The sequence below is a fragment of the Dendrobates tinctorius genome, unplaced genomic scaffold, assembly GCF_039654945.1.
Source record: "Dendrobates tinctorius isolate UK_male_01 unplaced genomic scaffold, ASM3965494v1 ptg000128l, whole genome shotgun sequence".
NCBI lineage: Eukaryota > Metazoa > Chordata > Amphibia > Anura > Dendrobatidae > Dendrobates > Dendrobates tinctorius.
Window position 1 is genome coordinate 16,414,082 of NW_027361796.1, and position 72,089 is coordinate 16,486,170.

The following is a 72,089-nucleotide window of genomic DNA, read 5'->3' on the forward strand; positions in this document are numbered from 1 at the left end:
GGGTGCGTGCTTGGAGACACGCCAAAGCACAGGGTAAGACAGAGTGCATGTGTAGAGACACGCCAAGGCACAAGATACTAGACAGAGTCCTGCACGTGCAAAGGGGCACGCCAGGATCAGGCGAGGCAGAGTCCTGCGCGTGCAGAGAGGCACGTCAGGGTCAGGGTTCCAGGACAGGGTTAGGGCCTGTGCGTGCAAGAGGGCACGACAGGGGACATGGCAAAGCCTGCGTGTACTTTTACAGAAGCACGGGGTATGCCATGGGCAGGCGAGCTCAGTGCGGAAACAGCGTGAAGTGCAAGGGAGCACAGAGGGCACGGCTGGGGCACTGGCTAGCTGATCAGGCTGCGGCACTGACAGATGGGCAAGACACCAGCAAACCCGACTGAGGCATGGCAGGCGACACAGCTGTCACTGACCGACGAGCACGGCTGAGGCACAAGCAGGCAGGCACGGCTAGGGCGGGCACGGCTGAGGCACAAACAGGAGGCTAGGAAGGCCAGGCGCATGCAAAGAGCATACGAAGAAACAGAGCAAGGGAAGACAAGACGAGAAACAAGGCAGGGCTTAAGCAGAGTACAGAACCAGGAACGGAAGCATAGGCAGAAACACGTAACAAGAATAGAGCAAGAACAGAGCTAGCAGCGGAGCGTAGGCTGAAGCCCAGAGCCGGGCCAAGGGAGAACCTTGGGACTAGCCTAGAAACGTGCAAGAGAGCATAATAGGAAAGAGTCTAGCAGCGGAGCGTAGGCCGAAGCCCAGAGCCGGGCCAAGGCAGAGCCTTGGGACTAGACATGGAAAAGAGCATAAAAGGAAAGAAAGGAGGGATGGTGCATGTGCCAGGGAGCACTACAGAGCACCATAGGAGAGAGCGAGGCAGAGCAAGCAAAGACTGAGACCATAGGGAGGAACAAGGCAGAGCAAGGCAAGGTACGAAACAAGGCATAGCAAAAACAGTCAAGGCAGAGAATAACAGAAGGACTACAAGTCCAAGCAGGACAAGGACGAACATGGCACAACGGACAAAGGACACGGGGATAGAGTCCCTCTAGGCCCACTGAGTGTGGTGTCGCTGCCGCGAGCACCGCTATAGACACTGGCTATGAGGTGTGGAGCACGTGCACTGAGGCGTGCCGAGTCACTGGTGAGGACTGATGCCTGACTCAACCTCTGACCTACATATGCCTAAGCCTGGGTGCTAGCAGGCTAGGCTGCACAACACATGCGTACCAAGGGAGGGGTTTCTTAATGAGTCATTCACCAGAGACATTCATACGTGCATACATCACTCACTCCACAAAGTCTGTAAATACAATCTATCCTAGCGCATGGCCAAGCAGCCATGCAAACCTTTTATAGCCGCGAGCGTCCGGGACCTTCCTGGCTTCTCGGATGGGCAATCCGAACACGAGCAGGACCTGAGCACGTGACCTTCGATCTCCAATGGGAGATCACTCCACGGGCATGCTCAGTGAACCCGACATGGGGACGTAGTCCCTGGAGAATCTCGCTGCTGAGCAGCATGTATTGCCATAGCTGTGCCAGAGGTGTCAGCAGCAAGCAAACCCATGGAGCTGGTCTGGGCAGAGCGCCTGGAACGATGAGTTTGCTGAGCAAACTCCTCTGCGGCTGCAGAGGAATGGGAGATCTCTGGAAGCAAGGCTCGGGATTCTCGCTGTGCAGCAACAGAAATCCGACGCCTAACACGGGATCCAAAGATGTGAAGGCTGATGCCTTATCTTGCAGCCTGGATCCTATATCACCTTCTGAACTTCCTTCCTCCATTCTTTAGCGCGGAGTGGTGGCAGCCACGATTTCTTCGGCATTGGAGCAGGAGATTTGTGAGGCCCAATCTCTTGCTCCACCATCCATACCTAGTAATAAGTTCTTTGTGCCTGTCCAGTATCACTTAAGGGTGATTCAGTAGTTCCATGACTCGGCTCTGAGTGGGCATCCTGGAATCTCGGCCACGCATAAAGCCATCACTAGGCTGTTTGTTTGGCTTCTGACATCACTGGGTTTGTGTCCTCCTGTGAAACTTCTGCTCACACAAAATCCTCCCATAACCAGCTAACCAAGGAATTGGTGCCACTGCCAATTCCAGATAGACAGTGGACTCATCTGTTCATGGATTTTATCACCAATCTTCCCCCTCTAATGACAAAACCATGATCTGGGTAGTTGGTGATAGGTTCAGTAAGCAGCCGCATTTTGTACCATTGGTGGGTCTTCCCAATGCTGAGACTCTATCAAAACTATTCATTGAGCATGTGGTCCGATTGCATGGTGTGCCTGTTACTGTGTCTTATAGAGGGGTGCAATTTGTGTCGAAATTCTCGAGGGCTTTTTGTAAAAGGATGGGTATCAGCCTGACCTTTTCATCAGCCTATCATCACGAGACCAAAGGTCAGATTGAAATGACCAATTAGTCTTTGGAGCAGATATTGTGGGGTCTTGCCACGTCTAGACAGGATGATTGGTGCTTTTCGGTACCATGGCAGAATTCACCTTCAATAATCATGTCAATCAATCCACTGGTACTTCCCCGTTCTTTTGCAACTATGGTGAGTTTTCCCGGCTGGATTCGGGGTGTTCAGGGGTTGATTAGGCCTTTCAGCGGTTGGGGGAGGTCTGGAGAGAGGTTCAGAGAATCATTGGGGAGACTCAGGGCAAGTTTAAATTTTTTGCGGCTAAACAACATTTGGTTTTGCTGGCTTTCCAGGTGGGGGATAAGGTATGGTTATCCACCAAGAATATAAGGTTGAGGATGCCTTCTTCTAAGTTGGGTCCCAAGTTTATTGGTCCTTATGAAATTTTAGAGGTGGTTAATCCTGTGGCCTTTCGCCTGCGCCTGCCTTCATTGTTGCGGATCCCCAATGTGTTCCATAAGGCGCTTCTGAAGTCATCGGTATCTTTCTCAGGTGGGTCTCCCTCGCACCCACCACCTGTTCTGCTGGGTGGCCAGACCGAGTATGAAGTGGAATGGGTTGTGAATTCTTATATGTTCCGCCGTTCTCTTCAGTATTTGGTCCATTGGAAGGGTTACGGTTCTGAGGACCGGTCATGGGTGCATGCGCATTCAGTCCATGTGGATTGGTTGGTCCAGGCCTTTCACGCTCATTATCCAGGAAAACCTGGGAGTCCGGTGGCCCCCCATTGAGAGGGGTACTGTCATAATCCAGGCTGGGGTTTTGCTTCTTGTTAGACTCTTCCCGGTATGGTCATGCGGAGTTAACCTCTGCCTCATTTTGGGTTCAGTGTGGCTATTTCAGTCTGCTGTGGCCTGCAGACAAATGTCAGTGATAGTTCATGCTTCCAGGCTAGAGCAGCTAACCCCTTGATACCTTGTAATGTCCTCTGTCTGTTTACTCTGTTCCCGTGACTTCCCTTTCCTGCCTCCCCGCTTGTCTTAGTTTTCGCTCCCAGTGCTTGGACCTCTTGGTATGAGACCCGGCTTGTCTTCTGACCTGTTTTACTGTCTCACATCTCTTTTATATCTGCTCCTGTCTGTCTCTGACTTTTGGCTTGTAATTGACTACGTGTATTGCTTTTCTCTTTGGTCCCGTGTTTCCTGACTGTTTCTGACTCGGCTCGTCTGACCACTCTTTCGCCAACCGGGTGGTGCCAGTGCTGCTATGCTGCGTGTGCAACCTTTCTTCCCTCACCAGCATCCCCTGGTGGAGGTTGCGCTATACTGCACTGCAGCACCATTACACATGGGAATTATAGTATTGGCCTGCCTCTGCTGTTTCACATTATCTTATTAATGTGATTAGAATTTATTTGGAGTTTGTGGGTCGACATAATTCAGCATTATAGGGATGCTACTTCATTCTCTTTGTCATGTGTTAACTAGAGATGAACGAATATTTCAATATTCTGTTTGGCTCATGATCACCAAATTTTCAATATTCACCAATTTAATTGGCAAATATAGCAAAACATTTCACACGCTGTATGACAGTGTGGGAAACACCGGTGTAGCGCTTCTGATCGGCGGTAATGTTAACACCAGTAGATTGTTACCGCTGTCAGAACCATGCGAGTTTACATTGTCAGATGTCGGTGAGACCCCACAGAGATGCAGTGACCCGTGGTAAAAAGTTTACCACAGGTCAGCAGGCACCAGCTGTTGAGATACTACTTCTCCCATCAGCCTGCGTCTGCTGTCACTGATAACAGTGATGGCAGGAGCTGCTGATGAGAGACATAGTATCTCATCAGCAGGCTCCTGTGCACAAACTTAAAAATAAAAAACTGTTGTGAATTCTCTCTCTGGCTTCCTACTGGTGATTACTGAAGATAGTGGAGCTGGTCAGATTGAGAGTTCTCTTTCTGGGCTCCCTCTGGTGGTTACTGGAGGTAGTGGAGCTGATCTGATTGACAGAGGCTTGCCACCTGATAATGAGCAAGACGATTGGAGATCTGGGGTTTCTGATTGGGATTTAAGACAGCTGACTCCCTCTATCCCTGCTGGTGATTTTCTTTCTGTGCCTCCTGAGGTCTGATGTCTCCTGCTCTTTCCCTGCATGTTCAGCTAAGTGGTTTATTTGCTATTCTGTTTGCATTTGATCTAGTTTTGCTTATCTCTGCTTTGTGCGGGTCAGCTAGCTCCGGCTGGGGCTGTGCTGAATCACCGCCCATATGTTACTGCACGTGCCAGTTTGTTTTGTCCCCTTTTATATTTGTCTCTTTTTGCTTTGCTTTCAGAATATACCAGAGTGCTGATATAGTGGGAGCGAAGTCATGCGACTTCATTGTTTTTGTGCATCCGACGTGTTGGACTTTTTGCAGGGTTTTTTGCGTGATTGCAGACAGTGTCTTTACTTTCCTGTCCTGTCTAGTCAGTGTGGGCCCCATCGTTTGCTCAGTCTATTTTTCTGCCTGCGTTTGTGTTTTCATCTTGACTCACCAACAATATATGTTGGGGGGCTATCTATTCCTTTGGGGTTTGCTCCGGGGCAGTTTAGATTTCCCCTTTCTTGCTTTAGGCTGTTAGCTCTCCGGCTGTGCCAAGGCATCTAGGATCATCGTAGGTACGCTCCACGGCTACTGCTAGTTGTGTGGACAGGATCAGGGGTCTGCATCCGCTTAGTTACCAACCTCTCTGGTTTTCTGTGGCTTAGCCTAGGCCTTCTATCCTCCTCAGTGACCCATTCATAACAAAAAACCTTACCACCGTCAGATCGCTGCGGGATCATGCTGTCAGATGTCAACATGACCCCGCAGAGATACTGTGACCCACAGTGGTGAAAAAAAGCTTACCGCAGGTCAGCAGGCATCAGCTGATGAGAGACTACTCCTCACATCAGGCTATGTCTGCTGTCACTGGAAACAGTGATAGCAAGAGCTGCTGATGGGAGAAGTAGACTTTCATCAGCCAGCACCTGTGCTCAAAGTAAAAAAAAAAAACACATTATACTCACCTAATGCCAAATCCTCGATGCCCTTCTATAAAAAATGTAAAATAAAAAAACAACATATACTCACGTTATTGCCAAATACCTGATGCCCATGTCTCCTTGAAAAAATAAAAAATAATAAACCACCATATACTCACCTGTCTGCTGTAGATCACTTAATCCCGAGTGTCCCCCAGTGATCTCACTTGTAGAACAGTCACATCAGGAGATGTAACTGCTCTACCCAGCTGCCGGCGATACATTGACAGGAGGTACTTGCTGTCGCAGTGTATCACTGAGCTGCCAGGAGAGAGGTCACACGAGTTCATGATGAACTCCAGTGAACTTTCTCACGCACTGGAGCTGATCAGCTGATGAACTCGTGTGACCTCTCTCATGGCAGCTGGTGCTATACACTGCGGGAGTGATTACCAATCAGTGACTGCTCTCAAAGTCATCAAGATCATCGTGGGACATTATAGATTATCTTCTGCGGACAGGTGGGGAATATTGGGGTTTATTATTTTATTTTTGTTGCGGAAGACGTTGGCGTCAGTGGATTAGGCGTTCGGTGAGTAGGGTTTAATTTAGATTCAATAAAGGAATCAGTGTCATTATTTCAAAAATGTTTTTTCTATAATATCACTATGGTGTTAGTAATAGGGGTGTCTTATAGATGCCTCTCTATTACTAACTTGTGGGCTTGATGTCACCTGATAATACAAAGGTGACATCAACCATCCCAGTCATTACCCCACTTGTCACCACCACATGGCAAGTGGGAATGCGAGGCTAAGCGCCAGATTTGGCACATCTTACAGATGCACCTTTTCTGGGGCAGCTGAGAGCTAATGTTTGATGTTTTTCAAAAAAATTAAAAAATCAGTGTGGGGTCCCACTATTTTTGATAATCAGCCTTGCTAAAGCTGATAGCTGGTGGCTGGTATTTTCAGGCAGGTAAGGGATCATTGATATAGCCCCCCAGCCTAAAAATAGCATCTTGCAGCTGCCCAGAAAAGGCACATCTATTAGATGTCACCTGACAATACAAAGGTGACATTAACCCTACAAATATGAACATCACATTTATAGTCACCTAACGCCTAATACCACTGAATCCCTCGTCTCCTGTAATAAATCAAAAATAAAAAACAACCTTATCCCTTACCTATCCATCGCTCTGTCCCACTCCATAATCCATGTCTGGAGGATTAATAGTTTTCAATTTGGATGGTGCCAAGATGCGAACGTCCAGGCTGAGAACCACTGGTGAATGAGCTGCTGTGACCGCTAATTTAATGACTAACCGTGATGTCATCAAGATTACTGCCAGTCACTGAGACTGTGTTCCTAGCCTGGCTGAACTACGGTGACCTCAGCACCGTGGGTAAAAGTCACTGAGTTTACTGTCATTCAAGCTCAGTGACTTCATAGCAGATCACTGTGAGAATTTCATTTTTTCAGCTCAACATTATAAAATTCTGTAATGCAACTGTTGGTTCAAGATGCTCAGCACACCTCTAAATAAATTTCTTGAGTAGTGTTGAGTGATACCGTCCGATACTTAAAAGTATCGGATCGGATGGTATCGGGCGATCTAAAAAAAATATCGGGTATCGCCGATTCCGATACCGGAAGTCCCATTCAAGTCTATGGGACTTCCGGTATCAGAATAAGAAAAACCCTATTTTTGCCTTGTACAGCCTCTCTGGGGTCTGTACGGGCCTTTCGGGGGGCTGTGCCGGCCTGCCGGGGGGTCTGTGCAGGCCTGCCGGGGGGCTGTGCCGGCCTGCCGGTGGTCTGTGCAGGCATCGGGGGGCTGTGCCGGCCTGCCGGGGGGTCTGTGCCGGCCTGCCAGGGGGTCTGTGCAGGCTCCGGTAGTCTGTGCAGGCATCGTCCGATGGGACTACAAGTCCCATCGGGCGATGCCTGCTACCATGACAGTGATTGACACATTAGCCAATAATGGGACAGTAGTAGTCCCATCATCCGGCTAATGTGTTGAATGTAAAAAAAAAAAAAATTTACATACCACATACATACCACATACATACCACATACATACCACATACATATATACTACATACAATACATACATATAGACATACAGTACATATAACAGAGTAAATACTCAACGTCACTTGTCACTTTGATCCCCGAAGCCATTGTCGCCTGAGGAATAAATATCAAAATAAAAAAACACCAATATACTTACCCCGATCCGCAGAAGTCCACGAGGGTCCCACGTCCATCTTGCGTGGAGAACAGCAGCATCAGCTGATGCTACCGTTCTCTACCAGCTCCAGGAATACAATGACGGAAGGTAGGTATCCTTCCGCACTGTATTCCTCCACCACTTTAAAAAAAAAAAAGTTTTTTTTAAAGTGGTGGAGGAATACAGTGCGGAAGGATACCTACCTTCCGTCATTGTATTCCTGGAGCTGGTAGAGAACGGTAGCATCAGCTGATGCTGCTGTTCTCCACGCAAGATGGACGTGGGACCCTCGTGGACTTCTGCGGATCGGGGTAAGTATATTGGTGTTTTTTTATTTTGATATTTATTCCTCAGGCGACAATGGCTTCGGGGATCAAAGTGACAAGTGACGGTGAGTATGTACTCTATGTTATATGTACTGTATGTCTATATGTATGTATTGTATGTAGTATATATGTATGTTGCATGCATGTAGTATATATGCAGTATATATGTAGTATGCATGTTGCATGCATGTGGTATATATGTAGTATGTATGTTGCATGCATGTAGTGTATGTATGTAGTATGTATGTAGCATGTATGTAGCATGTATGTAGCATGTATGTAGCATGTATGTAGTATGCATGTAGTATGCATGTAGTATGCATGTAGTATGTTGCATGTATGTAGCATGTAGTGTGTATGTTGCATGTATGTAGCATGTAGTATATATGTAGTATGTATGTTACATGTAGTATATATAGTATATATGTAGTATGCATGTTGCATGCATGTAGTATATATGTTGTATGTTGCATGCATGTAGTATATATGTATTATGTATGTAGTATGTATGTAGCATGTATGTAGTATGTATGTTACATTTAGTATATATGTAGTATGCATGTTGTATGTATGTAGCATGTATGTAGCATGTATGTAGTATGTATGTAGCATGTATGTAGTATGCATGTAGTATGTTGCATGTATGTAGCATGTAGTATATATGTAGTATGTATGTTACATGTAGTATATATAGTATATATGTAGTATGCATGTTGCATGCATGTAGTATATATGTTGTATGTATGTTGCATGCATGTAGTATATATGTATTATGTATGTAGTATGTATGTAGCATGTATGTAGTATGTATGTTACATGTAGTATATATGTAGTATGCATGTTGTATGTATGTAGCATGTATGTAGCATGTAAATTTTTTTTTTTTTTACATTCAACACATTAGCTGGATGATGGGACTACTACTGTCCCATCATTGGCTAATGTGTCAATCACTGTCATGGTAGCAGGCATCGCCCGATGGGACATGTAGTCCCATCGGACGATGCCTGCACAGACCCCCGGAGCCTGCACAGACCACCGGCAGGCCGGCACAGCCCCCCGGCAGACCGGCACAGACCACCGGAGCCTGCACAGACCACCTGCAGGCCGGCACAGCCCCCCGGCAGGCCGGCACAGACCACCGGAGCCTGCACAGACCACCGGCAGGCCGGCACAGATCCCCGGCAGGCCGGCACAGACCACCGGAGCCTGCACAGACCACCGGCAGGCCGGCACAGACCCCCGGAGCCTGCACAGACCACCGGCAGGCCGGCACAGCCCCCCGGCAGGCCGGCACAGACCACCGGAGCCTGCACAGACCACCGGCAGGCCGGCACAGCCCCCCGGCAGGCCGGCACAGACCACCAGAGCCTGCACAGACCACCGGCAGGCCGGTACAGACCCCCGGACAGTCGGCACAGCCCCCTCGAAGGCCCGAACTGACGGCGCATCATAATGCGCACAGACAGCGCATCATGATGACGTCATTTCGACAGCCAATCAGAGCCACAAAAGTGGCTCATTGCATTTTGGACTTCCGATTCCGGTATCCGATACGAAAAAAGTATCGGTACTCGGTATCGGAATTCCGATACGGCAAATATCGGCCGATACCCGATACTTGCGGTATCGGAAAGCTCAACACTATTCTTGAGGGGTTTAGTGTCTAAAATGGGATCCCTTGTGGGTGAATTCCACTGATTAGGCACATTAGGGGCGCTGGAATGCAACATGGCGTCCACTATCTATTCCAGCCAATTTTGCAAGCCAAAAGTCAAAATGGAGCACCTTCCCTTTCAAGCCCTGTTGTGAGCCCAAACAGTAGTTTTCCTCTACTTATAGGATATCGGTGAATTCAGGAGAAATTGCATAACAAATTGTACAGTCCATTTTCTCCTGATATCTTTGTGAAAATGAAAAATTTGGAGCAAAAGCAACATTTTTTGTGGAAAAATTAAAATGTTAATTTATTCCTTCCAGATTGCTTTAATTAACTTCTTGAATGAGGTTTTAAGAACTTTGAGGGGTGCAGTTTTTAAAACAGAGTGACTTTTGAGTATTTTCTGTCACATAGGCACTTCAAAGTCATTTCAAATGTGATGTGGTCCTTAAAAAAATTGGTTTTGTAAATTTTAACTGTTCAACCCTTCTAACTTCCTAATAAAATAAATATGTTCAAAAATGATGTTGATGTAAAGTACACATGTGGCAAATGTTATATATTATCTATTTTGTGTGGTGTAACTATCTGATTTTAGGGCATACAAATTCAAAGTTTGCAAATTGTGAAATGTTGTAATTTTTTTTCCAGATTTTTGATATTTTCATGAATACTTATCATCCAAAATTTACCACTAACAAAGTACAAAGTGTCATGAAAGAACACTAAGAGTCACTGGGATATGTTAAGGTTTCTCCTTGTGGAGAGTGACATACCTGCTCTGGCTTGTCAAGGTAAGAGGCTTATTCGCCGTGCAATGCTCCTCTGAGAAATTTAATATGCAAATTGCCTCTTCAGAGGCTCTCACCTAGCCAAATCAGTTCTCATACTTTGCCCTGACAAGGGCCAATATCCCGAAACACCGTGTCTGCAAATTGAGATTCTGATTTGGCTTTTAGCCTAGTTATATTGCAATACTCGTTAAAAGGTTGATTGTGACTTGTGGGATCGCTGCTTCCAACAGGTGGCGCTATAGAGTTCAAGTCATCTATCTCTCTGAAGAGGCAATTTGCATATGGGATATGTGAAAGCATTTCAGAGGCATTACCTCATAAAGTGACACTGCTCAGAATTGTTAAATTTGGTCTGGTCAGGAAGATAAAAACAGGCCTGTGGGTAAAGAGGTGAAAAAAATAAACCATTGCCACAGAACTTTGGGGATACCACGGTTGGAAGATTTTCCTAGGGATGTGGTGCTGAATTTGATCCTATCAGCAGCCCGTGACTTGCACGACTACCAGGTATGCCGAACAAAGTTTCTCTATTTGCTGACATCTCACCAACTATCCTCTTCAGAAGATTGATGTGTACATTCACCATTGCCCTGCAAGGTGCGGATATCAAATACAGATGGGGCTTCCCTTTTTTAGATGAAGGAAAAGAGTCAGTACAAAAGGCCGGAATCCCACTGTCTGATACTCCCCCACTACACCCCCCTCTGCGCTCAACACCCAGCAAGGGAGTGGATGGTGTCAGGCAGATCAAGGATCCGGCCTATATTTTTACCTGATATGAAGGAACAATGACCTCTGCTTTGTCACAATTAGGATCATAGTTTGACTTTCTACATCATGTTTGATGTGATGACACCCCAATCTTAATCCTTTACAGCTGGGATCTGTTCAGATGTTAGAAGCTACCCTTTCAAGGTTTTACCAGTATATAGTTCATACAAAAAGCTGCATCCTCGCTGCTACTAAAGGTTGATTTAGAGGATGTTTTATAACTATATCCCTTTCAAATATCTTATAAACTCTCTGTTTTTTCTGTGAGATAACTTGTGAGGAATATTAGCTCTCACAATATATGTTCTTGCAAATTGAGTAATACTCTTACCTGCCATGATAAGTTAAGCCTACATATCATTTAATAATACTAGGACTAGAATTGTTATGACCTTTGACCTGTGAGGCTCAAGACAGGGCATTAACATGTTGCCTGTACTTGGTGATTGTTTGGGATCCCCCTGTTAATATGGGAACCCATATCACCAACCAAGTTGGTTGCTTCATCCATTTTATTCGGTATTATCTGTGGACTTTCTTTGTTCTATTTTTTTTTACCTTTACCCTTCCTTTTTCACCTTAACCACACCTCTATTTCCAAGATTGGGAATCATTACACTGAACACTATGAATGTTTTTTTTGGTGTAAAGGTGTGTTCATATGGGACAGGTGATAAAAGAGACCTCAAAAATAGAAGAGGTTACTATAGTATGCGGAATCTTTATCATTATGTGTAGGGTCTTGTCCCATAATATTCATGAGTTTAACTCACCCACGAAACATAAAAAAGCTTTCTTGGATTGCTCTAAACATAACCCTGACATTCTATGTCTATAAGAGACACATTTTTCTTCCTCTTCTTGCCCTAAATATTTTAACTCACAATATTCCAGATTTTTCATCTCCTCTCATGAAAAAAAAAACAAGAGGAGTAGCCGTTTTTCTCTGAAATAATTTCCCATTACAAATCACAACTTCTTATTCTGACCCAGAAAGGTGCTTTATTATTTTACTCAGCTCACATCAAGGATAAGAAATCTGCATAATCAATAGCTATTTACCTATTTTAGCACAGCTACCGTATTTTTCGGACTATAAGACGCACCGGGCTATAAGACGCATCCAAGGTTTTAGAGATGGAAAATAGGGAAAAAAATATTTGAAGCAAAAAATGTGATAAAATATTTAATAACATAAATAACATACTATTATATGTGGTGTTATTATATATAATTAATAGTGTGTTATTATGTTGGAAGCTGCGGGTAGCAGATGGTGCTGCGGGACCAGTGTGGTGTCTGTAAAGTACTATATGAAGATGCAGGAGGGTGAGTATAAGAATGGGGGCACAGGGCTTATATTTAAAGCACCACTCTCCAGCACTGAAAAATAACTCTAGATTATTTAAGATCCCATGGGAGAACTATAACTCACAACATGTCCTGCAGATCGTATCACATGCTGGGAGTTATAGTTCACCACAGGAGTGGCAGAGTGCTTTTTTATGCATTGTAATTACTATACTTTTAATTAATTCTTACTTGTACAGGCTGTGCTCACATCAACGATATGACCCGTCAGGATCGCTGGTGCATCACTAAATGGTCGCTAGTGAGCTGCCAAACAGGCAGATCTCAGCAGCGACGCAGCAGCGGTCGTTACTTACCTGTCACGCAGCGATGATGACGTCCTCCGCCCGAGTCCACGCGATCAGCGATAGCCAGCGGGGGAGCCGGTCAGAGGTAAGTGTCAAATGTAGCGATATCGCTAGTGATATCGCTGCTGCGTCACAAAATCGGTGACGCTTTAGCGATATTGCTAGTGATATCGCTATGTGTAAAGCCCCCTTTACACAGTAGCAAATATGCACTTACAGAGGTTCTCTGGCGAAAAGAAGTAATCACCTATCCAAAAGACACATTCAGTATTTGGTCAGGATTTTACCGCAGTATTTGTAAGCCAAAACCAGGAGTGGTGATAAATACAGAAGTGGTGACGTATTTCTATAATACCTCTCCTCTGATTTTTCCGCTCCTGATTTTGGCTTACAAATAAATTATGTAAAATACTGAACGTGTGAACGTGGCCTGATGGTAAATAATAACGTATTGATTGGTGAAAGTCTGACATCTGGGACCCACACTGATTGGCCGAATGTGGAACTTTTATCCCCATTAGAACGGAGCTCATATGCGACGCAACCACTGATCCATTCATTCCCTAAGTGGGTGCACTTGGCTTTTTCTGGAAGCCCCAAAGAGCAAGAATGCAGCTGCAGACAAATATCCCACCTGTTTGCTACATTTTAAAATGGGGATAAAAGTTCCCCAGTCTTCAGATCATTGCGGTATCCAATGGTTGGATTTTTCCAAGAGTGGATGGTGGGTCTGTGGAAGGTTCGAGGGGTGGAGGCGGAGCTGAGCTGGAGCCTGGGCGGAATGTCAAGGGGGCCTTGAAAATTTTGCCAGTATGGGGCTCCGAAATTCCTGGTGGCAGCTCTGGTCTCCATCTTTATCAAGGGGGGATTGCTGCATCTTGTTAGTGCTAGAGTTGTGATTTGGGCAGGTAAATACTGCTTTCTTTTTTTGCTGTTTTTTTAAATTTTTTGGAAATGTTATAGTCTTTGTGGCTTTGCTTTTAATTCTGACATGAAAGAACCTGTCCTTGTTTTATGCAACCCTTAATTTGGGCAGTTATGAATCATCTTACTATGGTCCTCTAAAAGGAATCTATCACATCAGAAACCTCTATTTACCTGCAGGTATATGGTTACTCTGCAGGTAAGTGGCGTTACAATGCTTAATGGCATCCTAACTGATGGTGCAGCTATTAGGAAAGTCTGAACTTATTTCCTCCTAGGAGACTCTGGCTTTCAGTCATTTGGGCATGCACGAAGTGATTACTCACCGCTCTCAACACTACTACCACTTTGACAACGCATGTGAGCAGCGAACAGTCAGTCGACATGCCAGGACATGCTGACAGCCAGCGCTCACAGTGTATAGTGAGCGATGAATGTTCTTTGCATGCCATCATCACTGAAAGCCAATGGCTCCCAGGAGGAATAAAGTGCATTTTATTGCAATAGCCAAACTTTCAGTAAGATGACCAGGAATCATTGTAACACTATTTACTTGCAGATAAACCCAACATCTGCAGCTAAATAACATTTTGCAAGGTGACAGGTTCCCCTTAAAGGGAACCTGTCATGTCAGATAATGCTATTAACCTGCTGAGATCATATAATTATCATTGGAAAGGTACTGCTTTACTGAAAGTATGACTGCAGAGAGAAAATAAGCCTTATTATGCTAGGTTCATATAAGCGTTTGAGTCTGCAGCGTATCATCAGCATGCACAAATGCATGCAAAAACGCATGGAAAATGCATGTTTACGCAGTGTTTTTTATGTGCATCATGTTATGCATGACGGGAAAAATGCTGCGTGTGCATGCGTTTGTATGTCTTTTGTGAATGAGTTTGTGTTGTTTATGCGCATGCGTTCGATATGATACCATACAAAAATGGGTGTGTCTCATGAGATTCGCCGCACACTGCGAAACGACGCATGCGTATGGAAAAGCATGCAAACACATGTCACTGCGTACACTATGTTAAATATATGTACGCATGACGCATGCGGATCTATGCGGATCAAACGCTGTGCACACAGACGCAAATGTGAAACCAGCCTTACTTCGGGAAGTTGACGACTTTCAATCTTTCAGTAATACAGGCCTGAGGATGCAATTACAGTCACTGCTTTACAGTGCATCCTTGCAGAGCCCGCTGTCAGTCAGTGCCAGTGTTTACAGGTGCCACTCTCAGTATGGTGGGCAGTGACTATAGCTACGCTGGCATGCCGGTATGACTGAAAGCCTGCAATTCCTGAAAGAAATAAAGTACATTTTCCCCCAGGTGCTGTGCTTTCAGTATGACGACCTGGTACCTTTCTAACACTATTAACTTGCAGATTAACCCTATATCTGCAGGTCAATAGCAGTATCCTTCATGACAGCTTACCTTTAAACATCCATACAGAGAAATACAGCCATGAGGATAAGCCTTAAAAACTTTTAGTAATCTTTACATACGCCTTAATAGGTGTAAGTGCTACATTATATATTCCGTTTGCATTATATGTAATTCATTCAGAGCTATAAAATATATAGTTCTCACAGAAGTTGTGTTGTAAAAGTTTCCAAAGCAATTGCTTAAAGGAAACCTGTCACCAAAAACACTATTAACCTGCAGACATGGGGTTAATCTGCAGGTTAATAGTGTTACTAACCTGCCTGAGGCCCACACTTACCTGAAAGCTAAAGACAAAAAATTATCTTTATTCTTCCTGGCAGCATTCAGGGTTTCAGTCACGGGGGTTATGCTGGTGCGAGTTCAATCACCGCTATGTATATTCAGAACAGCGGCTGTAACTGCGCCCATGGCACTTACTGACACTGGCTGTGCATTGGGGCTGGCTGTTGGCACCCTACAAGTATGCAATGGCACCCCCACTCAATGACAGCTGACTCTGAGTGTCCTTAACTGATCCCTCAACTATACACAGAGTAGTGTAACACAAAACAATAACAACAACAGAACGTAGTGTGCTCAGTCAGAGGGTGGGGCACAGGGCTAAAGGCATGTTTGCACATTCATACATGAAAGGCGGAAGAAAAATGATGGAACCCAAAAGGATCTTCGAAATACGTGAAAATCTCCAGACACTAAATGTAGCAAAACAGGAAAAGTGCCAAGAAAGGGAACATGCAAACAAACTGCAGGACAAACAGTACAGAAAACCTCAGCAGGATAATCCATCACTGGGGGGCGAGCTGGGACTCCAAACATTCATCTAATTTGTAACAGCCAGCAAATGCTGCATCTGCCAGAAGAGTATAATTAGCCCCATCACCAAGATGTGATAGGACAAACCAAAATGAGGAAGAGAAAACACCTGCATAGAAGCAACACAGCAAAGCAAAGACAAGAGCATTATCAGCAGTTGGATAGAGAAAACACAGACTGTGGTCCAACAGAGAGGGAAACCGACTCACAGCCAGAGGTCACTGCCTCAAGTCATGACTCTTAACCTGCATTAGAATAATTAGCACACAAAGTATTACCGCACCACTACTGCAGTAGATGAGATGTTTCTTTTTTTTACATCTTCGGAATTATATTTCTCTTATTCTTATTTCACCCATTTACTGTTCAAACATTGCGTTCTCATAATTTACATTATTTTATAATGCTATCCCCTGTTTATATTTGAACATTTTCACACTGTGATGGTAACAATCAGTAACAACCAGAAGACCATTCTTTGTTACTGTGATACCACAGGGTCCCTCGAGGTCCTGTGTCACAACCAGTGCAACCAAAGATGAGTCCGGATTAAACATGGTGACATGGTTCTTGCCTTTATCTGCTACTAGAAAATTGCCATTTACATCCACACAAACTCCAGATGGATTTAAAAAATTGAAATGGCTGCCATAAGTGGGTCCAATTGTCTTTTTAATTGTACGTTCATTGTCTATAATCTTGAGACAACAACCTGCGTGTTTTCCAAACAATTGTCCTTCTGTCACCAGCAAGTCTTCATCCTATGGGAGAAAAAAATATGACAGCATGTTACAATATGGATAACTATTAGGGGGAATTCACATGGCTTGGGTTTACTGTTCCTGGGCATACAATGGTTGTGGCTTGCTATCTCTACATTGGAGAAGGAGGGGATCATCTCGGGGTTTGGAGGACACTGTTGCCAAGGCCTGAAGACAGACACTGCTTGGGGGGGAGCACTAACGATTGCAGTAAGAAAAAGGTTGTACCTTTTAAGAAAAGTTTGCCTCATACGTACAGTTTGCTGTAAAAACAAACAAACTGTGCATTACTTACTGTTCTGGGTCCTTTGCAGTGTCTATGCTGTTGTCTTGTTATATGGCGGCAGCAGTGACGTCGCAATAATATTGCTGCAGCCAATCCATGAGCTCAGTGGCTCTGCTCATGTACACATCACAAGCCTCACTGAGCTGCTGACTGGCTGTAGCAACTTCAATTTGACATTACTGCAAGTAACAAAGGCTAGGGCAGCGGTGGGGACTCTGAGATGGACCCCGGAAGGGTAAGTAAAGAACAGTTTGTTTGCTTTTTTTACAACAAATTGTGCATATGAGGAATAGTTTTCTAAAAGGGGAAAACACCTTTAGAGCAGTCTTTAAAAGGAAAACATAGTTTTTTTTACTTTTAAAAGGAGCATTATGTTTAATACTTTTATACCTTACCTACCATTTTCTATTTAAAATACTGGTGTATTTTTATATTGCAGAGGGGCCTTTGGGCCTCCTCAAAGATAAGGTCCTCCTATAGCAACGTTCCTGTCTATTCCAAACCCTCCCGATGGCTGCTAATTTGTGAAGTAAGGACTATGATATTAACTTTTAATGATTGTATTTCCAATGTTAGATCATTTCTTTATTTTGTCCCATTTTTGTGTAAGAGCAAAATACCCACAAGCATTTTGCTGCCCATCCCAAGTATGAGGTATGCCTGTACAAGGGATTAAACAATGTTGTTTGCCAAGGTAGAAATGCTACACAAAGCAGATGGTATACAAGACAGGTTGTAACAAGTTTTCACTTTATCAAGTAGGGGCTGGTAAAAACAACAGAAAACTGCAAACCTTTTTAATCTTTCAGTTTGACAACGCCTAAAAGATTCTTTGGTCACACAAGGATAGGTCTAGTGCTTCAGTCTGCATGACTGGTAAATTTGCCACTTCCCATCACAACTCACCAAATATTGCACAACAATCTAATACATAAAATATATTATTCATCTCATTTAAAGAGAATGCACATACTTTCCATATTTGAATTCCCAGTCGCCAGACATTTATAAGCCATACACCCATTTAGACCAAGAATAATCCTAAACCACCAAAAATTATGTGCTGAAACATTATTATTATGGTATTGTAAGGTAGCGCTGTCATTGGGGTAGGGGATACTCGCTTGGCAGCCAATAAATCACATCCGGCACAGGTTTTCCATAAAACAATCACAGTCCATGCGGTTTATTTAGGCATCATAAACCGTGACCAGCAGCATAAAGTTCATATTAACAGCATAGCGTCCATGACAGAGCTTCCCTCTGTTATCCCTGTGGTCACAGAGGTTATGCCATACGTAGGCTCTCTTAGCCTCACAGTTATATCCCTTCTCACTCAGGGTTTACCTCATGGCTGCTTCTCCATACTGCAGACATTCATTCCCTCCAGGGAACTGTCAGACACGTGCAGCCATTAAACACAGCGTTCACTTGCTGTCAGGAAGACTCTCTCAGATGGGACCTTCCAAAACGGACCAACCAGGTCCAAGCATTCACTCCATGTCACCTACCCTGGCCACCTTATATGGTCCATAGCCATGCCCACATTGCTATGACCTCATCACCGGTCCTTCAACCACTCATACACACTTTACAATAGCGTTCTTAAACACACTCCCTGGGTGGGTTTGTAGGTAACTGGTCTCGCCCATCTCACCAGCTACCTGGAGACTTCCCAAACACATTGAAACAGCACCTCAGCGGTATCAATGCTGATCAACACACGCACACGTCTTCATCCCAAGGCCATCCACCATGAGATACATAACGGTCATTCAGTATTCTGCCACTCATCCTCTCTCCTGGGACATCCACACAGCGCCCCCTAGCGGACACAGTGGTCACTATACCACAGTATTTTTCATGTAATTTTTATATATATAAATGGGAACTTGTCATGTTGTACATGCAGTCCGATCTGTGGAATGGATGGTATAGGGATGCTGAGCAGAATGATATGTGGGTTTGTTGGAAAAGACTTAGTATGACTGGTATTTTATTTATTGAGTTCCCTAGGATATGAGCCCAGTGGCGGTCCTACTAGCTATCTCTGCATGCCCAGTCATATAGAGAAGACTATCAGTCACTGAATAGGACTGCCCACTAGACTCTTACAAGCATAAGAGATTCAATGAATAAAACACTATTTATACTAAAAATTTTGCCTAAAAAATGCCTGGAGATCACATACTATTTCAAACACAACAGGTTCCCTTTAAATATCATCACTTCAAGACACCATGTTCTTATTTACAATGAAGTGTCATGGCTTGGTTTTGGGACTTGATCCATTGACCTCTTGCTGTGTGGTTGGTTTCCCCCTCTGCTGGGCCACAGCCTATTCAGTCTCTGTCCACCTGCTGATAGTTCTCATGTCTTTGCTTTCCTTTCCTTGGTTTGTTTCTATTCAGGTGTCTCTTACTTTCTCATTTGGTTCATGTTGGGAGGAGCTATTTATACTCACCTTGTACTTGCCTTCTTTGCTGGCTATACTTCATGATTGATGGATGTTTGGTGTTCCAGCAGCTCAGCTAGAGATTATCTTGCCTGGTTAATCTCTGTTGCTTTGAGTCCTCCTCCCCAGCACCCTTTCCTTTTTTACCTTTAGGGTCTGGGAAGTTTCCACTGTTCTGTTTGTGTTTTGGTTCTACCAATTTTGCTCCACTTTTCCTGTGTGGACACGTTCTTGGGCCTGGACCTCATCTTCAGATTTATGTTTAATTCATTTTATAGTTCTGACTGTTTTAGTGTTATTCAATATCTATAGATGGGGTGCAGTCAAGGATATTCATGGTCAGCCGATGTTGAGTGGGGGCGCCATTACATTACTTAGGGTGTCAACCTCCATGGCTAGGCAGGGACTAGTCAGGGTCAGATTAATTCCTTTTCTAGCCTGAACAGGGATCTGTTGTTTGCAAGTGTTGTGACTTTCCTGGTTTGTATGTAACCATGTGAGTTTGTTTGCATAGTCATAACATGAAGATTGTTCTTAATGACATTGGCTGTATGTTTGGGGTCATCCTGCTAAAGAATACATTTGCTGTCAATCAGACACCTTCTTGATAGTATTGCGGATAGATCCACATGTATTTCTCAACACTGAGGACACAATTAATTTTGACCAAGTCCCAAATCCCATTTGCTGATATGCAGCACCAAAACTGTAAGGAACCTCCATCATGTTTCACTGTTGCCCGCAGACACTTATTGTACCACCCTCCAGCTTTTCAGAAAACAAACTGCCTTCTATTAAAACCACATATTTATATTTATTACTCATCAATCCAGATTCCTACTGCCTTTTTCCTGCACCCCAGTTCCTATGTTTTCATGCATATTTGAGTAACTTAGCCTTATCATGTTGAAAATACAGTTTTTGGCTGCAATTCTTCAATGAATAGCACTTCTTACTAGACTTTTCTGACCAGTAGATGATTGTACCTGGGTCCCACCAATTGCTGCTAGTTCTGAGCTGATGACACTTCTCAACATATTCCAATTTGTGTTAGGGTTAGGGTTAAGATTAAAGTTTGATTTCAAAAGTAAAAAAAATGATTATGATATGACAGCTAGTGTTGAGCACAAGTGCTCGCTACTCGATTTTGTGCCGGGTGCTTGGGTATGCACGGAATATCGTGGATAACGTTTTCTTGTTTTTCTTTGGGAGGTGTCTAACAGCCCTGAAACATACAGGGCGGGTTCAAAATGCTTACTATGCCCCTGTCATGTCGGACACTGTTCGCACCAGGGTGTCCGGCAGACAGCGGTAATACCCCATCCTACCACATGGTTCTCAGCGGCGCTGGGTGGTCTTCTGATCTGGCTTGGATTGGGTTAACCAGGCTGTCATTCTGGCTGAGGGCTTAGCCACGCCCTCTATCTTTAAATTGCCCTGTGTGACTATGGGCGTTGCCGACTATAGCTCTTGCCTTGTGCTAAGCGATACCGGTCTGGAGTGGTGGTCTAAGGAGCATACGGTTTCTGGTGTAGTATATTCCATTGTTGCCATTTTGCCTCCCTGTGTTGTATTATTTGGTTGCCCTTGCACATTACTGTATTCCCCTGTGTGTACGCGGTGTGGTGCATTTCCGTTATCCCTGTCCATACTTATTTGTGGGGTCTGGTGCTTGGTCTCCTCACTGGGTGGAGGGTGGTGGGTTCAGCTTAGGGCTGGACAGGAGACAAGGACAGGGTGGAGGCCCAGGCAGGCACACCTTCAGTGTAAACCCTGGGTTGAGGGACAGACAGGGTTTCCCCTAGACTGAGGGACACTGCAGGGGCCCCGGGGTTTCAGCCTAAAGTTACCTAGGCTTCCCATGACATTATAGTCGGCCCAAAAAAAAAAAAAAGGAATTATTTACCATGGATCGTATATATAACCAAGCAGCTGGAGGCTCTGTCCATACAGGTCACTGAACTGAGGGGGGCGGTCTAGCAACAAGGCCTCTCAGTTCCTGCTGTGCAAACTGAGGCAGCAGTCAGGGCAGCTGAACCTAAGTTACCTCTCCCTGAACGATTTTCTGGTGATCGCTGTAAGTTCGTTGTATTTCGTGAATCCTGCAAATTGTATTTTCGCATGCGTCCTCTCTCCTCAGGAAATGAGGCTCAGCGTGTGGGCTTGGTAGTTTCCTTGCTGGGTGGTGACCCACAAGCATGGGCGTTTTCACTATCTTCTGATTCATCTGCATTTGAGTGCGTAGACCTTTTTTTTCTGCTCTGGGTTTAATCTATGACGATCCTGACAGACTGGCGTTACAGAATCTAAAATACGCTCTCTACTCCAGGGTGAGCGACTGGTGGAGGATTACTGTACTGAATTTCGTCGCTGGGCTGTGGACACACAATGGAATGACCCTGCAATAAGGAGTCAATTTTTGCACATGGTTTCTGAAAGGGTTAAACAAGCTCTGCTAATGTATGAGACTCCCGCTTCTTTGGAGGCTGCTATGGTGCTTGTAGTACGCATTGATCGCCGCTTTCGTCAGAGGTCGCAGGAGACATTGCCTGTGGGGGGAGGGGCAGTCTCTGGTGAGGTTGCCTCAGGTGAATCCGTGGAACCTATGCAGATCGCTGGTATATCACATACACATAATAACAAGCATAAATGTCCCTTGCCCGGAAAGCAAGGGGTCTGTTTTTTTGTGGCAAAAAAGGACATTTTATTAATGCTTGCCCCCTGGTACCTAAGAAAGACATGCCAGCGGAAAACTGCTAGGCTCAGAGGGTTTGGAGGAGTCTAGTCTGAGCCTTTGCATATCCTCCGTGGTGGTCTCCCAGTGTATGCTCCCTACCAAGGTAGTTATCGGGGGCCAAGAGCTGTCAATTACTGTATTTGTAGATAGTGGTTCAGCCGCTAATCTCATTGATGAAAAGTTTGCACGTACTGCGGGATTTAAGGTGGAGACGCTGCCTAATCCTATCCGGGTGGTTACCATCAATGCCTCCCCTCTCTCACAAGGGGAGATTAAAGAGTTTGTGGCTGATGTAAAACTTCACATTGGGGTCCTACACTCTGAGCGGGTAACATGTAAGGTGCTCAGTAATTTACCTGCTCAGATAGTTCTGGGGTTTCAATGGTTGTCTATGCACAATCCGGTGATTGATTGGAAAACCCAGGACATAATTCAGTGGAGCAGATACTGCCAGGAGAGTTGTCTGGCCCTGTGTATCTCCGCTGTGACTCCCAGCATCCCGGAGCCACTGCTGGACTTTGCTGATGTATTTTCTGAAAGAGGTTGTTCAGAGCTGCAACCGCACCGACCCTATGACTGTGCTATTAGGTTAAAACTGGGGGCCAAGTTACCAAAAGCCAGGATGTTTAATATCTCAGGTCCTGAGAGGCAAGCTCTCAAAGAATATATTGCAGATAGTCTAAGCAAAGGGCACATCAGGCCTTCATCTTCTCCATTGGCGGCGGGGTTCTTCTTTGTCAAGAAGAAAGATGGCGGATTACGTCCGTGTCTGGATTTCAGGGAACTCAACCAGATTACGGTTCGTGACCCCTACCCGATGCCACTGATACCTGATTTGTTCAACCAGGTGTCTGGTGCCAAATGGTTTTCCAAGCTTGACCTCAGGGGGCGTACAATCTCATAAGAGTCCGTCAAGGGGATGAATGGAAGACGGCAGTTAATACCCCTGAGGGTCATTTTGAGAATTTGGTGATGCCATTTGGGTTGACGAGCGCGCCAGCAGTATTTCAACATTTCATAAATGATGTCTTTTCTCATCTCTTGGGGAAATTTGTTATTATATACCTTGATGACATTCTTATTTACTCACGTGACCGTGATGCACACATAGAGCATGTTAGGCAGGTGTTGCAGTTGCTCAGGGAAAACAAGCTCTATGCCAAGCTTGAGAAATGTGTATTTGTCATCCAAGAATTACCTTTTTTGGGTTATGTAATTTCCCCCTCAGGGTTTAAAATGGACACCGCTAAGGTGCAAGCGGTGCTGCAGTGGGAGCGGCCTGATAATCTCAAGGCACTTCAGCGATTCCTGGGCTTTTCAAACTATTATAGGAAATTTATTAAGAATTTTTCTATGATTGCTAAGCCGCTCACCGACATGACTAAAAAAGGTACCAATTTTTCTGACTGGTCTGAGGCTGCTGTGCGCGCGTTTGAATTCCTCAAAAACAGTTTTGCTTCAGCTCCCATCCTGGTTCAGCCTGATGTCTCCCTACCATTTACCGTGGAGGTGGATGCATCTGAGGTTGGAGTGGGGGCGGTACTGTCTCAGGGTCCATCCTTGGGCGAATTGCATCCGTGTGCCTACTTCTCCAAGAAACTGTCGCCGGCCGAGCGTAATTACGATATTGGTAACAGGGAATTGTTGGCCATCAAGTTGGCATTTGAGGAATGGCGACACTTCTTGGAGGGGGCTGTCCATCAGATTACTGTTATAACAGACTATAAGAATCTGCTTTATTTAGAGTCTGCTAAACGCCTGTCCCCCAGACAGGCTCGCTGGGCGTTATTCTTCACCCGGTTCAATTTTTTTGTGACATACCGACCAGGTTCTAAGAATACTAAGGTGGACGCCTTGTCCAGATGTTTTCTGGGTGGAGAGCCACGTGAGGATCCGGTGCCTATCCTGCAAAAGGGAGTTGTGGTCTCGGCTCTTACGACAGAGGTTGAGGCAGAGATTGCTGATGCTCAGGAGGAGGTACCGCCGGATCTGCCTCCTAATAAATCATTTGTGCCACTACACCTACGCTTAAAAGTGTTAGGGGAACATCACGATACTGTCCTGGCGGGTCACCCAGGAGTTAAGGGCACTCTGGAACTTGTATCACGTCGTTTTTGGTGGCCCAAAATCCGGCAGGACATGGCCTCATATGTGTCAGCCTGTACCACGTGCGCACGGGCCAAGACACCACGCTCCCGTCCTGCTGGCACATTGCATCCTCTCGGTGTGCCCAGTAAGCCATGGACTGAGATTTCCATGGATTTCATTACGGATTTGCCCTCCTCGGCTGGGAACACGGTCATTCTGGTAATAGTTGATCGGTTCTCTAAAATGTCGCATTTCGTTGCTTTGCCATCTTTGCCCAGTGCGAAGACCCTTGCTCAGGTATTTATTCGTGAGGTGGTCAGACTTCATGGTGTCCCGTCTGACATTGTATCTGAAAGAGGTACACAATTTGTGGCAACATTTTGGAAAGCTTTTTGTTCACGCCTAGGGATTAAATTGTCTCATTCATCGGCTTTCCATCCTCAGTCAAATGGGCAGACTGAGCGTATGAACCAAAACCTGGAACAATACTTACGCTATTTTGTGTCTGACAATCAGGAAGAGTGGTCGGCGTTTCTTCCTCTGGCTGAATTCGCGATAAACAATCATTATCAGGAAACATCTGGGGAATCTCCTTTCTTTTGTGTTTATGGTCAACATCCCCAATTCTGTACCTTGCGCCAAGGGAGCTCTGCGGGCGTCCCTGAGGAGGACCAGTTGGGAGCACAATTATCATCCGTTTGGAGGAGAGTAAAGCAGCGCTTGCTGAATGTAGGTTCTAGGTATAAACGTGTGGCTGACGGTAGACGTGTGCCTGGTCTGGACCTGTGTGTGGGTGATTGGGTGTGGTTGTCTACAAGGAACATCAAACTCAAAATACCATCGCTTAAGTTGGGGCCCAGGTTCATTGGTCCATTTAGGATCTCCGCAATTATCAACCCTGTGGCATTTCATTTAGAGTTACCTGCCGTATACAAGATACATAATGTGTTTCACAAGGCGTTACTTAAGAAAGTCGTGGGTGCTGTTGATGTTTCTCCCGTGCCACCACCTCCCGTCTTGGTGGATGGCACGTTGGAGTTTGAGGTGTCCAAGGTGGTTGACTCTCGGGTAGTGCGTCGCACTCTACAGTACCTGGTCCACTGGCGTGGCTATGGTCCTGAGGAGAGGACTTGGGTGCTGGCCTCGGACATACATGCGGACCGACTGATTACAGTGTTTCATCGCCGCCATCCGGACATGCCAGGTCCTCGACATTGTGAGGTTCCTGGGGTCCCTCGTAGAAGGCGGGGTACTGTCATGTCGGACACTGTTCGCACCAGGGTGTCCGGCAGACAGCGGTAATACCCCATCCTACCACATGGTTCTCAGCGGTGCTGGGTGGTCTTCTGATCCGGCTTGGATTGGGTTAACCAGGCTGTCATTCTGGCTGAGGGCTTAGCCACACCCTCTATCTTTAAATTGCCCTGTGTGACTTTGGGCATCGCCGACTATAGCTCTTGCCTTGTGCTAAGCGATACCGGTCTGGAGTGGTGGTCTAAGGAGCATACGGTTTCTGGTGTAGTATATTCCATTGTTGCCATTTTGCCTCCCTGAGTTGTATTATTTGGTTGCCCTTGCACATTACTGTATTCCCCTGTGTGTACGCGGTGTGGTGCATTTCCGTTATCCCTGTCCATACTTATTTGTGGGGTCTGGTGCTTGGTCTCCTCACTGGGTGGGTGGGTGGTGGGTTCAGCTTAGGGCTGGACAGGAGACAAGGACAGGGTGGAGGCCCAGGCAGGCACACCTTCAGTGTAAACCCTGGGTTGAGGGACAGACAGGGTTTCCCCTAGTCTGAGGGACACTGCAGGGGCCCCGGGGTTTCAGCCTAAAGTTACCTAGGCTTCCCATGACAGCCCCTGGTTAAAATACTTGAAGAGTGTGGTTTCCAAAATGGGGCCACTTGTGAGGGGTTGCCACTGTTTAGGCACATCAGGGGCTCTCCACACGCGACATAGTGTCCACTCTCGATTCCAGCCAATTTTGTGTTCAAAAGGTCAAATGGTGCTTCTCCCCTTTTGAGCCCTGCCGTGTGCCCACAAATGGTTTATCGGCGTGCTAAGGAGAAATTGCACAACAAATTTTGTGGTCATTTTCCCCTGATACCCTTGTGAAAATAAAAAAGTTTGGGTCTAAAGTAAATTTTATGTGAAAAAAGTTAAATGTTTATTTTTTCCTTCCACATTGGTTTAGTTCTCGTGAAGCAACTGAAGGGTTAATAAACTTCTTGAATGTGGTTTTGAGCATCTTGAGGGATGCAGTTTTCAGAATGGTGTCACTTTTGGGTATTTTCTGTCATATAGGCCCCTCAAAGTCACTTCAAATGTGATGTGGTCCTTAAAGAAATGGTTTTGTAAATTTTGTTGGAAAAATAAGAAATCACTGGTCAATTTTTAACACTTATAACTTCCTAACATAAAAAAAATTATTTTTCAAAAATTGTGCTGATGTAAAGTAGACATGTGGGAAATGTAATTTATTAACTATTTTGTGTGACATAACTCTGATTTAAAGGCACAAAATTAAAAGTTTGAAAATTGCTAATTTTTTTGCATTTTTTCCAAAGTTCACTTTTTTTCATAAATAAGTGCAAATCATATCGAAGAAATTATACCACTTTCTTGAAGTACAATATGTCACGAAAAAACATTCTCAGAATCAGTGGAATACTTTGAAGCATTTAGAGTTGTTACCACATACAGTTGTGGCCAAAAGTATTGACACCCCTGCAATTTTGTCAGATAATACTTCCTGAAAATGATTGCAAACACAAATTCTTTGGTATTATTATCTTCATTTAATTTGTCTTAAATGAAAAAACACAAAAGAGAATGAAGCAAAAAGCAAAACATTGATCATTTCACACAAAACTCCAAAAATGGGCCAGACAAAAGTTTTGGCACCCTCAGCCTAATACTTGGTTGCACAACCTTTAGCCAAAATAACTGCGACCAACCGCTTCCGGTAACAATGAGTTTCTTAAAATGCTCTGCTGGAATTTTAGACCATTCTTCTTTGGCAAACTGCTCCAGGTCCCTGATATTAGAAGGGGGCCTTCTCCAAACTGCCATTTTTAGATCTCTCCACAGGTGTTCTATGGGATTCAGGTCTGGACCCATTGCTGGCCACCTTAGAAGTCTCCAGTGCTTTCTCTCAAACCATTTTCTAGTGCTTTTTGAAGTGTGTTTTGGGTCATTGTCCAGCTGGAAGACCCATGACCTCTGAGGGAGACTCAGCTTTCTCACACTGGGCCCTACATTATTCTGCAAAATTTGTTGGTAGTCTTCAGACTTCACAATGCCATGCACACGGTCAAACAGTCCAGTGCCAAAGGCAGCAAAGCAACCCCAAAACATCAGGGAACCTCTGCCATGTTTGACTGTAGGGACCGTGTTTTTCTCTTTGAATGCCTCTTTTTTTCTCCTGTAAACCCTATGTTGATGCCTTTGCCCAAAAAGCTCTACTTTTGTCTCATCTGACCAGAGAACATTCTTCCAAAACATTTTAGGCTTTTTCAGGTAAGTTTTGGCAAACTCCAGCCTGGCTTTTTTATGTCTCGGGGTAAGAAGTGGGGTCTTCCTGGGTCTCCTACCATACAGTCCCTTTTCATTCAGACGCCGACGGATAGTACGGGTTGACACTGTTGTACCCTCGGACTGCAGGGCAGCGTGAACTTGTTTGCATGTTAGTGGAGGTTCTTTATCCAACATCCGCACAATCTTGCGTTGAAATCTCTTGTCAATTTTTCTTTTCCGTCCACATCTAGGGAGGTTAGCCACAGTGCCATGGGCTTTAAACTTCTTGATGACACTGCGCACGGTAGACACAGGAACATTCAGGTCTTTGGAGATGGACTTGTAGCCTTGAGATTGCACATGCTTCCTCACAATTTGGTTTCTCAAGTCCTCAGACAGTTCTTAGGTCTTCATTCTTTTCTCCATGCTCAATGTGGTACACACAAGGACACAGGACAGAGGTTGAGTCAACTTTAATCCATGTCAACTGGCTGCAAGTGTGATTTAGTTATTGTCAACACCTGTTAGGTGCCACAGGTAAGTTACAGGTACTGTTAATTACACAAATTAGAGAAGCATCACATGATTTTTTGAACAGTGCCAATACTTTTGTCCACCCTCTTTTTTATGTTTGGTGTGGAATTATATCCAATTTGGCTTTAGGACAATTCTTTTTGTGTTTTTTCATTTAAGACAAATTAATTGAAGATAATAATACCAAAGAATTTGTGTTTGCAATCATTTTCAGGAAGAAACTGAGTATTATCTGACAAAATTGCAGGGTTGTCAATACTTTTGGCCATAACTGTAAATTGACAGTGGTAGTATATCCTATTAACCCTTGTGAAAATGAAAAAATTGTAGATAAAGCAATATTTTGGTGGAAAAAAGCAATTTTTCATTTTTTCTCATTCCAGTTTGCCATCAATCCTGTGAAGCGCCTGAAGGGTTAACAAATTTTCTGACTGCAGTTTAGGATAATTTCACAGGTGCAGTTCTTAAAACGATATTATTTCTTGGGTTTTTCCAATATATAAAGTCACTTCAAAAATGAATATGTCCATAAAAAATAGGATTTGTAAATTTCCTATAAAAATTTGCTGCTAAATTTTAACCCTTTTAACATCCTAGCAAAATAAAAGAATGTTTGAAAAATTAAGCTTACATAATCATAATATAGATAAATGAAATGTTATTTATTACCGTATGCATTTTGTGTGGTATGGCTATCTAGTTTTACTCCATAGTGGCCAAATCAATTTTGCCCTTATTGACCAAGCCAAATTTTGCAATTCTGGCCACTCAACTTTGGCACGTCATCATGAGGCACTGAGCTGAGCAAGCATGTGCAGCTTAGTGTTTCTGCTGGATGGCAGGCTGTATAGTCGCATCATGCAACAATGCAGCCTGCCATCTAGATGTAGCAGGGCTAGACGCATCTTGGGACAACTGATTATTATCTTCTCATCGGAAAGGTGAGGAATATGGTTATTATTTTAAATTCTTTTACAGGAGACATTGGCTTCAGTGGATTAGCTATAAGGTGAGTATAACTGCTTTTGGTTAATTTAGTGTCAATAAAGGAGTTTGTCATTTGTTCAAATAATGGACTTTATTCTGGGTGTAATGTTTTTCACATTTTCACTATGAGGTTAGTAAAGGGGGCATTTTAGAGACATGTCTCCATTACTAATCCCTGGGCTTGATGTCACCTAACAATACAAAGGTGACTTCAACCCCAAAACTATCACCCCACAAGGGAAAATGGGAAGAGTGCCAGATTTGGCGCATTTTATGGATGCGCCATTTCTAGGGTGCCGAGAGCTGATGTTTTTAGTCTGGGATGGGGATAATATCAGCCTGCAGCTGTCTGCCTAGCCTTTACTGGTTATTAATTAAAGGAAGACTCTTCGATTTTTTTTATCACACTCATTGACAATATTTGTATAATAGTGAAAATTTGCAGCAAGAGTGGAGGTGTGGATGGAGGATGGGGGGTTATTTTTTGTTTCTTTTTGTTATTATTTAAAAAAAATCTTTGATAAAAATTAATTGAATAAAAATAAGATCATTCTTTAAGTAAACAGCACTTTTACTACATACTGTACTTTATACGGTGTCATATCTTTTGATCATAATAGATAAAGTCCACTTTGAGACGGATATTAGGAAAGCTGCAAAATTGTGGCGAGCATTATATCTACTGTTGATTTATTACTTATTAACTTTCCACTTTTTCTTATTTGTAATATGATTATGTACCTTTTATCTTAATCTAAAATATAAATGTAAAGTTGAATTATAAAACATCAATGAAAGGCCATACCTTACTAACTGCAATATGTTCTGGCCTTCGAAGACCATCCACAACATTGGTTTTCACAATAGCGTTCATTCTCCAGTCCACTCCAACAATGTGTACTTTACCCTCATCTGTCCAGTCTGTCACAGCAATACTGGTGGAGTTTAGAATTGCCAGTCCGTAGGAATGTTTCCAATCTGCTTTAGAGGACTTCAAAAGATGGATCATTTCTCCTTCCTTGGAAAACACTTTAATACCTTTATATCCATTTGACACCAGTAGAAGACCTTCTTCTGTACACACCACATCTCCAAGGCAGTTGATAGTTTCAGAACCATAAGTAAATGTTTGCTTGTGATGACCTTCAGGGGAGAAGATCTGAATTTTTTGATTGCCACTGTCTTTTATAACAAGATCATCATCTACAGTTATTGCCACACTGGTTGGCCAGGTAAATTTTCCATCCTCAGATCCGTAACTTCCCAGCTCCTCAACTAGACTATTGTAGAAAATTCTTTGTATGCCTGAAAGCTTCCAATCCTTATGAAATTCATGCATGGCGTTCTAGAATAAAATTAATTTGATTGCAATAACCATGAAAAATGCTCAAACATATGACTCATTGTTTACTCACATGCTTTATAAAAATGGTGCTGTCTATTAAAATGTAACATACACTATTGCTAAAAAGTATACACAAATGTAAAATGCATGCATGAAAAATATTTAATACCTCTTCTTCATAAAGCTCCTGCAAATAGTAAGAATCTAACATGACTTAAGCTCAGCTTCCTTAGGGAGAGCATGAAGAAACACAAGAAAATACAAAACATTAATAGACAAAAATCACGTAACAACATGATGTATCTGAATATGAAGAACATGCACATTATTATTATTGTTATAACACCATTTACTCCATGGCGCTTTACATATGAAAAGGGATATACCTAACAAAAAATAAGTACAATAATCTTGAACAACATGAGTCCCGACTGGTACAGGAGAGAGGACCCTGTACAGGAGAGCTCATAGTCTACAAGAGATGGGTGAGGATACAGTAGGTGAGGTGAGGACAGAGCTGGTCATGCAACGGTATGGTGAAACGAGGGTTACTGCAGTTTTTGAAGGGTTCCAGAGGTGGGAGGATGAACAGGAAAAATCTTTTATGAGATTGTGGGAAGAGGAAATAAGAGGAGAATAGAGAAGGAGATCTTGTGAGGATTGGAGGTTGCATGCAGGCAAGTTCCGGGAGATTAGGTCACAGATGTATGGAGGGGACAGGTTGTGGATGGCTTTGTATGCCAAGGTTAGGGCTTTGAACTGGAGACTCTGGGCAATGGGGAGACAGTTGTCATGGTTAGGACATGGTTAATGTCCTGTTCTCACAGGGTTAACTTTTGCCGGCCTCTCTTTGGATCTGGGAGGGGTATTTATACTCACTCCAGACTAGCATTCTCTGTCAGCTATACTGTTATTCTGGCTGTGTGTCTGACCGACCCCCCTGGTGTGCGTGTACTGCATTGCTTGTTTGATTCCCGTGTATGACCCAGCCTGTCCCCTCACTCTGAACTCCGTCCGACATTTTAGGTACTATTGTCTTCTCTAGTTCTGACCTCCTGGCTTTGCTATTGTTACTCCGCTACCGTTTGCCCCTATTGTACCGTCTATTGCCCATTCTGGTTTCCTGATCTATTGCTACGTCCTGACTATCCGCTCTGTCTAACCCTTTGGTACTGTCCTGCTATCTCGTGCATTGACCCCTGCTTGATCTGGTTTCCACCCCTGTCTATACCCCTTGGCAACTTGTCCTGTAGTTACCTTTCTAGGAGTTTCCCTGCAGCTCCTAGCTCTGTGGAGCTTAGGCCACGCCCCCAGCATTCACATGCTTCAGGTCCTGATAGTTTGAAGCACGCATTGTCACTGCTGCTGCCCTGCTCCACAGGTATCTTTGAGTACTTTTTTTTGTACTCAGGACATGCGCACTGGCTCAGTGAGCGAGTGTAGTGCGGTGTTCCTGACATTATAGCTGACCGAGAATGCTAGTCTGGAGTGAGTATAAATACCCCTCCCAGATCCAAAGAGAGGCCGGCAAAAGTTATCCCTGTGAGAACAGGACATTAACCATGTCCTAACCATGACAGTAATGTCAGGAACACCGCACAACACTCACTCACTGAGCCAGTGCGCATGTCCTGAGTACAAAAAACCGTGCTCAAAGATACCTGTGGAGCAGGGCAGCAGCGGTGACAATGCGTGCTTCAAACTATGAGGACCTGAAGCATGTGACTGCTGGGGGCGAGGCCTAAGCTCCACAGACCTAGGAGCTGCAGGGAAACTCCTAGAAAGGTAACTACGGGACAAGTTACTAAGGGGCATAGACAGGGGCGGAAACCAGATCAAGCCGGGGTCAATGCATGAGATAGCAGGACAGTACCAAAGGGTTAGACAGAGCGGATAGTCAGGACGTAGCAATAGATCAGGAAACCAGAACGGGCAATAGACGGTACAATAGGGGCAAACGGTAGCGAAGCAACAATAGCCAAGCCAGGAGGTCAGAACCAGAGAAGACAATAGTACCTAAAACGTGAGACGGAGTTCAGAGTGAGGGGACAGGCCAGGTCATACACGGGAATCAAACAAGCAATGCAGTACACGCACAGCAGGGGGGGGGTCGGTCAGACACACAGCCAGAATAACAGTATAGCTGACAGAGAATGCTAGTCTGGAGTGAGTATAAATACCCCTCCCAGATCCAAAGAGAGGCTGGCAAAAGTTAACCCTGTGAGAACAGGACATTAACCATGTCCTAACCATGACAACAGTAAAGGGATTGACAGAGAGGAGATGCCAAGGAATAGCGGGAGCATAGGTAGATTAGTCTGACAGGGGAGTTTAGGATAGACTGGAGGGGTGGAAGAGTGTTAGAGGCAGGAGATGATGAGGGCATGAATTAGTATTTTGCAGATTCTTGGTTGAGGAATGTGTGGATCCGGGAGATATTTTTGAGTGGAAGTGGAAAGGGCTTAGATATGTGGTTTGAAGGAGAGATAAGAGTCAAGGGTTACCCATAGGCAGCAAGCTTGTGGAACTAGGGAGAGTGGGCAGCCATTGACTTTCATGGATAGGTCTGTTGAGGGGTTTGAGAGAGATGATGAATTCTGTTTTATCCATGTTAAGTTTTAGAAATCTAACAGAGAAGAAAGATGAAATAGAAGACAGGCATTGTGAGATTCTGCTTAGTAAGGAGGTGATATTGAGTCCAGAGAGATAGATCTGTGTGTCATCAGCATAGACATTATACTGAAAGACATGAGACTCGATGAGCTGTTCCAGGCCAAAAGTGTAGATAGAGAAGAGCAGGGCTCCTAGAACTGAACCTTGGGGGACATCAACAGATAGGGGCGAGATGAAGAGGTGGTGTATGAGTGAGAGATGCTGAATGTCTAGTCTGTTAGGTATGAGGAGGTCCAAGATTGGGCCAAGTCTGTGATGCCAAAAGATGAGGATGCACAATGTTACCAAACAGCTGAGAGCCACATATCATGGCTCCAAGAGCTACAGTACCTTCGGCTCCCAAGCCACAGTTTGGTGATCACTGGGATATGGTCACATGGTGCATTTTTGCCAGTTATTGTTTTACTGTAACAACAAAGTGAATGGAATTTCTGAAATCACATGTACATGCTGCTTATTTTTTCCTTGCAGATTTGGAGCACCTTTAAATATACATTTTGTCAAATCTTTTGGCATTTTTGCAATGTTTTTCAAAACACATCAAAACGCCCTTAAACGCTTCTATTTAATGCAGCTCTCAAACTGTTAGCACCAGTATTTTTGGCACATTTTTGCCGCTGCAAAGCTGAACGTTTGCACATACAGTGGGTGCGAAAAGTATTCAGACCCCAAGATCACAAAGTCAGCTATCACTGCAGCCGTCCACCAGTCGGGCCTTTATGGCAGAGTGGCCCGATGGAAGCCTCTCTTCAGTGCAAGACATATGACATCCCACATAGATCTGGCTAAAAAACACAAAGGACTCCCAGACTATGAGAAATAAGAATCTCTGGTCTGATGAGATGAAGATAGAAGTTTTTGGTGATAATTCTAAGCGGTATGTGTGGAGAAAACCAGGCACTGCTCATCACCTGCCCAATACAATCCCAACAGTGATACATGGTGGTAGCAGTATCATGCTATGTGGCTGTTTTTCAGCTGCATGGACAGGATGACTGGTTGCAATTGAAGGAAACATGAATGTGGCCAAGTACAGAGATATCCTGGATGAAAACCTCTTCCAGAGTGCTCTGACCTCAGACTTGGCTGAAGGTTCACCTTCCAATAAGACAATGACCCTAAGCACACAGCTAAAATAACAAAGGAGTGGCTTCAGAACAACTCTGTGACCATTCTTGACTGGCCCAGCCAAAGCCCTGAACTAAACCCAATTGAGTATCTCTGGAGAGACCTGAAAATGGCTGTCCACCAACGTTCACCATCCAACCTGACGGAACTGGAGAGGATCTGCAAGAAAGAATGGCAAAGGATACCTAAATCCTGGTGTGAAAAACTTGTTGCATCATTCCCAAGAAAACTCCATGGCTGTACTAGCTCAAAAAGGTGTTTCTACTCAATACTGAGCAAAGGGTCTGTGATATTTCAGTTTTTCTTTTGTAATAAATTTGCAAAACTTTGTACATTTCAGTTTCTTCAAAAAAGATGGGGTGCAGAGTGTACATTAATTAGAAAAAAAATGAAGTTTTTTGAATTTACCAAATGGCTGCAATGAAACAAAGAGTGAAAAATTTAAAAGGTTCTGAATACTTTATGTACCCACTGTACCCTTAAAGGGAATCTGTCACCCTTTTTTTGAACTATGAGCTGCCGGCATCATCAACAGTGGCTTATCTACAGCATTCTGTAATGCTGTAGATAAGCCAACGATGTAACCTGAAAGATAAGAAAAAAAGAGTTAGATTATACTCACCCCGGCTTCCGGTCCGGTCCAATGGGTGTCGCCGTCCGGTCCGGCACCTCCCATCTTCATACAATGCCGTCCTCTTCTTCCCTTCCTGTCGTGGCTCCGGCGCAGGCACACTGCTCTGCCCTGTTGAGGGCAGAGCAGAGTCCTGCAGTGCCCAGGCGCCCGGAGAGGTCCAGCGCCTGCGCACTGCAGTATTCTGCTCTGCCCTTACATATAATAAAAACGTAGACTTCTCTGGAATAAGACATCGGAGCGCAGATATCAATGTATCACTTTATTCAGCTTCCTATGAGCTACATGCCATTACAAAAGGCTTAGGAGGGCTGATCCTACTGACAGATTCCCTTTATAAAATGGTGCATTATATGCAGGGGTGGGATTCAGCTGGTTCTCCCCGGTTCAGTGGAACCGGTTGTTAAAAAAGCAGCCGGTTCCCAGAACCGGGGAGATTCACAGCTGCGATCCGGTACTGTGTGTTGCCGTGCCCTTTGTTCTGTGATGCGGCCAGCAGCAGACACAGCCGCCCGCATCACAGTGTATTGGACCGGGAGCTGTGCACGGCCGTCTCCTTGACAGCTGCGCAGCTCCCGCTCCCTGTCTACTTCCGGATCAGGTGTCGGGCCTACGCGATGACGTCATCACACAGATGCCGACATGCACCTGGATGCTGGCTGCAGAGAGGAGCTGCTGGGGAGCGACTGTGATGTCAGTATGGGAAACTGTTTTTTTTTTTTTTTAATGAATTCAGTGGGGCAGAGGGGGGTGAATGGGGCAGCTGTACATGATGGAGGGGTAAATATGGCTGCTCATGATGGAGGGGGTGAATGGGGCTGCATATGATGGAGGGGGGTGCGGGGGCTGTACATGATGGAGGGGGGTGAATGGTACTGCACATGATGGAGGGGGGTGCGGGGGCTGTACATGATGGAGGGGGGTGAATATGACTGCACATGATGGAGGGGGGTGAATGGGGCTGCACATGATGGAGGGGGGTGCGGGGGCTATACATGATGGAGGGGGGTGAATATGGCTGCACATGATGGAGGGGGGTGCGGGGGCTGTACATGATGAAGGAGGGTGAATGGGGCTGCACATGATGGAGGGGGTGAATGGGGCTACATATGGTGGAGGGGGTGCGGGGGTTGTACATGATGGAGGGGGTGAATGGAGCTGCACATGATGGAGGGGGTGAATTGGGCTGTACATGATGGAGGGGGGGTGAGTGGGGCTGCACATGTAGTGGGGTTGTACATGATGGAGTGGGGCTGCACATGATGAAGGGGGAGTGGGGCTGTACATGATGGAGTGGGGGGAGTGGGGCTATACATGATGAAGTGGGGCTGTACATGATGGAGCGGTGCTACACATGATGGACTGCGGCTGCACTTGATGATGGGGGTAAGGGGGATTGCACATGATGAAGGGGAACTGCACAGAATGAAGTGGGGGTAAGAGGGACTGCACAGGATGAATTGGGGGTAAGAGGGACTGCACATGATGATGGGGGAGTGGGGCTGCTCATGATGAAGTGGGGGGTAAGGGAGACTGCACATGATAATAATAATAATAAATTTTATTTTTATAGCGCCGACATATTCCGCAGCACTTTACATTTCAGAGGGGATTTGTACAGACAATAGACATTACAGCATAACAATAATCACATACAGTAGATTATAACAAATACCAAGAGGAAAGAGGGCCCTGCTCGCAAGCTTACAGTCTATGAGGAAAGAGGTAGACACGAAAGGTGGGTGGTAACAGTTGCCCTGATTGTATGGACCAGCCATAATGTTAGGTGTGTGACAGTACGGACACAGAGGGCTAATGGATGCATAAAGCATGTGGGAGAATGATGCGGGGAACCTGGTTATGGTAAAACTTTTGGCTCTGCCACACAGGGATAGATTAGGTTAATGTGTTGAGGTGGTAGGCCAGTCTGAATAAATGCGTTTTCAGGCCACGCTTAAAATTGTGGGGATTGGGGACTAATCGTATTGACCTGGGAAGTGCATTCCAAAGAATTGGCGCGGCACGTGTAAAGTCTTGGAGACGGGAGTGGGAGGTTCTGACTATTGAGGATGCTAACCTCAGGTCATCAGCAGAACGGAGGGCGCGGGTAGGGTGGTATACTGAAACAAGGGAGGAGATGTAGGGTGGTGCTGAGCCATGGAGGGCTTTGTGAGTGAGGGTAATAAGTTTATACTGAATTCTGGAGTGGATGGGTAGCCAGTGTAATGACTGGCACAAGGTAGAGGCATCGGTGTAACGATTGGTGAGGAATATGATCCTGGCTGCAGCATTCAAGACAGATTGGAGAGGGGAGAGTTTGGTAAGAGGGAGACCGATTAGAAGAGAGTCACAATAGTCGAGACGAGAATGAATAAGAGAAACAGTAAGAGTTTTTGCAGAGTCAAAGGTAAGAAAAGGTCGAATTGTAGAAATGTTTTTGAGGTGCAGATGACAAGAGCGAGCCAGTGATCGAATGTGGGGGGCAAAGGAAAGCTCGGAATCAAGTATGACCCCAAGACAGCGGGCCTGTTGCTGGGGAGTAATAGTGGAACCACACACAGAAATGGCAATGTCGGGTATAGGTACATTAGTAGAGGGAGGAAACACCAGGAGTTCAGTCTTTGACAGGTTCAGTTTCAGATATAATGAGGACATGATATTAGACACAGCGTTTAGACAATCGCCGGTGTTTTCTAGAAAGGCTGGCGTGATGTCAGGAGAAGAAGCGTATAATTGGGTGTCATCAGCATAGAGATGGTACTGGAAACCAAATCTACTGATTGTTTGACCAATAGGGGCAGTGTACAAGGAGAAGAGGAGGGGGCCTAGAACCGATCCTTGGGGGACCCCAACAGTAAGGGGAAGATGAGAGGAGGAGGAACTGGCAAAAGATACAGTAAAGGAGCGGTCGGAGAGATAGGAGGAGAACCAGGAGAGAACGGTATCCTTGAGGCCAATGGAACGGAGCATAGTGAGGAGGAGCTGATGATCCACAGTGTCGAATGCTGCAGAGAAATCCAAGAGAATTAGCATGGAGTAGTGACCATTTGATTTAGCTGTTAGCAGATCATTAGAGACTTTAGTGAGGGCAGTTTCAGTGGAGTGTAAAGAGCGGAAACCGGATTGGAGAGGGTCGAGAAGAGAGTTTTCTGAGAGATAGCGGATAAGACGGGAGTGGACCAGGCGTTCCAGGAGTTTAGAGATGAAGGGAAGATTAGAGACAGGTCTATAGTTAGCGGCACAGTTTTGGTCGAGGGATGGTTTTTTAAGTAGTGGATGTATGATGGCATGCTTAAATGAGGAGGGAAAAATACCAGAAGAGAGAGAGAGGTTAAATATTTTAGTTAGGTGAGGGGTGACAGCAGGGGAAAGGGACTGGAGGAGCTGTAACGGAAATGGGTCACTGGTGCAAGTAGTTGGGCGAGAAGATGCAAGGAGCCTGCTTACTTCTTCTTCTGTGACTGGTTCAAAATCAGAGAGTGAGTTAGATGCAGTGGGGGAGGGAGGACAGTGCATGGTATGAGGTGATTGGGAGATAATTTCCTGTCGGATCTGGTCAATTTTTTCTTTGAAGTAATTGGCCAGATCGTCAGCTCGGAGCTCCGTGGTTGGGGCCTGTACTCTTGGATTGAGTAGAGAATGAAAAGTGTCAAAGAGACGTTTCGGGTTATTGGACAGTGAGGTGATGAGGGTGTTGAAATAGGTTTGTTTGGAGAGGTGAAGGGCAGTGTTGTATGTTCTAAGCATAAACTTAAAATGGATGAAATCTTCGGGTAGATTGGATTTTCTCCACAGATGTTCGGCGCACCTGGAGCACCGCTGCAGGAAACGTGTTTGCACCGTGTGCCAGGGTTGTCGCCGTCTGCGTTGTGGTGTTTTATTTATAGGGGGTGCAAATTCATCCAGGGCAGTTTGAAGTGTTTCATTGTAATGCTTCAATGCAGAATCAGAACATGAGAGGGAGGAGATAGGGGCCAATGAAGACTGCAAGTTCTTCATAAGTTTCTGGGTGTTAATGGCCTGTATGTTTCTATAAGTCTGGACAGTGGGGGTGACCTGAGCAGCCTGGCAGTTCTTGATAGAGAATGAAAGAAGATTGTGGTCAGAGAGCGGGAGAGGGGAGTTTGCAAAATCATCCACTGCACAAAGCCGAGAGAAGACCAAGTCGAGGGAGTTTCCGTCTTCATGCGTTGGAGAATTAGTAAGCTGCGAAAGGCCAAATGAGGAGGTTAGAGATAAAAGGTGAGTAGCAGATGATGAGAGGGGAAGAGCAATGGGGATGTTGAAATCTGAAGTGGGGGGTAAGGGGGACTGCACATGATGAAATGGAAGGGGGATAGGGGGCTGCAAATGATGAAGGGGCACTGCAGATGAAGTGAGGGGTGATAGGGGACTGCAACGGATGAAGTAAGGGGACTTCAAATTAAAATGGGGGGACTGCAAATGATGATGTGGGGGAGAGGATGGGGGACTGCAAATGATGAATTCAGTGTGAGTGACGGGGCACAGCAATTTAATTCAAGGTGAGGGGGTGAGGAGAGCAAATGATGAATTAAAGGTGGGGGGTGAGGAGAGCAAATGATCTATCTGGAGAACAAATAAAGAATTTTGAGTGTGAGGGAGTAAGTGATGTATTGAATGTGGGGTAGAGCAGTTGATAATGAATAGAGGGTGGGAGAGAAAGACATGACAATGAATTGAGGAGGGAGGGGCATGTAAATATAATGAATCGGGGTTAGGGTTAGAGCAGGAGTTACATAGTGGGAGGTTGAAGTGCCTGGTAATGAATTGGGGGAAAGAGTACAGGTGCTAATTTATGTATTAAATGGGGAAAGTGGCATTTATAGTTAGTGGGTGCACAGTGGTGGATTATAATTTATATTTGGAATGGTGGGTTGCATAATAACCAATTATGTATTAATGGTGGGTGCACATCTGTATTCAGATGTGTAGTGTAGAAGGGAAAAAGTGGGGAATGTGCTCTGGAAGCCGTACTCTAGGTAACTGTGTTATTTCATGCAGTGACGAGTCCTGGCTGGAAGAAGTGATGGCAGTCTGTGCTGGGTGAAAAAGAAAAGCAAAGATGAAGTACTTCAGCTAGAGACGTCACTGGTGAGTCAATGTGTTACCTGTACACTGACAGTAAATACAGAGTTCCTGTATACAATTGCACTTAGTATTGTGTTTTTAATTAATGATCAGTATTGTAGCATTCAGTCACTATCTGGTGGTAATATGTGGTCTGGCCATGGTGTGGCGGTATTTGTTCCTTGCATGTGGTATTATTTGGTGACTATGTGGTGGTAATATGTGGTCTGGTCATGGTGCGGCATTATTTGTTCCTTGTATGTGGTTTTATTCTGTGACTATATGGTGGTAATATGTGGTCTGGTCATGGTGTGACGATATTTGTCCCTTGTATGTGGTATTTAATGGTTTGTTTTTTTTTTAAATGTAAATGTATGTGACTCAATCCCTTAAAGAAAAATACATACGGTAAATATATATTTATTTTTAATAGTTTAGAGCAGGGGTCCCCAACCGCCGGTCCGCGGTCCAGCACCGGGCTGCTGCAGTGCCCTTACCGGTCCGCGGACAAAAGGGGAGCCAGGGGCGGTCAGTGGCGTAGCGGGGGCTGGGGCGGCGCGCAGCAATTCTTATACTGCCCTCGTGTAGCGGCGGCCAGGGAGCGATCCAAGCAGCTCCGCTCCTGCTATAGAGGGAATAGCAGGAGCGGAGCTGCAAGGACCCGTCCACTGCGTCCAGCTTCCTGCCCACCGCCCGCGCTTCCTGTCTCTGACTGACACAGAGAGGAGCGCGCCGCTGCTGTGTCAGAGCAAGGAAGCGCGGGCGATGCTGTGGACAGGTGAGAGGAGAGAGGTGGTGTGTGTGTATATATATGTCTGTCTGTGTGTGTACATATATGTCTGTTTTTTTGTTTGTCTGTGTTTGTGTAGGTGGAGCCTAGCCCTGGAGGAGATGGGGACATGAGGAGAAGACCGTGATGGGGAGAGAAGGCCATGATGCCTGGGGTGATGGGAGAAGGCCATGATGGGGGTGATGGAGAGAAGGCATTGATGGGAGTGATGGAGAGATGTCAGTGATGGGGTGAAGGCAATGATGGGGAGAAGGGAGTGATGGGGTGAAGGCAATGATGGGGTGATGGAGCAGGCAAGGATGGGGGTGATGGAGCACTCATTCAAAACCTATGGTGAATTGAGTCACATTATAAATGTTATTTAATTATAAGTATGCACTGCTACACTACAACCGCGTCCATATACCCCGCCCCCTTATGACCAAAGCCCCGCCCCTGTCACACCTCCATCCCCGCCCTGCCGGGCCATGGAAGAATGGTCTTGCTTGAAACCGGTCCCTGGTGCAAAAAAGGTTGGGGACCACTGGTTTAGAGTAGAGTAGGGCCTGGCCGAAAGAGTCTTCCGTGTCTTGGTATCAGCTTAAAAATTATTTTAGCCAGAACAAAAGCTGCTGGTTATATGAGTGATCTGGTGTTTGATGGGAACTGTTAATTTCAGAATGTAGTGCACAGCCTGGCCAGCCGGTCAGTCAAGTGAGACAGCTGCATAGAAATATATGCAGCTGTCACACTTGGGTCAGGAGAGCCGCTGTGCACTGTTTTGATCTCATTCCAATTTATTTTTTTCAACTGTTTGACTGCACCCCTACTTGTATATGAGAAACTGGGTCTGAGCAGAAAAAGTAAATTAATGTGCATGCAAAATGTAATTGCATATGAACACATGACCTTTACACAGAGAAAACCAAAAGCAAAACACAAAACAAATATCCTGGAATAAAAAAGTAAAAAAATATATTGCAAAAATTGCATGAAGGTAGTAATAATAGTAATAAAAAGGGTATTTAGTTAACATAATTTTGATCAAAATAATGTAGAAGCCATCCCGCCACGTCAATTATTTTGATCAAAATTATGTTAACTAAATACCCTTTTTATTACTATTATTACTACCTTCATGCAATTTTTGCAATATATTTTTTTACTTTTTTATTCCAGGATATTTGTTTTGTGTTTTGCTTTTCTCTGTGTAAAGGTCATGTGTTCATATGCAATTACATTTTGCATGCACATTAATTTACTTTTTCTGCTCAGACCCAGTTTCTCATTTGTTTCATTGTGCATTCTGTGCATATAAGGGTGTGACCGCCCTGTTTGAGTTGGAAAATCCATCCTGTCTGGCCTATACTATTACTGGTGGTTCAGTTCCTCTGTCCTTGTTCACATTTACGTCACTTGACAAGTGGAAAGGTTTTAAATACAAGAGTTAGGACTTTCCCACAAGGGTTGCCGTGACGTGGCGGGATGGCTTCTACATTATTGTGATCAAAATTATGTTAACTAAATACCCTTTTTATTACTATTATTACTACCTTCATGCAATTTTTGCAATATATTTTTTTACTTTTTTATTCCAGGATATTTGTTTTGTGTTTTGCTTTTGGTTTTCCCTACTTGTATATGTTTGAGGAAAAGGTGTGTGTAAATGTGTGTGGCTTAAAATGGGTGTGGCTTAAAATGGGTGTGGCTTTCCTACACATAAACACAGAACCTGTTGTTAAAAATTTGAATCCCACCCCTGATTATATGTACTCTCGTTTTGTAAAATACCTACTGATATGGTGTACAGTCATAGTGGTTTTTTATTTTGTCATGACTAGAGTTGAGCGAAACGAGTCGAAAAAAATTCAAAAGTCGCCGACTTTTGGCAAAGTCGGGTTTCATGAAACGAAACCCGACCCTAGGATGAGGTCGGCCACGAGGTCGGCGACTTACGCGCCAAAGTCGCGTTTCAAAAGTTTGTTTTGCGCTCTTTTTCAGCCAATCAGGATCCACGGACACTGTGGGCAACGTGATGACATAGGCACGGGTCACCACCATCTTTCAGAAGGGCATGCAAGTGATTGGCTTGCTTTGGTGGGCGTCACAGGGGGTATAAAAGGGCGTGCACGCCGACCGCCATCTTACTTCTGCCGATCTTAGTATAGGGAGAGGTTGCTGCTGATTCTGTAGGGAGAGCGTTAGGCAGGGAAGAAGACAAAAAAACTGCTTCTGCTGCTAGCGATTTGGCCTGCACAACACACCAGTCACTGTGTGTGCAGTGCAAGGGGAGGCTATATAGTGGTGTATCAGTGGTGTTGGTTGTTGGGCTGCCTTCTAAGGCTTCCTGACATTCCTGCATTGCTGTTTACCCACTGCTCCGCAAACTGCTTTTTTAAAAGCAATCCAATCTCCCTTATCCTCTAGTCACTTTGGTCACAGCTGTGCCATCGAGCCTGTCACATAGCGCTCAGATATCAGTGGGCCTCACACAATCTAAAAGTGTCCATCCAGTGTCCAAAAGTGTGTGCAGAGATTCAAAATCTCCCTTATCCTCTAGTCACTTTGGTCACAGCTGTGCCATCGAGCCTGTCACATAGCGCTCAGATATCAGTGGGCCTCACACAATCCAAAAGTGTCCAGTGTCCAAAAGTGTGTGCAGAGATTCAAAACCTCCCTTATCCTCTAGTCACTTTGGTCACAGCTGTGCCATCGAGCCTGTCACATAGCGCTCAGATATCAGTGGGCCTCACACAATCCAAAAGTGTCCAGTGTCCAAAAGTGTGTGCAGAGATTCAAAATCTCCCTTATCCTCTAGTCACTTTTGTCACAGCTGTGCCATCGAGCCTGTCACATAGCGCTCAGATATTCATTGGGCCTCACACAATCCAAAAGTGTCCAGTGTCCAAAAGTGTGTGCAGAGATTCAAAATCTCCCTTATCCTCTAGTCACTTTGGTCACAGCTGTGCCATCGAGCCTGTCACATAGCGCTCAGATATCAGTGGGCCTCACACAACCCAAAAGTGTCCATCCAGTGTCCAAAAGTGTGTGCAGAGATTCAAAATCTCCCTTATCCTCTAGTCACTTTGGTCACAGCTGTGCCATCGAGCCTGTCACATAGCGCTCAGATATCAGTGGGCCTCACACAATCCAAAAGTGTCCAGTGTCCAAAAGAGTGTGCAGAGATTCAAAATCTCCCTTATCCTCTAGTCACTTTGGTCACAGCTGTGCCATCGAGCCTGTCACATAGCGCTCAGATATCAGTGGGCATCACACAATCCAAAAGTGTCCAGTGTCCACAAGTGTCTGCAGAAATTCAAAATCTCCCCTGTCCTATAAACACCTTGTACCTTGTTTTACTTTACTATATAGTTTGTTGGATTTTGTCTACATTTCTACCAAAAATGAGGAAGGCTGGTGGAAGAGGCCGTGGAATTGGGCGGGGGTTGGCAGCTGGTAATGATGGTGTTGGTGGTGGATCTGATGGTAGTGGCAAGAGCAAAATAGGACCGAATGCAGGAGGTGCTGACCCTGCGTCATCGTCTGGCTACATAAGGCCTCGAACGCTTAGTTTTCTAGGAGTTGGCAAACCGCTTTTAAAGCCAGAGCATCAGGAAAAAGTTTTGTCTTACATTGCTGACTCAGCCTCCAGCTCTATCGCCTCCTCTTCTTCAGTTGTAAAAAGTAAAAGCACTGAGTCGTCATTGGAGGCTCATGTTCATGAACCACACCTTTCCTTGTGTCCTTCACCCCAACCAAGATTGAAGGATGACGCAGGCCATACTACTGATTACTCCATGGAGCTGTTTTCACATACCATGCCTGGATTATCAAGTGAAATGGTGAATTACCCAGGCCAAGATGAATCTGACATGGAGTGCACTGATGCACAGCCGCTGATGGATGATTCTGCTGGTACATTCACTCTGAGCACTACATTGTCCTCGCAGTGTACAGAGCCAGATTCTGACCCTGATGAGACTCAAGTGCCCCTTCCCGCACACTATACCACCATACACGGTGACACAGAGGAAGGTGCACATGACATAGAAGAGGAGGTGATGGATGACCCAGTTGTTGACCCAGATTGGCATCCATTGGGGGAAGAGGGTGCTGCTTCCAATAGCTCAGATGAGGAGCATCCACAGCAGACATCGACATCGCAACAGCTGTTATCTGGCAGGCCCGGAGCACTCCAAAGACAGGTTCCAAACATCAAAAGAGTTGCTGGACAGCTTGTCCAGAGGGTCAAAAGATCACAGCGTGCTAGGCCGCAAAATGTCTGCCAAAGTAGGAAGAGTGCAGTGTGGCACTTTTTTGAACAAAATCCTCATGATCAGGCCAAGGTTATCTGTAAGAAGTGCGCAAAGACCTTTAGCCGAGGGAAAAATCTGAAAAATTTGAATACCAGTTGCATGCTTAGACATTTAACAAGCATGCACTTGCGAGCGTGGACACAACACCAAACCTCAAGTGCCACATGTGCAACTGATCACAACGAAGGTAGTCAGCAACGCTACATTGTTTCCCCCACTGTAAGCCCACCGGTTAGCATAGCATCAAAAGTTGAGGTGTCGTTGCAAGACCACAGCAGTCAGGGAATCCCACTGTTATATCAACGAAAGACTGATTCTAGGCCATCAGAAAGAACACCAACTCCATCACCATCATCAACCCTCTCTCAGTCCGCCCTGTCCACCGCTACTTCCACCATATGCAGCTCTCAAGTCCAGCTCACCCTCCCAGACACTATGAGTAGGTCAAGAAAGTACTCAGTCTCTCATCCGCGTACACTGGGTTTGAACGCCCACATTGCCAAACTAATCTCGTTTGAGATGATGCCCTTTCGGTTGGTGGAAAGCACAGCTTTCCGCGAACTCATGGCCTATGCAGTACCACGCTATGACCTACCCAGTCGCCACTTCTTCTCTCGCAAAGCCATCCACCATCATGTGAAAGACCGCATTGTCCATGCACTCAAGCAGTCAGTGAGCGGAAAGGTGCACCTCACAACTGATGCATGGTCCAGTCGGCATGGCCAGGGCCGTTACGTGTCCATCACTGCGCACTGGGTTAATGTGGTGGATGCAGGGTCCACAGGGGACAGCGGTGGTGGGACAGTGCTGCCTAGCCCACGGTATAGGAAACAGTTGGCTGTAGGCGTTCGACCCTCCTCCTCCTCCTCCTCCTCCAGAAGCGAACGCTCGTCCACAGAGCGCAGTTGTACGAGCACTCCATCTGCAGCTGCCACTGTTGCACACGATGTGTCCCCCTATCGAGCAGCTAGTGGAAAGCGTCAGCAGGCTGTGTTGCAGATGATGTGTTTGGGCGACAGACACACCGCCGAGGTGCTGGCCGAGTACTTGAAGCGACAAACTGAGTCATGGCTGGGCAGTGTACATCTTGAGGCAGGCAAGGTAGTTAGTGATAACGGCCGTAATTTTGTGGCAGCCATAGCCCTTTCAAAACTCAGCCACATACCTTGCTTGGCTCACACCTTGAACCTGGTGGTGCAGTGCTTCCTCAAAAATTATCCGGAGTTAACAGCCCTGCTCCAGAAGGTGCGAAGACTGTGCGCGCACATCCGCCGGTCGCCTGTACACTCCGTTCGTATGCAGAAGCTGCAGCGATTGCTCCGCCTTCCCAACCACCGCCTCATTATCGACATTGCAACAAGGTGGAACTCCACCCTGCACATGGTGGAGCGGCTGTGCGAGCAGAGGCATGCCATAATGCATTTGTGGGAGGATACACGGCCAGGCACTTTGAGAGCAGACATGGAGTTGACAGGTGTGCAGTGGTCGAAGCTGAAAGACCTTTGTAAAGTCCTTCAGTGTTTTGAGGAATGCACACGGCTGGTAAGCGCAGACGACGCCATCCTAAGCATGAGCATCCCACTTATGCGTCTGCTCATGCAAACTTTGATGCACCTTAAGGAGCAGGCGTCTGCAGCCAATGTTGATGAGGAGGAAGAGGAGGAGGGAATCCTTGATGACATTCAGCCATTGTCTGCTCAGGGACCTCTCCTGGACGAGGTGGAGGAAGAAGAGGAGGAGGAGGATGATGATGGGGATGATTACTTAGGGGAGGAGGATGCATCTCATGGGGCAAGTGAAAATGTTGGCGTGGCAAGGTCTGGTACAGGGTTTGTGCGTGACTGGAGGGATGTGGATTTGCCAGAAAGTGCTCCTCCACCCAGCACTCGCAGTGCATCATTGACACCGGGAACATTGGCCCACATGTCAGATTATGCCTTGCGGATCCTAAAAAGGGACCCCCGCATTGCCAAAATGATGAACGATGACGACTACTGGTTGGCCAGCATCCTGGATCCACGCTATAAAGGCAAATTACAAAACATCATGCCACAGGAGAACCTTGACCTAATATTGGCTAATAAACAAGCAACTCTGGTAAATCGGTTGCTTGAGGCATTCCCAGCACACAGCAGCGGTGATGGTTCTCACACGAGCCGTACGGGCCGGGGGCAGCTTGGCAGAGGTGTTCGTGGTGCACACAGCAGAAGTGGCGTTGGAGACAGGGGTTTCATGACAATGTTGTGGACTGATTTTTCAAATACCGCTCACACAACTGGTAATACTGCATCGATGGAAAGTGACAGGAGACAGCAGTTGTCAACTATGGTTACAAACTACTTTTCCTCCCATATCGATGTTCTCCCACACAGGTCATTCCCCTTTGACTATTGGGCCGCTAAACTGGACACCTGGCCTGAATTGGCCCAATATGCCTTACAGGAGCTCGCTTGCCCAGCTGCAAGTGTGCTATCGGAAAGAGTCTTCAGTGCAGCTGGATCAATCCTGACAGAAAAAAGGACCCGTCTGTCAACCCAAAATGTGGATGATCTAACCTTCATTAAAATGAACCACGCATGGGTTTCCAAGGATTTTGTCCCACCTTCCCCTGATGACACATAGGGTGACAGAAAAATGGCTTGCTTTGGTCCACCTCTTCCTGGTACTTCACCTATTTCGCCTTTTGCATCAGCTGAATGTCCAACATCAACATATGCCACTTTCTAAAACTCCCTAACTGTGCTGCCTCCCCCCCCATGGCCGGGGTCACCACCTAGCGCACGACACCGTGCGAGTGCCATTGCCCTGGACAGGTGGGTAGGCCGACTCTTGGGCGCGGGCACTGGCACAGGGTCCCTCATAGTGCAATCAAGGGTCTCTGACGGTGGTGGTGCACACCCGCCGTCAGACACACCCCTGTACTATGAGGGGCCCAGTGCCAGTACCGACGCCCACGAGTGGGCCCCCCTTGCTTGGGCAGGGCCCCAGCATTTGCAATCTTTACCTCTCCCTGCTCCTCCGCTGTGTAATCTGGGCCGTCAAATCCATACTGTGCCTGACACCGTCTGAGCCTGCCTCCTGATGTATAGACATATATTTTGAATGTGTACACTATCCATACATGTTATCCGGGAATACGGTACCCTTTCTAACCTTTGTGCAATCACGTGCAATCCATACTGGGCCTAACACTGTCTGAGCCTGCCTCCTGAGACATATATTTTGAATGTGTACGCTATCCATACATGTTATCCGGGGATACGGTACCCTTTCTAACCTTTGTGCAATCACGTGCAATCCATACTGGGCCTAACACCGTCTGAGCCTGCCTCCTGATGTATAGACATATATTTTGAATGTGTACGCTATCCATACATGTTATCTGGGGATACGGTACCCTTTCTAACCTTTGTGCAATCACGTGCAATCCATACTGGGCCTAACACCGTCTGAGCCTGCCTCCTGAGACATATATTTTGAATGTGTACGCTATCCATACATGTTATCCAGGGATACGGTACCCTTTCTAACCTTTGTGCAATCACGTGCAATCCATACTGGGCCTAACACTGTCTGAGCCTGCCTCCTGAGACATATATTTTGAATGTGTACGCTATCCATACATGTTATCTGGGGATACGGTACCCTTTCTAACCTTTGTGCAATCACGTGCAATCCATACTGGGCCCAACACCATCTGAGCCTGCCTCCTGAGACATATATTTTGAATGTGTACGCTATCCATACATGTTATCTGGGGATACGGTACCCTTTCTAACCTTTGTGCAATCACGTGCAATCCATACTGTGCCTGACACCGTCTGAGCCTGCCTCCTGATGTATAGACATATATTTTGAATGTGTACGCTATCCATACATGTTATCCGGGGATACGGTACCCTTTCTAACCTTTGTGCAATAACGTGCAATCCATACTGGGCCTAACACCGTCTGAGCCTGCCTCCTGAGACATATATTTTGAATGTGTACGCTATCCATACATGTTATCTGGGGATACGGTACCCTTTCTAACCTTTGTGCAATCACGTGCAATCCATACTGGGCCTAACACCGTCTGAGCCTGCCTCCTGAGACATATATTTTGAATGTGTACGCTATCCATACATGTTATCCGGGGATACGGTACCCTTTCTAACCTTTGTGCAATCACGTGCAATCCACCATACACTGGAACATTGCAAAGGTGGACATCAGACACTGGAGCAGCATTTACAGGGCCCATTATACACTAGAGCATTAGAAATGGGGCCCATTATGTTTGGAGCATTATTTGGGCCCATAAGACAGTAGAGCTTCATCCATGGGGACCAACATATACTGTAGCATTATGTGGAGCTCATCATATACTGTTTCAAACATTATATGGGACCAATGATTCTGTATGGAGAAATAAATGGGCCTCGTCATGAGATGTAAAAAGTGAGGTATTTTTCATTGTACTATACCGCTATTTCTCTGCCGTATCGGAGCATGATGAGTTGTGGTATGTGTTAAAGGGGCGCTCTTTCGCCCAGGGCACATGAAAACCTGGAGCCAGCCCTCCCCCCCCACAGTCTGTAGCCAAATAACCCCCATTTTTCAGTGCGTAACTTGTATTATGAAGTTAATTAAGGTTGATAAGCTTAAGTAAGAAGAATTGATGCTTTTGGCATTCAAATGGGCCCTGTTGGTGTGTTTCCTGTCCTCCTCTCACTGCCGACTTTTATTCCCCATTGACTTACATTGGGTTTCGTGTTTCGGGACGACCCCGACTTTTCCCTATAATCGGACGATCTTGCTCGACCCGACTTTTGGAAAAGTCGGGTTTCACGAAACGAAACGCGACCCTAAAAAAACAAAAGTCGCTCAACTCTAGTCATGACATTTACCCGCTATTACAAGTAATGGAAGCAATAGCAACAGACAGTTTTGATTGAGTCCAATTTACAGTATGACTTTCCTGTAAAATGAATGAAACTATTTCCTAAACAGTTATATAAAAACAAGCATTCAGGCAATTCAGAACTAAATTGTGACTATGGTATTCTTAACTTTTTGACACTTCATAGGTGGTGTAAGGGCTATACCCATTGAATTAATGACAGTTTTTAGGCCATGCTGTTTATAGAAATATAGTTATCTGCTTCTATGCGCTGACCATATATAATATTTTTGTAGAATTCTACAATATTTTATGCTGCAAACAATGACTTGCTTACCTATGCTGCTGCTACCGTCCCCAATGACAGAAGTAAGACAGTGAATGAGCCGGCTGGTACAGTGTCTGTGTCTGATCCCATTGCAGTTACCATGGAGCAATACCCATGGCCCTGCTCAGTGCTGATACACATCAGAATATCCAATTTGTTCAGCTCAGATAAATTTCACACTCCCCACTGGCAGAGTAACAACTTGTTTGTGTTCTGTTCTGTTCATGGTTCCCTGGAAACTCACAATGTTGTATTCTCTGACAGCAATGTCAATGTGGAATTATTTGCACAAAATGAAGTTTTCAGTAAACAAGAATAAACCACTAAGTGATGGGGTGTTGGCTTGTTACCATGTGTCAGGATTATAAATGCTACATTGTAGCATTGCATGTCTGGAGACTTACTGCATGCTTATTTCCTCCAGTGCAGGATATTACTGTTAGGAGTGGCGGAAGGCACTAAAAAAAAAAAAATAATTAAAGTGCCTTCGCCACTCGGGGTCCACCGTGCGGTGGATGACAAAACCGCTGCTGGGAGAGGCAGAGCACTAATATGCACAGGGTTCTAACTCACCCAGATGCAATAAGGCAAGCCCTGTTAAATCACACAGAGCTGCAGGGAAAAATAACACAAAATAGTGTCGCTGAGCCTGTTAACAGCACAGGATCTCAGCGGCACACGTGCGGTAGCCTGAAACCGGAGTAGTTAAGGATAGTCACTACAACCGAGCGGACTTACCGTGTACATGTGTGCTCGGCGTCGCAACTGCACACACCTGGAAAGGCTGCAACCGCAAATATCGCAAGCACGATGCAGGACGCTAAGCTGCTGGAAGATGGAGCTTGTGCGCGTTGGCGTTAGCGCAGGTGCTAACAGAATACCACTCACACAGACGTAATAACCGAGGGAAGGGGTTTCATAATGAGTCAGTCACCAGTCCAAGCATCCGTCACCATTCACACAGCAGCAGTATAAAAATACTAGCACATGGCATAGCGGCCATGCGCACTTTTTATAGCGTACGGGACCTGCCAGAAATCTCCAGAGCCCTGAGCTAAGCCAATGGAATCAGGAGCAGGACCTGAGCACCTGACTCCTGAACTCCAATGGGAGCTCGTCCCGTGGGCATGCTCAGAAGTTGGAAAAGAGGACTTAGCCTCTGGAGACAAATGTGAGAACCTAGATTCCCGCATAGGCAGCATAGAACCCAGATTCCTAACAACTGTGAATGCCACTACTGTTACCAGCACACTAAAGCTGGACATTCTCAGCCAAACTTATCAGTTTTGGCCAAGAAGCCAACTATCTAATGGGACAGTGGGTGCTCACAACTAGAGTTGAGCGACTTTTGGTTTTTTAGGGTCGCGTTTCATTTCGTGAAACCCGACTTTTCCAAAAGTCGGGTCGAGCAAGATCGTCCGATTATAGGGAAAAGTCGGGGTCGTCCCGAAACACGAAACCCAATGTAAGTCAATGGGGAATAAAAGTCGGCAGTGAGAGGAGGTCAGGAAACACACCTACAGTGCCCATTTGAATGCCAAAAGCATCAATTCTTCTTACTTAAGCTTGTCAACCTTAATTAACTTCATAATATAAGTTACGCACTGAAAAATGGGGGTTATTTGGCTAAAGTTGTGGGGGGGAGGGCTGGCTGCAGGTTTTCATGTGCCCTGGGCGAAAGAGCGCCCCTTTAACACATACCACAACTCATCATGCTCCGATACGGCAGATAAATAGCGGTATAGTACAATGAAAAATACCTCACTTTTTACATCTCATGACGAGGCCCATCTATTTCTCCATACAGAATCATTGGTCCCATATAATGTTTGAAACAGTATATGATGAGCTCCACATAATGCTACAGTATATGTTGTTCCCCATGGATGAAGCTCCACTGTCTTATGGGCCCAAATAATGCTCCAAACATAATGGGCCCCATTTCTAATGCTCTAGTGTATAATGGGCCCTGTAAATGCTGCTCCAGTGTCTGATGTCCACCTTTGGAATGTTCCAGTGTATGGTGGGCCCCATCTATCATTCTCCAGAGTATAGTGCTCCCCAAAAATTGCTGTCCCAACATTGAAAACAATAAAATAAGTCTCCTCGCTAGGGAATCCCTGTACTTGTCTGGACAGGTGCTGTAGCTTGCTTAACAGCTCGCCAGCCGTTCTCACGCCCAGTATGGATTGCACGTGATTGCACAAAGGTTAGAAAGGGTACCGTATCCCTGGATAACATGTATGGATAGCGTACACATTCAAAATATATGTCTATACAGCATGAGGCAGGCTCAGACGGTGTTAGGCCCAGTATGGATTGCACGTGATTGCACAAAGGTTAGAAAGGGTACCGTATCCCTGGATAACATGTATGGATAGCGTACACATTCAAAATATATGTCTATACAGCATGAGGCAGGCTCAGACGGTGTTAGGCCCAGTATGGATTGCACGTCATTGCACAAAGGTTAGAAAGGGTACCGTATCCCTGGATAATATGTATGGATAGCGTACACATTCAAAATATATGTCTATACAGCATGAGGCAGGCTCAGACGGTGTTAGGCCCAGTATGGATTGCACGTGATTGCACAAAGGTTAGAAAGGGTACCGTATCCCTGGATAACATGTATGGATAGCGTACACATTCAAAATATATGTCTATACAGCATGAGGCAGGCTCAGACGGTGTTAGGCCCAGTATGGATTGCACGTCATTGCACAAAGGTTAGAAAGGGTACCGTATCCCTGGATAACATGTATGGATAGCGTACACATTCAAAATATATGTCTATACAGCATGAGGCAGGCTCAGACGGTGTTAGGCCCAGTATGGATTGCACGTGATTGCACAAAGGTTAGAAAGGGTACCGTATCCCCGGATAACATGTATGGATAGCGTACACATTCAAAATATATGTCTATACAGCATGAGGCAGGCTCAGATGGTGTTAGGCCCAGTATGGATTGCACGTCATTGCACAAAGGTTAGAAAGGGTACCGTATCCCCGGATAACATGTATGGATAGCGTACACATTCAAAATATATGTCTATACAGCATGAGGCAGGCTCAGACGGTGTTAGGCCCAGTATGGATTGCACGTGATTGCACAAAGGTTAGAAAGGGTACCGTATCCCTGGATAACATGTATGGATAGCGTACACATTCAAAATATATGTCTATACAGCATGAGGCAGGCTCAGACGGTGTTAGGCCCAGTATGGATTGCACGTCATTGCACAAAGGTTAGAAAGGGTACCGTATCCCCGGATAACATGTATGGATAGCGTACACATTCAAAATATATGTCTATACAGCATGAGGCAGGCTCAGATGGTGTTAGGCCCAGTATGGATTGCACGTGATTGCACAAAGGTTAGAAAGGGTACCGTATCCCCGGGTAACATGTATGGATAGCGTACACATTCAAAATATATGTCTATACAGCATGAGGCAGGCTCAGACGGTGTTAGGCCCAGTATGGATTGCACGTCATTGCACAAAGGTTAGAAAGGGTACCATATCCCTGGATAACATGTATGGATAGCGTACACATTCAAAATATATGTCTATACAGCATGAGGCAGGCTCAGACGGTGTTAGGCCCAGTATGGATTGCACGTCATTGCACAAAGGTAAGAAAGGGTACCGTATCCCCGGATAACATGTATGGATAGCGTACACATTCAAAATATATGTCTATACAGCATGAGGCAGGCTCAGATGGTGTTAGGCCCAGTATGGATTGCACGTGATTGCACAAAGGTTAGAAAGGGTACCGTATCCCCAGGTAACATGTATGGATAGCGTACACATTCAAAATATATCAAAATATATGTCTCAGGAGGCAGGCTCAGACGGTGTCAGGCACAGTATGGATTTGACGGCCCAGATTACACAGCGGAGGAGCAGGGAGAGGTAAAGATTGCAAATGCTGGGGCCCTGCCCAAGCAAGGGGGGCCCACTCTTGGGCGTCGGTACTGGCACTGGGCCCCTCATAGTACAGCGGTGTGTCTGACGGCGGGTGTGCACCACCACCGTCAGAGACACTTGATTGCACTATGAGGGACCCTGTGCCAGTGCCCGCGCCCAAGAGTCGGCCTACCCACCTGTCCAGGGCAACGGCACTCGCACGGTGTCGTGCGCTAGGTGGTTACCCCGGCCATGGGGGGGAGGCAGCACAGTTAGGGAGTTTTAGAAAGTGGCATATGTTGATGTTGGACATTCAGCTGATGCAAAAGGCGAAATAGGTGAAGTACCAGGAAGAGGTGGACCAAAGCAAGCCATTTTTCTGTCACCCTATGTGTCATCAGGGGAAGGTGGGACAAAATCCTTGGAAACCCATGCGTGGTTCATTTTAATGAAGGTTAGATCATCCACATTTTGGGTTGACAGACGGGTCCTTTTTTCTGTCAGGATTGATCCAGCTGCACTGAAGACTCTTTCCGATAGCACACTTGCAGCTGGGCAAGCGAGCTCCTGTAAGGCATATTGGGCCAATTCAGGCCAGGTGTCCAGTTTAGCGGCCCAATAGTCAAAGGGGAATGACCTGTGTGGGAGAACATCGATATGGGAGGAAAAGTAGTTTGTAACCATAGTTGACAACTGCTGTCTCCTGTCACTTTCCATCGATGCAGTATTACCAGTTGTGTGAGCGGTATTTGAAAAATCAGTCCACAACATTGTCATGAAACCCCTGTCTCCAACGCCACTTCTGCTGTGTGCACCACGAACACCTCTGCCAAGCTGCCCCCGGCCCGTACGGCTCGTGTGAGAACCATCACCGCTGCTGTGTGCTGGGAATGCCTCAAGCAACCGATTTACCAGAGTTGCTTGTTTATTAGCCAATATTAGGTCAAGGTTCTCCTGTGGCATGATGTTTTGTAATTTGCCTTTATAGCGTGGATCCAGGATGCTGGCCAACCAGTAGTCGTCATCGTTCATCATTTTGGCAATGCGGGGGTCCCTTTTTAGGATCCGCAAGGCATAATCTGACATGTGGGCCAATGTTCCCGGTGTCAATGATGCACTGCGAGTGCTGGGTGGAGGAGCACTTTCTGGCAAATCCACATCCCTCCAGTCACGCACAAACCCTGTACCAGACCTTGCCACGCCAACATTTTCACTTGCCCCACGAGATGCATCCTCCTCCCCTAAGTAATCATCCCCATCATCCTCCTCCTCCTCCTCCTCCTCTTCTTCCTCCACCTCGTCCAGGAGAGGTCCCTGAGCAGACAATGGCTGAATGTCATCAAGGATTCCCTCCTCCTCTTCCTCCTCATCAACATTGGCTGCAGACGCCTGCTCCTTAAGGTGCGTCAAAGTTTGCATGAGCAGACGCATAAGTGGGATGCTCATGCTTAGGATGGCGTCGTCTGCGCTTACCAGCCGTGTGCATTCCTCAAAACACTGAAGGACTTTACAAAGGTCTTTCAGCTTCGACCACTGCACGCCTGTCAACTCCATGTCTGCTCTCAAAGTGCCTGGCCGTGTATCCTCCCACAAATGCATTATGGCCTGCCTCTGCTCGCACAGCCGCTCCACCATGTGCAGGGTGGAGTTCCACCTTGTTGCAATGTCGATAATGAGGCGGTGGTTGGGAAGGCAGAGCAATCGCTGCAGCTTCTGCATACGAACGGAGTGTACAGGCGACCGGCGGATGTGCGCGCACAGTCTTCGCACCTTCTGGAGCAGGGCTGTTAACTCCGGATAATTTTTGAGGAAGCACTGCACCACCAGGTTCAAGGTGTGAGCCAAGCAAGGTATGTGGCTGAGTTTTGAAAGGGCTATGGCTGCCACAAAATTACGGCCGTTATCACTAACTACCTTGCCTGCCTCAAGATGTACACTGCCCAGCCATGACTCAGTTTGTCGCTTCAAGTACTCGGCCAGCACCTCGGCGGTGTGTCTGTCGCCCAAACACATCATCTGCAACACAGCCTGCTGACGCTTTCCACTAGCTGCTCGATAGGGGGACACATCGTGTGCAACAGTGGCAGCTGCAGATGGAGTGCTCGTACGACTGCGCTCTGTGGACGAGCTTTCGCTTCTGGAGGAGGAGGAGGAGGAGGGTCGAACGCCTACAGCCAACTGTTTCCTATACCGTGGGCTAGGCAGCACTGTCCCACCACCGCTGTCCCCTGTGGACCCTGCATCCACCACATTAACCCAGTGCGCAGTGATGGACACGTAACGGCACTGGCCATGCCGACTGGACCATGCATCAGTTGTGAGGTGCACCTTTCCGCTCACTGACTGCTTGAGTGCATGGACAATGCGGTCTTTCACATGATGGTGGAGGGCTGGGATGGCTTTGCGAGAGAAGAAGTGGCGACTGGGTAGGTCATAGCGTGGTACTGCATAGGCCATGAGTTCGCGGAAAGCTGTGCTTTCCACCAACCGAAAGGGCATCATCTCAAACGAGATTAGTTTGGCAATGTGGGCGTTCAAACCCAGTGTACGCGGATGAGAGACTGAGTACTTTCTTGACCTACTCATAGTGTCTGGGAGGGTGAGCTGGACTTGAGAGCTGCATATGGTGGAAGTAGCGGTGGACAGGGCGGACTGAGAGAGGGTTGATGATGGTGATGGAGTTGGTGTTCTTTCTGATGGCCTAGAATCAGTCTTTCGTTGATATAACAGTGGGATTCCCTGACTGCTGTGGCCTTGCAACGACACCTCAACATTTGCTGCTGTGCTAACCGGTGGGCTTACAGTGGGGGAAACAATGTAGCGTTGCTGACTACCTTCGTTGTGATCAGTTGCACATGTGGCACTTGAGGTTTGGTGTTGTGTCCACGCTTGCAAGTGCATGCTGGTTAAATGTCTAAGCATGCAACTGGTATTCAAATTTTTCAGATTTTTCCCTCGGCTAAAGGTCTTTGCGCACTTCTTACAGATAACCTTGGCCTGATCATGAGGATTTTGTTCAAAAAAGTGCCACACTGCACTCTTCCTACTTTGGCAGACATTTTGCGGCCTAGCACGCTGTGATCTTTTGACCCTCTGGACAAGCTGTCCAGCAACTCTTTTGATGTTTGGAACCTGTCTTTGGAGTGCTCCGGGCCTGCCAGATAACAGCTGTTGCGATGTCGATGTCTGCTGTGGATGCTCCTCATCTGAGCTATTGGAAGCAGCACCCTCTTCCCCCAATGGATGCCAATCTGGGTCAACAACTGGGTCATCCATCACCTCCTCTTCTATGTCATGTGCACCTTTCTCTGTGTCACCATGTATGGTGGTATAGTGTGCGGGAAGGGGCACCTGAGTCTCATCAGGGTCAAAATCTGGCTCTGTACACTGCGAGGACAATGTAGTGCTCTGAGTGAATGTACCAGCAGAATCATCCATCAGCGGCTGTGCATCAGTGCACTCCATGTCAGATTCATCTTGGCCTGGGTAATTCACCATTTGACTTGATAATCCAGGCATGGTATGTGAAAACAGCTCCATGGAGTAATCAGTAGTATGGCCTGCGTCATCCTTCAGTCTTGGTTGGGGTGAAGGACACAAGGAAAGGTGTGGTTCATGAACATGAGCCTCCAATGACGACTCAGTGCTTTTACTTTTTACAACTGAAGAAGAGGAGGCGATAGAGCTGGAGGCTGAGTCAGCAATGTAAGACAAAACTTTTTCCTGATGCTCTGCCTTTAAAAGCGGTTTGCCAACTCCTAGAAAACTAAGCGTTCGAGGCCTTATGTAGCCAGATGATGACGCAGGGTCAGCACCTCCTGCATTCGGTCCTATTTTGCTCTTGCCACTACCATCAGATACACCACCAACACCATCATTACCAGCTGCCAACCCCCGCCCAATTCCACGGCCTCTTCCACCAGCCTTCCTCATTTTTGGTAGAAATGTAGACAAAATCCAACAAACTATATAGTAATGTAAAACAAGGTACAAGGTGTCTATAGGACAGGGGAGATTTAGAATTTCTGCACACACTTTTGGACACTGGACACTTTTGGATTGTGTGAGGCCCACTGATATCTGAGCGCTATGTGACACACTCGATGGCACAGCTGCCTGTGACCAAAGTGACGAGAGGATAATGGAGATTTTGAATCTCTGCGTACACTTTTGGACACTGGACACTTGTGGATTGTGTGAGGCCCACTGATATCTGAGCGCTATGTGACACGCTCGATGGCACAGCTGCCTGTGACCAAAGTGACGAGAGGATAATGGAGATTTTGAATCTCTGCGTACACTTTTGGACACTGGACACTTGTGGATTGTGTGAGGCCCACTGATATCTGAGTGCTATGTGACACGCTCGATGGCACAGCTGCCTGTGACCAAAGTGACGAGAGGATAATGGAGATTTTGAATCTCTGCGTACACTTTTGGACACTGGACACTTGTGGATTGTGTGAGGCCCACTGATATCTGAGCGCTATGTGACACGCTCGATGGCACAGCTGCCTGTGACCAAAGTGACGAGAGGATAATGGAGATTTTGAATCTCTGCGTACACTTTTGGACACTGGACACTTGTGGATTGTGTGAGGCCCACTGATATCTGAGCGCTATGTGACACGCTCGATGGCACAGCTGCCTGTGACCAAAGTGACGAGAGGATAATGGAGATTTTGAATCTCTGCGTACACTTTTGGACACTGGACACTTGTGGATTGTGTGAGGCCCACTGATATCTGAGCGCTATGTGACACGCTCGATGGCACAGCTGCCTGTGACCAAAGTGACGAGAGGATAATGGAGATTTTGAATCTCTGCGTACACTTTTGGACACTGGACACTTGTGGATTGTGTGAGGCCCACTGATATCTGAGCGCTATGTGACACGCTCGATGGCACAGCTGCCTGTGACCAAAGTGACGAGAGGATAATGGAGATTTTGAATCTCTGCGTACACTTTTGGACACTGGACACTTGTGGATTGTGTGAGGCCCACTGATATCTGAGCGCTATGTGACACGCTCGATGGCACAGCTGCCTGTGACCAAAGTGACGAGAGGATAATGGAGATTTTGAATCTCTGCGTACACTTTTGGACACTGGACACTTGTGGATTGTGTGAGGCCCACTGATATCTGAGCGCTATGTGACACGCTCGATGGCACAGCTGCCTGTGACCAAAGTGACGAGAGGATAATGGAGATTTTGAATCTCTGCATACACTTTTGGACACTGGACACTTGTGGATTGTGTGAGGCCCACTGATATCTGAGCGCTATGTGACACACTCGATGGCACAGCTGCCTGTGACCAAAGTGACGAGAGGATAATGGAGATTTTGAATCTCTGCGTACACTTTTGGACACTGGACACTTGTGGATTGTGTGAGGCCCACTGATATCTGAGCGCTATGTGACACGCTCGATGGCACAGCTGCCTGTGACCAAAGTGACGAGAGGATAATGGAGATTTTGAATCTCTGCGTACACTTTTGGACACTGGACACTTGTGGATTGTGTGAGGCCCACTGATATCTGAGCGCTATGTGACACGCTCGATGGCACAGCTGCCTGTGACCAAAGTGACGAGAGGATAATGGAGATTTTGAATCTCTACGTACACTTTTGGACACTGGACACCTGTGGATTGTGTGAGGCCCACTGATATCTGAGCGCTATGTGACACGCTCGATGGCACAGCTGCCTGTGACCAAAGTGACGAGAGGATAATGGAGATTTTGAATCTCTGCGTACACTTTTGGACACTGGACACTTGTGGATTGTGTGAGGCCCACTGATATCTGAGCGCTATGTGACACGCTCGATGGCACAGCTGCCTGTGACCAAAGTGACGAGAGGATAATGGAGATTTTGAATCTCTGCGTACACTTTTGGACACTGGACACTTGTGGATTGTGTGAGGCCCACTGATATCTGAGCGCTATGTGACACGCTCGATGGCACAGCTGCCTGTGACCAAAGTGACGAGAGGATAATGGAGATTTTGAATCTCTGCGTACACTTTTGGACACTGGACACTTGTGGATTGTGTGAGGCCCACTGATATCTGAGCGCTATGTGACACGCTCGATGGCACAGCTGCCTGTGACCAAAGTGACGAGAGGATAATGGAGATTTTGAATCTCTGCGTACACTTTTGGACACTGGACACTTGTGGATTGTGTGAGGCCCACTGATATCTGAGCGCTATGTGACACGCTCGATGGCACAGCTGCCTGTGACCAAAGTGATGAGAGGATAATGGAGATTTTGAATCTCTGCGTACACTTTTGGACACTGGACACTTGTGGATTGTGTGAGGCCCACTGATATCTGAGCGCTATGTGACACGCTCGATGGCACAGCTGCCTGTGACCAAAGTGACGAGAGGATAATGGAGATTTTGAATCTCTGCGTACACTTTTGGACACTGGACACTTGTGGATTGTGTGAGGCCCACTGATATCTGAGCACTATGTGACACGCTCGATGGCACAGCTGCCTGTGACCAAAGTGACGAGAGGATAATGGAGATTTTGAATCTCTGCGTACACTTTTGGACACTGGACACTTGTGGATTGTGTGAGGCCCACTGATATCTGAGCGCTATGTGACACGCTCGATGGCACAGCTGCCTCTGACCAAAGTGACGAGAGGATAATGGAGATTTTGAATCTCTGCGTACACTTTTGGACACTGGACACTTGTGGATTGTGTGAGGCCCACTGATATCTGAGCGCTATGTGACACGCTCGATGGCACAGCTGCCTGTGACCAAAGTGACGAGAGGATAATGGAGATTTTGAATCTCTGCGTACACTTTTGGACAGTGGACACTTGTGGATTGTGTGAGGCCCACTGATATCTGAGCGCTATGTGACACGCTCGATGGCACAGCTGTGACAAAAGTGACTAGAGGATAAGGGAGATTGGATTGCTTTTAAAAAAGCAGTTTGCGGAGCAGTGGGTAAACAGCAATTCCAGCGTGTCAGGAAGCCTTAAAAGGCAGCCCAACAACCAACACCACTGATACACCACAATATAGCCTCCCCTTGCACTGCACACACAGTGACTTGTGTGTTGTGCAGGCCAAATCGCTAGCAGCAGAAGCAGTTTTTTGGTCTTCTTCCCTGCCTAACGCTCTCCCTACAGAATCAGCAGCAACCTCTCCCTATACTAAGATCGGCAGAAGTAAGATGGCGGTCGGTGTGCACGCCCTTTTATACCCCCTGTGACGCTCACCAAAGCAAGCCAATCACTTGCATGCCCTTCTGAAAGATGGTGGTGACCCGTGCCTAGGTCATCACGTTGCCCACAGTGTCCGTGGATCCTGATTGGCTGAAAAAGCGCGCAAAACAAACTTTTGAAACGCGACTTTGGCGCGTAAGTCGCCGACCTCGTGGCCGACCTCATCCTAGGGTCGGGTTTCGTTTCATGAAACCCGACTTTGCCAAAAGTCGGCGACTTTTGAATTTTTTCGACCCATTTCGCTCAACTCTACTCACAACTGTTCCCCAACAGCAAATGTTGGGGGAGTTACAGATTAGGTGCAATATCCTCTGCCCGATCCTTTTGCTCTCAGGAAATTACATCACTGCCAGAGGTTTGTAGTAGTAGATTACTCCTCTCTCTTACTACTATGAAGACATGAATGCTCAGATGAACCGAGCGTACATATATGTGGAGGAGTACGGAGAGGTAGCTTTCATTTAGCCAACAGTTATCTGATTGACAGGCTAAAGGTACTGTCACACTTAGCGATGCACCAGCGATCCCGACAACGATATGACCCGGTCAGGATCGCTGGTGCATCGCTAAGTGGTCGCTAGTGAGCTGCCACACAGGCGGATCTCACCAGCAACATAGCAGTGGTCGGCAGTCGCTACTTACCTGTCAGACGAGGCGATCCTGACGTCCTCTCGCCCGCGTCCACGCGTCGCTCGTCGGCGCCACAGGAAGCTGACGACGAGAAACAGCCCAGGAAGTTCTCACGCGATCAGCGATAACCAGCGGGGGAGCCGGTCGGAGGTAAGTATCAGACATAGCGATATCGCTAGCAATATCGCTACAACGTCACAAAACCAGAGATGATATAGCGATATTGCTAGCGATATCGCTTAGTGTGACATGCCCTTAAAACCTCAATCAATAACTAAATAAATAAACAAAATGACACTGTAATTGGAACTTAGCTGCTTTGTTTGGTGGACAGCTACAACCTGTTGTCAAAGACTAATTAAAAGGGATATTAAGACCAAATGACACTTGGAGACAATAAATTGTAATTGCAATTGCCACCCCCTCCATGTGGTTGCTTCAGATCGGCGTGTGACAGTGATACTGCCCATGCAACAATTCTGTGGCAAAGTGGGGATGTAATCTAGTGAGAGCATAGTAACAAATCAAGTACAGAGTAATATAACAATATCATGCTGTGCCACAAGTAATAATAAGCAGAAGTATTACGTGTTTTGCTGCTAAGTAGCAGTAGTGCAGGATGCGTCGTGGAGCCGTGGACATGAAGGAGAAGGCATGGTCCTGTGAGTCCTGCTGGAGCCTCGCGCCGGAGGTAGATTCTAGTTGTGATCTGTATATACCAGGTCAAGGCGATCTCCAAGGGTGCCATGGTGAGTAGATCCTGGGTGAGAAAGTCTGCTAAACTGCGGGGGGAGGAAGTTCAGAGGAACTGTTGTGCAGTGATTCCAAATAGACGAGCACTGCCCCGATCGGTGGCAAGCACGGAGGGAATCACTGTGGATTGACCTGAGCGGTGAAGTACCGCTTTGTGAATCGGGGTAGTGATGTCATTCCCGTATGGATGGTCGGGTACAGAGATTCTAATCTCTGTTCCTAATCCAACACATTTCGAAAGCCTGAATTTAAAGTGTAAGGCTAAGTTCACAAGTAGCGGAACTCTCGCGGAAATTACCACGAGAGTTCCGGAATTCCATTCCGCGGGAAAATCGCATTTTAAATTCCTGCGATTTTCCCGCGGAAAAACTAGCATTTTGCAAGCGTAATTAGCTTGCAAAATGCTAGCGTTTTCCAAGCGATCTGTAGCATCGCTTGAAGAACTGATTGACAGGTTGGTCACACTCGTCAAACATAGTGTTTGACAAGTGTGACCAACTTTTTGCTACTGAGGCTGCCTATGCAGCATCAGTAGTAAAAGATAAAATGTAAAAAATAATAAAAAAAAATAAAAAATACTGTTATTCTTACCTTCCGACGTCCCGCGCAGCCTTCCCGCCTCGCTCCACGCTCTCTTTCCCAGTAATCTTTGCGAGCGATGACGTCCGTTCTCGCGGTAATTCGCGATGGCGTCGCGCGAATGACCGTGAGACTTCGCAATCCCGCGAGAACGGACGTCATCGTGGGCATTTTCGCAAAGGATTACTGGGAACGACAGTCTCCTCTCCTCCGGACCGTGGGTACCATCCGCAATTGTTCTGCTTACTTTTCGCATGGTGTGCACAGCCACATGCGGGAAGTAAGCGGAACAATGCATTCCTATGGGTGCGGGATCGCCGCGATTCCGCAAAATTAATGAGCATGCTGCGTTTTTACCGCGAAGCGATTCCGCCGCGGTAAAAAACCCAGCATTAGCACAGCATTGCGGAATCCCATAGGAATGCATGGGATACTTATTTTTCGCAGCAAAATCACGCGGTTAAAACCGTCGCGGAAGTGCAAAAAAAAGCCACGTGTGAACTCAGCCTAAAGCATGATAGATTGTAGTGCCAATAAAGTGAGAGTAACAATACTTTTGACAAATGATTTGCAATATGTCTGGATCGTCCACTAGGGCCGTGGGGTACTCGGTACTGGGCCAGTCAGTTCTTAAAGGGGATGTCACAGTAGCGGTGACCTGGTCCGTAGCCCTAGGTGTCCAATTAAAAGGATATTTACAAGGGATAAAGTTTATAATAAAGTGTTTGTGACGCCACCTGTGGTAATCGGTCAGGGGACCGACGCTGCTATGCAGATCCTCTGGGATGGTGACAGGGCAGCAGAGATGGTTAAGCTCTCCACAGGTAGAGCTGTATCCCAGGGCAGTTGGGATGTAGATGTTAAAGGTGAGGATGGTGAATGTGGTGCAGGGCAGGTGATGCAGGAATAATTCAGAAGATACAGCAGGGTGCAGTTTCTAAAGCTTTACTCACAGTTCTTGTGTACACAGGTGCCCACTTGGTGCCATGTCCTCCAGGTGAGGGGTCCAGCAAACTCCCAGGTAGATTGGAATACACCTTCCCATGTCTCCTTTCTGTATGTACCTCTCGTGGCCGTCTCACTGTGCTGGCTTTCCACCCTTCCTGACCAACACCTCACAGTCAGTGTCCCGAGCCAGCAGCCGCAGACCTTTTCGGGTGATGTCCTGTCTGCCTCTGCTTGCTCCTATATGGCTGCCTTTTCAGCAAAGATAGCTGTGGCTGAAGCACCTAGAGGTGCCCCTGCCTCCGCCTTGATAGCTGAGTCTGGTGATTCTCCATTAGTCTCGGGGGCCGGTACCCCACTGCGACCTGGTCCCTCCACCTGACAGCAGTCATTGAACCACTCTGGGGATATCTCAAGTGCACAGTTCATGCTAGACAGCCCAGGAATTGCTAGACAGCCCAGGAATTGCCAAGAAGAGTGGGCAGCTTTACCATCTGAGAAAATAAAGAACCTCATCCACAACTAACACAAAAGACTTCAAGCTGTCATTGATGTTAGAGGGGGCAATACCCAGTATTATGAATTGGGGTATGTGAACTTTTGATCAGGGTCATTGGATGTCATTATGATTTAAAAAGAGAAAACACAGTAGTTTGACAATAAATGACTTCACCTAACCACTAACCATGAGTGGAGAAAAAGTTTTGGTGTTATCATTCATATTCTCTGAAAAAAAGGCCAAGAAAAAAAAAATTCTGCTGGGGTATGTAAACTTTGGAGCACAAATGTATGTACATCATAGAGGAGGTTCTCTCTACTTTACCCACCTTTACAAGTCAGATTGGAGAGTGGTTAATGGCGATGTTTTAACCCAGGCAGATACAGACCTTCTATGGATTATATAAGCCACTATTTATTTGAATGGCTAACATTCCAATTGCATTCATGCATGAGTGTCGCAGTCCAGTTTTATCAGTTGTGACCAAAAATAATTGCTGAATAACACTTTTGTACTATATAAAAATATTACATTACTGTTATCTCAGTCAGTATATAATGAGGAGAATAACATTGATTATCTAGTACCACTAGACTTTGGCCTGGTGCAAGATTTGGACTGACCCCGCCATCCTAATTGTATGTATATATGTCCTCCATCCTGGTATTTATGCCTCTCATCTTGGTATATATATATATCCCCATCCTGGTATATGTCACTTATCCTAGGCCCCATCCTGATATACTGTATATATCCTCCATTTTGGTATATGTCCCCTATTCTGATGCTGTTCTTTAATGCATATAAAAAAAAAAACTATAGTATAATGCACCCCCCACAGTCATTAATATAGTATAATGCACCTCCATACACTATAATGCACAACCTATAGTCCTTCATATAGTATAATGCATAGTCCTCCATATAGTATAATGTGCCCCCATAGCCATCCATATATTATAATGCGCCCGCATAGTCCTCCATATAGTATAATGCATCCCATAGTCTTCTATATACTATAAAGAACCCCATAGTCATCCATATACTGTAGTATAATGCACCACATAGCTCTCCATATAATATAATTCACCCCCATAGTCTTCCATATATACTGTAATGCACCCCCATATTCCTCCATATGGTATTATGCACCTCCATATATAATGCACAGCCCATAGTACTTCAGATTGGTATAATGCAAAGCCTATATCCTTCATATAATATAATGCACAGCCCATAGTCCTTCATATATTATAATGAACAGCCCATAGTCGTCCGTATAGTATAATGCACCCCCCACAGTCATCTATATAGTATATTTCACCTCTATATTAGTAAACTGCACAGCCCATATCTTTCATATAATATAATGCACAGCCTATAGTCCTTCATATAGTATTAAAGCACAGCCTATAGTCCTCATATAGTACAATAATAGAAACGAACCACTATGTATGGACAATCAAAAATATATAGACAATGGGACTGGAATATATATTTAAAAAAAATTGTTTATTCTTTAATGAGTTCGATTCAGGCAATCATAAAAATAGTGTAAAAGCAAGTGCCAATGGCAAACCAAAAAAATTATACAATCACAATATACATATATATGATCATTCATAAGGACTGTCTAATAAAATGTATCGCAATATAATATAATATATCTCCATATCACACACAGATATCAATAAAGAATTAAGTGTATAAAATATAAACAATATATAGGCTAGAAAATATATCAAATTACCACATACCACAGCAGAATAATTCTATCCACAATTGGGTTATAAACTAGTATATAAATCCATATTAGTAATATGCCATAGTAGTGAATAAACCTGTAACACAGTGTGTGACCATATAATGATACTCAAACTATGTGAGCCAATGTGAATATAACATACCCGTAGTGTGGAGACAGCCTCAAGGTATTGCCCGGCACTCCCCGACGCGCGTTTCGGAACCAGCGTCCTTCGTCAGCGTCCCTGACGAAGGACGCTGGTTCCGAAACGCGCGTCGGGGAGTGCCGGGCAATACCTTGAGGCTGTCTCCACACTACGGGTATGTTATATTCACATTGGCTCACATAGTTTGAGTATCATTATATGGTCACACACTGTGTTACAGGTTTATTCACTACTATGGCATATTACTAATATGGATTTATATACTAGTTTATAACCCAATTGTGGATAGAATTATTCTGCTGTGGTATGTGGTAATTTGATATATTTTCTAGCCTATATATTGTTTATATTTTATACACTTAATTCTTTATTGATATCTGTGTGTGATATGGAGATATATTATATTGCGATACATTTTATTAGACAGTCCTTATGAATGATCATATATATGTATATTGTGATTGTATAATTTTTTTGGTTTGCCATTGGCACTTGCTTTTACACTATTTTTATGATTGCCTGAATCGAACTCATTAAAGAATAAAAAATTTTTTTTAAATATATATTCCAGTCCCATTGTCTATATATTTTTGATTGTCCATACATAGTGGTTCGTTTCTATTACAGTACTGAATGGTTTCCATTCAAATCTATGACATACAAGGAATAATTTAATATGTATATTATTTGATTTCATTATTGTCATTATATGAAGATTGATACAATATTTTATTATTTTCCTACTGTGGTGTCTATTTTGTCACTCATATAGTACAATGCACAGCCCATAGTCCTCCATATAATATAATGCACTCTCCATAGTCCTCCATATAGTATAATGCACATCCACATTAGTATAATGCACAGCCCATACCGTTCATATAATATAATGCACAGATCATAATCCTCTATATTAGTATAATACACAACCCATATCCTTCATATAATATAATGCACACACAGTCATTCATGTAGTATTTTGCACAGCCCATAGTCATCCATGTTATATACTGCACAGCCCATAGTCATCCAGGGACGCATATTGCGCTAAAGTATTCTCTGGCGTCAGCGGCCCCTCACTCGCCAGCAACCGCTGCAACAGCAGTAGTTACGCCCATGGCACCTACCAAGGGATAGCAAATGATTCTCTTTAGAATGTATTGAAAGCATTAAAAATTAGCAAGTGTAAAGATCTGATTCACTTAGACAAGAGCCAAATTGTAATTACAGAACATCTTAAAAAGTAGAAGTCTTGTATGGTGCTCCTATATGCAGTGGTTAGTACCAAGAGTAATTCAAAGAAGGACAAAAGCTGATCCCGCAACAGGGTCATGGGCACAGAAGGTGCATTAATGTGCAGTGGGAGTTACACCTAGCTCGTTTGGTCTATTCCCACAGAAGATCTAATGTACCACAAATTCTTGAAAGATATAATGATGGAATGGTGACAGGACAGTGCCCAGCATGTATTGCTTTATATCGGGCAGTGAGACAACAGACTAGTTTGAGTATTCATGCTCACAATAGTACATCAGCACCAGAACTGGTTCATGAAGCAAAAGAAGAATATGAAAGAAGACAGCATGATCTGATAAATCACTTCTTTACATTATGTGGATAGCCTAGTGCAAGATGAAGAAATAACACCAGGATGCACTATGGTAAGAAGTCAAGCTGGGATAGGTAGTGATGCTGTGGACAATGTTCTCCTGGGAAACATTTGGTCCTGGCATTTATGTGGGTGCTACTGTGACACATACAGTCCACCTAAACATTGTTGCAGACCAAGTAGACTCCCTTTACGATAACAGTATTATCCACTCTAGTGGCAATGAACTCTTCAGCAGGATAATAAACCGTGCTTTACTGAAAAAAATGTTCAGGAATGGTTTGAAAAACATGACAAGAAGTTCAAGGTGTTCAAGATCTGTTGCTAACACTGAGGTGTCTGATGCCAGAGAAAGCTTTTGGTGAAATGAAGACCTGAACACTAGTGCTAGGCACATGGTTTTAAAGTTATGCCTGATTGTTGTACCCATCAAATCTTCTTTATCGCAAATGTATGTCCTCAGGTTGCAGTTCACTTTGTGAAGACCCTTGACAAAGGGTGCTGTGCATGAAACGTTCATAAGCTGAATGCTGTATTATGTGACTAGTACCGTTCAGGCAACAAGAAGCATGATAAAATAGCGTAATAAAAACTAACATAATAAATAATATGGCTTCAGTATTAATAAGTACAGAGAGAGGAAGATTGTAAATAATATGCCAAATGAGTACTGTGGTGACATTGTATAGCAAGCAGCCATAGGCTTTAAATCATTCTTGCTTGACAATGAGTGGCATATGGTGAGTGCTATACCTCCTTGATTTGGTCCATTAACCAGAGTAAAGGAGCACGTTATACATGGCTGAATAGAGAAGAGGTTGATAAGTAGATGCTACTTTGATGAATCCTCTTTAAAAAGCTACTCTAGGTATCTGGTGGCACTTCTCTCTACTAATTTAGTGTCTCATGGTGAGATCATCTGACAGATTGTACTTGCATAAATAATCACAGGTGATAGTTCCTAGAACCATGAAGGTTTATTGTATGACTAAGTAGCTAGAACTTTTAGAAGAGTGAATTAGAATGAATTTTTTCTTAATTTTTTTTGTAAATTCCTATTAGGGTCAACGTTATCTATCTATCTGCAATAAACGTGTGAAGAAAAAGCAGGTCGGCACTGCCAACACTACTGCCGATGTGAGACTGTTATGTCCATAATGCTCGTGGAGGCAGAACCCCGAGATCTTGGGTGCTAGTGCAGAAATCACAATGTATGGATCGAATAAGAGGAAAGAAAAGCATAGCACTCACCGATCCAGGTGAAAAAGTCGGCTTTATTTAGCAGTCCACATTAAAATTTCATGGCCGGGAGGCTGGAGGGAGGAGTGAGCAATGTCTGACGACGGCCGTTTCTTGTTTACTAGCACTTCGACCCGTCAAAGTGCTAGTAAGCACGAAACGGCCGTCGTCAGACATTGCTCACTCCTCCCTCCAGCCTCCCGGCCATGAAGTTTTAATGTGGATTGCTAAATAAAGCGGACTTTTTCACCTGGTTCGGTGAGTGCTATGCTTTTCTTTCCTCTTATTCTATCTATCTATCTATCTATCTATCTATCTATCTATCTAACTATCTATCTATCTATCTATCTATCCATCCATCCATCTACATCTATCTACAGTTGAAACCAGAAGTTTACATACACTATATAACAAGACACATCTGCATGTTTTTCTCAATATCTAACATGAAATCAGAATAATCCTTTCCCGTTTTAGGTCAATTAGGATTACCATAATTATTAATATTTGCCAAATGCCAGAACAATGAGAGAGAGAATGTTTTAAGGCATTTTAAATACTTACTGCAAAGGCAAAATTTTACATACATTTCATTAGTATTTGGTACCATTGCCCTTAAACTGAATGACTTGGGTCAAACATTTGGGCTAGCCTTCCAAAAGATTTTCACAATAGTTGGTCGGAATTTGGGCCCATTCCTTCTGACAAAACTGGTGTAACTGATTCAGGTTGATAGGTCGCCTTGCTCACACTGGCCTTTTCAGCTTTGCCCATAAATTTTCAATATGATTGAGATCAAGGCTATGTATGGCCATTGCAAAACATTAACTTTGTTATCCTTAAGTCACTTTGTTACCATTTTGGCAGTATGCTTCTGGTCATTATCCATGTGGAAGACTGACTTCCTGCAAGGCTTTAACTTCCTGGCTGATGTGTTGGACTGTTGCTTCAGTATTGCCACATAATCTTCTTTTCTCATGATGCCATCTATTTTGTGAAGTGCACCAGTCTCTCCTACAGCAAAACAACCCCACAACATGATGCTGTACCCCCTGTGTTTCATAGTTGAAATGGTGTTCTTAGGCTTTCAAGCTTCTCCCTTTTTCCTCCAAACGTAATGCTAGTCATTATGCCCAAAATGTTCCATTTTAGATTCATCAGACCACAGGACATGTCTCCAAAAATTAAGATCTATATGTTACTGTGTGCTTTGCAAACATTAATCTGTTTTTTGTTTCTTTTGGATTAATGACTTCTTCCTGGCAGCGTGGCCTTTCAGCCCATGTTGATACAGTATTCGTTTCACTGGGGAAATTGACACAATCTTACCAGCTTCTGCCATCATCTTCACAAGGTCATTTGCTTTTGCCCTTGGGTTGATATGCACATGCCGGACCAAAGCACGTTCATCACTGGGACAAAGAACCATCTTCTTCATGAGCGGTATGATGGCTGGACATTTCCATCTTGGTTGTACTTGCATATAATTGTTTGTACAGATGAATGAGGCACCTTCAGGTATCTTGAAATTGTACCCAGGGATGAGCCAGACTTGAGCAAATCCACAATTTTCTCCCTAATATCTTGGCTGATTTCTTTAGATTTTCCTATGATGCTACACAAAGAAGCAGTGTGGTTCAGGTGTGCATTAAAATACATGTGTCTTTAATTAACTCAGATGTTGCAAAAAAAAACTATCAGAAGTCTTCCAAACACATGACATCTTCATATGGGCAATCCAGAATTATTTAAAGGCATAGTAGTCTTAGTGTATGTAAACTTTTGACTTTGCAGTAAGTAATAAAAGTGCCTTAAAACATTCTCTCTCTCTCATTATTCTGGCATTTGGCAAATATTAGTAATTATCGTAATCCTAATTGGCCTAAAAACGGGAAAAGTTTATTCTGATTCCATGTCAGATTTTGAGAAAAACATGATTATGTGTCTTTTTATTTAGTGTATGTAAACTTCTATTTCCAACTGTACATTATTATTTATTATTATAGCGCATTTTAATCTATGATGCTTTACATGTAAAAACGGGTACACATAATAGAAAAGAAGTACAATAATCTTGAACAAAACAAGTCACCGACTGGTACTGGTAAATGAGATCTCCACTGAGGCGTATTTTTTCTAAACTAAACAAGCAAATTTTTCCAACCTCTCATCATATGAGAGGCCTTTCTCCCTTGTAATAACCTAGTTTATGA

General features: G+C 45.3%; 1 protein-coding gene across 1 annotated transcript; it reads right to left on the reverse strand.

The window, feature by feature from the left end:
• Positions 1-12,150: 12,150 nt before the first annotated feature.
• On the reverse strand, positions 12,151-50,756 carry LOC141047570 (E3 ubiquitin-protein ligase TRIM32-like). The gene is made up of 3 exons (XM_073542691.1): positions 50,550-50,756; positions 30,186-30,725; positions 12,151-16,778 (listed from the first exon to the last, which is right to left on the reverse strand). The coding sequence occupies exons 2-3, from the start codon at positions 30,717-30,719 to the stop codon at positions 16,416-16,418; spliced, it is 897 nt and encodes a 298-aa protein (XP_073398792.1). The 5' UTR covers positions 30,720-30,725; positions 50,550-50,756; the 3' UTR covers positions 12,151-16,415.
• Positions 50,757-72,089: the final 21,333 nt, after the last annotated feature.

What these genes read in the sequence shown, in the direction of transcription:
- LOC141047570 (XM_073542691.1), bottom strand. Translation starts at nt 30,719, where the DNA reads ATGCATGAATTTCATAAGGATTGGAAGCTTTCAGGCATACAAAGAATT. An exon ending in AACATATTGCAGTTAGTAAG is followed by an intron (nt 16,779 to 30,185) that starts GTATGGCCTTTC and finishes TTTCTCCCATAG; the next exon opens with GATGAAGACTTGCTGGTGAC.